The sequence below is a fragment of the Taurulus bubalis genome, assembly GCF_910589615.1.
Source record: "Taurulus bubalis genome assembly, chromosome: 13".
NCBI lineage: Eukaryota > Metazoa > Chordata > Actinopteri > Perciformes > Cottidae > Taurulus > Taurulus bubalis.
The window spans coordinates 3,976,704-4,048,792 of NC_136601.1; the positions used below are offsets into that span (position 1 = coordinate 3,976,704).

A 72,089-nucleotide genomic window follows, 5' to 3' on the forward strand; every position below is an offset into this window, starting at 1 on the left:
TATATATATATATATATATATATATATATATATATATATATATATATATATATATATATATATATATATATATATATATATATATATATATATATATATATATATATATATATATATATATATATATGTGAAACCCTTTTATCAATATGTTTGTCTAAAAACCTAAAACGACATATTTTCGTAAAACTACATCTATTCTTCTGAGTATTTCAACCAAAAGTTGTTAAAAGTACACACGTTATATTTGATTGAGGTTTGTCGCCGCAATAAAATCAACAAATAAAAACAGTTAATTTTCACGAGAAACAGTTTTTTTGGCCACTTGGTGGCAGCAGAAACAAGCTATACACACACTACTGACATAGTATCACCTTGTAAAGATGTCTGATGAACTTGTTAGCTAACGGTTGCATATTCACGCATTCAGCCGACATTGAGCAATATTAACATTCATTTGTATCGTCTCTGGTAACCTGATGGAGTAAATTAAGTAATATTAATATATATATATATATATATATATATATATATATGTATATGTATATATATATATGTATATATATATATATATATATATATATATATATATATATATATATATATATATATATATATATATATATATATATATATATGTTTATCGCTGTTTTAGTCTAAGAGGAATATCTGTCTCTTTAGCTGCTGCGTGTTCTTCTCCCTTTATCATAGTTGTAAACTTTTTAATGCTTGGTATTTTTGTACCTTTTTATATTTGCCAAAACAACAAACTGAAACCGTTGCGTGGAGCTGAAGGAAAGGAGGCTGCAGGTGCTAATTTTAAGGACCCAATAACTGCAAAAGAAAATGTATTTGATAAGAGACGTTCTTTCGGTGCATTTGCTCGCCGGGTGACATTCGCATCGCTGCGTCGAAGCGGAGCAGCGCACTCGGTTTATGACGTGTGAGCCTCCGCCAATCACTTCAATGAAATATTACTGCATACATAAATAGACACACTAAGCTGCTGTGAATGCTACCAAGGTACATGCCAGGTTTAATCGGTTTTCGCTCAGTTTACCGTCGCCCACAGTAACAGAAATTGATCATGCGTCTGAATAATTTCACTTCTTGGCTCACACACACACACACACACACACATCCACACGGACACTTGGGGCACACAAACACGCACAAAGAACACTCTCAGAGTGCCAGCTTTGCCCCACCCTGTGATTGCAAATTAGCGTATACAGGCCTGTAGCCTGGGGCCTCCATGATTGGCAATTAGGTTTTACTCAGCTTCTATTCAGAGACGGAGTGAAGTGCTGTTGCATGAGTTATCACGGCATCCCCATTGTTCATTATTAGCACATTATCATTCTGGGAGGTGGAATATTGATTTCGCTTGTCATTGTGCAGAAGTCGCGGCAGACGACGTAGTGTTTGTTCTGCAGGGACCGGAGAGGGAGCAAAAAGAAGAAAACAACCTTTTGTCTCCCCATCCCCCGACTCTCTCACCTCATTGTAGTGTCAGCCGTGCCACATCAAATGAAATGCCACGTCACACACACACTCATCGCTCACATGCACACGCACGCACACACACACACACACACACACACACGTACGCGTGCACAGACCTGTTTACGTCCTCTGCTGTGGTGTGTTGTTTACTGTGCTCGGGACATCTTTATTTGTTGAACAGATCTTCTTATACATGTATTAATGAGTGCATTCCATTTAGCTAAGTCATAAGATATATTATTTTTCAGTATTATATATAATTAAGGAATGTATGTCAATTTTTCTTTTTAAATATTTTTAATTAACTTTTTTTTAATTTATTTTTTATTTTTTCATTTAATTTTCTTGTATTTTTTCCTTTATATATTTGTATTTTAATTTATTTTATTTTTATAAATATATTTTTTATTTTCATTTTTTTAATCTATTTTTTATTTTGTATAATATGTTATTAGTATGCATAATATATGCATATTATTTTGCTCATTTAGTTGAACATGCTATGTGATCTCGACCCTTCCGCCAGTTAGCCATTAAAGATATAGGGTGTAGAGTCTATATTGGCAGAAATGGAATATTAATATGGCAGTTGTAGACCTTCACCATGTTTCTACAGTAGCCCAGAGAGGACAAACCTAGGGAGGGCCGTTCTCTTTAAGTTTCAGTTAGTTGCAATCTTTACTGAGGCCACATCCTACACACTGGCCCTTTAAGACCAGATAGCAGGCGTTGCTTGTTCATTCCAATAAAGTTCAAGAGCTCTAACATAGTGTCTGGATTCTTGATGCTTTTCCTTTACTGAATCTTCTATCCTGCATGGGGTTGCAGCGTTTTTGTTCCGTGCCTGTGACTAGCACCCCGGATGGAATACTTCATCCCAAAAACATTGGCGTTGATTGCCTTATTCCTCTTCTTCTTAATATCGCACAGTTTATCATTCAAATCATAATTTCGACAAATATAGACACCATGTATATTTATTTGGGCACGGCTCTCGTACGGCTGCTTGTGTTCACACAACATTAAACAGAGCTTTGACTTCTTATTAGGGGGATTACGGTATTTTGGTATCAAATGATGCTATCGTATTAGTAAGCACTGTCACTTACTGGTTCAATTTCACCTGTATAGTTTTACAGGACAGAAGTGCAGGGTGACTTCCAAAAGGTACAGAAACAAATGAGGCTTTGCAGGTGCTGTGTGAGCGCCGGTTGCTGCAGGTTTCCATCATCTTTATTCAGCTGTTGGTTGGCTGCTGCTTTGAAAAGCAGCTTTACAACAAAGCTTCCTTTAGCTGGCTCCTTCAGCCTTCTCTTCTTTGGGCTTTCGCCACTTCTATTTACTGGACTCCACCACTGTAAACAATGTGCAACACCCAATATGATCCTTTATTTATATATATATATATATATATATATATATATATATAAAACACAGCATTAACCACACTCAACAATCCTCCTTTTGTGCAAAAGCAATAATGAGCAATACGGTGTTAAATAGGACTTGATTGTCAAAGTAATGGAATGGATGCTGCTTCATGAACATAGACTTCTTCCCCAAAGCTTTTACACATCACAGTGCCCTTTTTTTGTTGCAGGAATTTAATCTGCAGCCAAGTCCGAGACAAGAAGAGACACACAACAGTGAGGACATGGTCGCACTCTGTTTTATTTGAGCCAAACCCCAATCACCAACTGTACGTCACCGCGCCGTTAATAACAAGGTGGAGGGCACTGAATATTCACAAAAGAGGGAACAATCATGGCGGACCTCGTGCTGATCCAGCTCCCCGAGAGCTGCGACTTGGACAAGTTTGTATTTAGTTGTCAAAAATCACGGCAATTATGGACATTTTGGCAGATCGGCGGGAGCGGATATAGAACCGGACTTGTTGAGAGGAATAAAACGGCTTTAAACGGGTTTAAACGGCAGCATGCGGCGGTGCAGTTGTCTCCTGCTGGTACCGGAGCGGCAGCCAGATTGGAGAGAATACACGTGTCTTGCTGAGCGCTGTTGGTGTGCAACGTGGTGTAAATATATGCCTGTGCTACTGTCGGCCTATGACTAAATGGTTCATTCCTATTCATAGAAGATCTATAAAACGAAGGAGAAACATACAAAGCGAGTAAACCGAGACTGGGAGGCTGCAGCCGCCGTGGAGAAATGTCTCCCAAAATACACTAAAACATAATGTTTACTGCTAATAATGCTAGTTAGCGCAAAACCGAAGGATGGCATTGGTTAAACATATTGGATTGTTACATACCTTTTTAATTCTGAACACAAGGTGTTTGTCGGTGTGCAGCCATTGTGTATATATATATATATATATATATATATATATATATATATATATATATATATATATATATATATCGCTATCTGGCCATCTCAATATTCATTTTTACATCGGCATTTCCACTGTGCACGACCCAAAATGGACTCCTGCGGTGTTCGGGTGTCCACTGGATGCGGTGGAGGTGGAGGGAGGCAGGAGGACGATGACTAGGCTCTCATTCCTGATGAACAAGGACAGGTACGGCAAGTCCTTCCTTCCTGCTGCTGTCAGGCTGCACAACCAGCTGAGATCACAGTAGACACACAAAATAACACTTCAATCACTTTGGTCACTTTAATCACTTTAACTGGTGCAATATAAATACATTTTAAATACGTTTTTATTCTGTCTGCATATATAATATTGTGGATTCTTTACTGTTCTTATTACTGTTTTTATTGCTGTTTATTTATATTACTTGTTTCTTATTTTACTATGGGTCTCTTGTGTGCACTGCTGCTGTAATCCTGCAATTTCACCACTACGGGACTAATAAAGGAATATCTTATCTTATCTTATCCCATTTTATCCTCCCGAAGCTCCTTAGAAAAGGCCGACTTTCTCCTCAGCATGACAGCTAGCGGTTAGCGTAGCCGTAAGAGCTGCAAACGTCAGCGCAACAGCCTACTGTTGAAACCGGGAGATTCCAGTGTTTTATAGTTATTTGTAAGACTCAGGGACACCCGGCTTGAAACCAGGATGTCCGGACACCGTAGTTTGGCATTTAATATTTAACCATCATCGCCATCTGAGCATGTTAGCGATTGCTAACGAGCGCCAAAGCACAAAGTAAAGCTGAAGCTGATGGGAATGCCGTTAGCTCTGCAAATGTTTTGTCATGAACCAAAGTCGTGGACAAAATTGACTTTTGTCCGGAAGATAGCGTGAAATGAAAAGTGATGGGATCACCACTTTGAGGATGAATCAATGGTGAACATATTCATTAGCTGGGGCCACTTAATCACCTTGAATAAGAGGTGAAATACTAGACCCAGGCAGTTCATCTTCCTCCTGTCTGTTGCTGAGGAGGAGGCATTAGCAGATGAAGTATCATGTCAGGTCGATCCGTGAAGGGCCGGTTAATATATGGATTTGTTTATCTCCCCTCTGCGCCCAGGGGGAGTCCTCTCCGCGCTCCCCGCCCTGCACGATAACACAACAGGCCTCGCATCCGGCGGAACAGAAACTAAACGTGCACCAGCGTCTACGAGTTCTCAGTGAGGGGAAGTTCACATAATAACAAACAGGAGTTCTCGGTGTATTAATAACTGTTTCAAACATTGAGCTTGATTTTTAACAGAATTGACAGCTGGTAAGTAAAGACAGTTTTGTTTTCCCCAATCAGCCGGCTTCCTACTGTTGTTCTAATGGAGTTGTTTTTCCAACACTGTTATTATCTCGGAGGAGTGCTTATTCTGCTCTTCGATAAACCTCACAAAAAGATCATTATAATCGCCCTCAAATATTCCAATAAGGGGCTTTTTAATGTGTTTGTGGAACTCGGTAATGAGTGTGTTTACACGGACTTTATCAAATTTAGGCTTATTACTGTTGGCTTCTTCAGACACAGTGTTTGGTTTGCAGTTTATCCGGAACTTCCAAATTGTTGTCCACATCTTTTAAAGCTGGAAAATTGGCAAATGCATTTTTTTGGCCAACTTAAAGAGGGGAGAGCAATTTAAAGTGACAACGTGCACTGTACTCCTGTGCTGTATATTACGTGCAGATTAAATGGGTAGGGGGGGCTGCGGTGCCTATATCTAGGAATGTGCACCATGTGAGCACAATAATAAACTAAAATAACTCGGGGCGAAGAGGGCCCCTAGTCGCCGGGTCGGGATTCCAGCCGCGCTGCATCTGTCGGGTCGTAATAAATAACTGTCACGGGCTTTAAACACTTGGATTGTGTATTATCTTCATACCACACAAAGAGCGCTCCACTTCTTTTCTTTTCTGCAGAACCCAACCCCGACCTGCTCGGCACAGTCACACTTCTCACTGAGTCAACGTACAGTCATCCTGCTCCATCCAACAACGTCATCATGCTTCTCAGTTTTGATCATTTGCTTTCTCTGTTGGTGAATGACACGTATATAATATATAAATATATATGTTTTCACTGCTACTGTAGGATCTCCTGGTCGAATGCAACATGTGTTTAGCGTGAATGAAGACCAGAGTCACAGCGAGTTGGTGGAGGTGGATCTACTTTGACACCAGAGACGGGTTCTGCATCCACACCGTGTGTTAAAAACCATAGACCCCCTAGGGTGCTATAAAAACTGTATAAATGTCATCTTCATTTACTCATAACAGTAACATATAGACTGCAAAATCTCACATTATACTCTTTTATTATAACACCAAAATGATTCAAATAGCCCTAGTGGTTGCAGAGATATACCCTTTTTAGTTTGGGTATGCAATTTTCGAGCAGAGGCCTAAAAATAGGTTGAAAACACAGCTGGTTTTTGGTTAAATGCAACTAAACACGTTGTGTCTCGGGATTCAAGTCACTGTAAACTTTTCCGAGGTTAAACCAGAACCACGATCTTTCCTTTAACCTCACCAAAACTGTTAACTTTCCGTGCTGTGAGAGCCTAAACACATCCATGAAAAGTGCAGCGATGCATGCTGGGATTGCTCTTTATGTCCTTTGTTGGGTTTTGAGTCACAGTCTGTTTCCAGATAATAATAATAATACATTTGATTCTTTTAAAAATACTCAAAGACACTTTACAAACGTTTTTAAATCATCACAAATGACCTATACAATAGAAAGGTGTGTTAATTTGGTGATTAATGTGAGTTTGGCCTTACATCAACCTGAACCTGAGCCTGAATTAAAGCCTCGCCCCCGAACACGGAGCACACCACACAGCGGGATGCGCCTTTTGAAGTGGAGACCGGCTTCAACAGTCATCAGTCGGCAACACTGTCAGTTATCAGAACCCACTGCAGCATCGCCTCAAAGGAGAAGTCCCACAAGTCCTTCCTCGGGGAGTGATAAATAAGTTGTAAGATCAGCAGCCTCCAGTTTGATCAAAACGCACCAACCTGTAAGCCTCGTGTGCATCCCCGCTGGAAGGGAAAGGAATCTGCAACGACTTGCACTATTTCATTTCTAAAGTTGCTTATGTAACAAATTGCATTTCGTGCTGCAGCAGAAAGGAATACTTCACCCACACAATGACCATTTGTGTATCAATTACTCATCCTGTGGTACCTTGAGTTCTTCAGGCAAGTGTTGTTCTTCTTGATGAATTGAAGTCAATGGGGGGGCACTTTTTCACCTTTTATTGTTTTATTCGCCGTGGAGACGTGCAAGAAAAACAAGCTTCTCCTGAATAATTCAAGGTAACTCGAGGTGAGGAGCGATCACACAAATGCTCATTTTGTGGGTGAAGTATTCCTTTAAACACACGGAAAAACGCAGGTTTTCATGTGCCACTGAATTTCACTTGAATTATTTATTATTTGCATATATTTTTTATGATATGCTATTATTATTATGCATAATTTATGCATATTATTTTGCTCATTTAGTTGAACATGACCTGTGATCTTTACCCTTACGACAATTAGCCATTAAAGGTACAGGACACGACTTCTCACCTGGTGCAATATCCAACACGTGCAATACGTTAAAGTACTTTTTTATATACTTTTTTGTATTCAGTCTGTATATTTAATATTCTTCTTTACTGTGTTTTATTGTTTTCTATTACTGTTTATTTCTATTACTTGATTTGTTTTTGCTTTTATTCACTTGTGAGCAATGCTGCTATAAACCTGTAATTTCCCCACTGCGGGACTAATAAAGGATTATCTTATTTTATCTTATCTTAAATATGATTATCCTTCATATTCAGGTTGCAAAATAGTTGAAAAATGTCTTCAAACTATTGTTAAAATATAATTACCAAACATACAGCCGCCTTCTGCTCACTAACATTGAACAATGATGACATTTGGCTCGGTTTTGAAACACAGTTCACTTCCAATTAATACTTAATTCATTATGTTCCATCAGATCCATAAACACATAAGTGTGAATAAGAGCGTACATCAGTAGTAAAGGCAGCTCCATGCAGCACACGCTGCCTGTAACATTATTTAAATGATATGACTTTCCTTAATTTCTTTCTGTTTCCTTTCTGTTGGGTACATGTTGTTATTGATTAAGAGTCCGGGCGCCGTGGTTACGTTATCAATCTCTGGTGCTGATCAAACCCATTCATCAACATCCAGGTCCAGATGTTGCAAAAGCACAGGCTCTCCCGAAATGAAAAAGACAGAAAGAAAACATGGAGTTTTTTAATACAATCTTATGATTTGTATATGTTGCTTTAAAGCGGGCAGTTACAATGTGTGTGTGTGTGTGTGTGTGTGTGTGTGTGTGTGTGTGTGTGTCATCCATGCAGAGTCTAACTCATCAGGTTTGGGATGTCGTCCTTTTATCGTGTTTTTCTTCTCCTTCTTCAAAGTCCGCAGTTTGTTTTGATGCTGCTTTTAATAAATGTTTTTCATGACATGATTTGATATGTTCTTTGATAGTGAGACGGGACAAGGACAGAAGGGGAAGGAAGAGGAATGTTGTGAGACTCATAATACATTTAAGTCAGTTTGATCAATTTACTTCATTTTCACCGAGATAAACTACTCAGCATCGAGGCTCTGCAAAGAAAAGAAAATGAAAACACATCAAACCGTCTGTGAAACATGTGAGTATCCTACGTTTTGTATTTGGAAAATACATCATTTTTCATGTGTTTAAAGAAAAGACAATTAAATAAAAAGATTAGTTGCATTGTTGTCTTGTGTAGTTTGAATTTTTTTTTTTCTTATCATATATTATATATCAGCCAGTACGACGGACGACATCTATTTTGGAAGCCAATTTGTTTGCAGTATTTATTGCAAATTAAATCTAAATAATTTGTATTGATAAAAAACATAAAAAATGAATTGTTTGATTTTGACTGCATGCATGAACTACATTCTCGAAAATCACAATGCACTCATTGAACATTTGACTTCTTGTGAATACATGAGTACTGTATGTATTTACAAGAATTAAAATTATTTCAGATTTTTTGATGGAAATGGGCTTCCCTATATGGACAATTATGAGATAGACAGTCGGCATTATGAAATTAGAAAGTTGAGAATAAAATAGAAAGTATGCTTTCTATCTAATACTTTAAAAATTACTTTGGAAATGTGCTTCCATACTCTTATGCATATGGAAAGATGAAAAACACATCATAGTTTACAATTACCTTTACTTCAATTTTCATTAACCCCAATTCTGCATCGCCCTTATTGACTGTTTTAATGTTTTCTGACTGTTTTCTGACTGTTTTAATGTTTAATGTTTTCTTAACTGTTTTTAAATCTGCATTATGTTTTGATGCTTTTAATGGTTTTATGTGAAGCACTTTGAATCGCCTTGTTGTTGAAATGTGCTATTCAAATAAACTTGCCTTGCCTTATTTTTATTTGAATAAATGGCGACCGTCGGGTAAAAAGAAACACCAAGTCCCAGAAGACACCGCGCCGCCCATTGGAAGCGCGTGTGCTCTCTGCATGCAGCGGAGAGAGAGAGAGAGAGAGAGAGAGGGAGAAATAGAGAGAGAGAAATGTAGAGCGGTTTGGAGGCGGAGAGTCAGTCGGCTCACTGTGGAGCTTGTGTCGGGCAGCAGGAGGAGCCGACGCCGACAGAAAGAAGAAGAAGAAGAAGGAGAAGGAGAATAAAAAAGGAATTCAAAGGAAAAGACACGAGCGTCGCTGCTCGGATGCAGAGATTTGGGCTCTGAGCCGCAGCGGAGGGGATCGAACCGAAGCGTTTTGGGTTTGGACGCGGACGGAAAGGGTGTAGACTACACGGACACGGCAAGGCAACCGACCCCCCCTCGTCCCCCACCTCCCTCCTCCAAAACACCAACAGGAATCAGCAAGAGGTGAGAGGAAAACCGTGCGCGAGCGGTTTGAAAACTGTAGCGAAACCAGAGCAACGCGCCACAAAGGGCTACATGGAAGTTTAAGGAACAGTTTGGGAAGGCTGCAGTAACGCGACAGGCCATATTCATTTTATATTTGGTGTTTTTTTTGCCTCTTAAAAGCATGCAACTGTTAGCTAGTCTGGACGTTTTTTTTTTTTAAAGCCCCCATAGGTGTAAACTGTATCCCATCTGAAACGAGGAGGTTCATGCTGCTGCTCACCGGAGTGAAATCATGTCGCTTGCGCTCATTGATTTTTTTTTTTTCCTCTCTTCTTCTCGTGTGTGTGTGTGTGTGTGTGTGTGTGTGTGTGTGTGTGTGTGTGTGTGTGTGTGTGTGTGTGTGTGTGTGTGTGTCGCCTATCGCCTCCAAACACAAGTGACCCTTTGATATGTGTTATATTAATGTGCTGAGCTTTGTGTCGGGAAAGACACACACACACACACACGCACACACAGAACGGTGGAAATATATCGCAGCCCGTGTTGTTATCTGGCAGCGTTGCAAAGTACCCAGCGTGTGTGTGTGTGTGTGTGTGTGTGTGTGTGTGTGTGTGTGTGTGTGTGTTTTCTTGGCTGGAGACGCTGGTAATATTTAGCATTCGCTCCAGTGTAGAGGAGCAGTAGTAGACTGTGATGAAGGGCGACATAAGAAGGCGGTTAAACTGCAGTTAACCAATAAATAAATAATCAAATCAAGGGGGAGGCTTGAATTCTCTCTCCTTTATTTACATTTTTTATTAAATAGAAAATTCATCCATCCTGGGTTCAACCTGGATTTCTGTCATCTTTTTATAAAAAGAAAAAAGAGGTGCTATTAGAGCCGTAGGTGGGAGTTACCTTCCATTCATTCCCACCCATGCAACCGACCCTGTAAACACAGGAAAGTCGGTCCTCTCCTTCGGACCGCCCCTTACAGTTCAGGACGGATGTGGACTGTTTGGGATTTAAAGCCACATAGGAAGGAAGGAAGGAAGGAAGGAAGGAAGGGGGTCAGCGGACAGACGAGAGAAACTGGACGAACCCCTGCCAAGAATGTAGTTGCGGGGCGGCTGATGTGGGTTGAGGAGGATGAAAGCCCCCAACTTCCAGTACCCACCTTTTTTTTTTTTGTAGCTGCAGGGACAGGAGTCTACTCCTCTTCGTGGGTTTGGACAACATCCATAACGATAACGTGCATCGCAACACATGGCGGCAACGCTGTTACGCCGCTTTCATGGGACGAGCTCTTAGAGCCGATGAATGTGCACGTTTGAGTTTAATCCGCGTAAATCGCATCGGAGCAAATCTCCTCGTGCAGGATGGTTGATTGTGCATGAAGTTGTGTGTATTTGAAATGTGTCCTAATGTAGCCTTTTTTATTTCTGCCTCCCTTGTTTTCCAGGGACGAGAGCCCAGTCTTGGTATGTTATTGGAGGAATTGACTCGACACTGGCAAGTCCCTTCCGCGCAAATGTAATGGAAACGCGCCTCGGTCGCCCCCGGTAGCATCTGAAATGCATGAGCGGAAACATATCAGCAACTCCCATGGCTAATTGTATCAAGCGGCGGTGGCTTGAGTTCGCCAGTGGATGCACTCAAGAGCCGGGTGCCCTGCCATGCCCAGCGCCATGCTAAAGCAACACACTCATAATAACACGGAGCACTCAGTTCAACCAGTGGGAAAGCTGTGGAAAAAGTTGGTGGAAAATCTATGGTTTGAGCCTCAATTTTGATTTCCATTTTTTTTTTTTTTTTTTGACCTAGATTTTCTGTAAACGGTTCCGCTTCCTCATCCTTCCACTCTGGCGTCGTCTTAAAACGTCAAGACGCCAGACTTCGCAAACCGCGTTTTTTTTTTTTCTTCGGAGAGGCCGTCGACATGGATGTTCGAATTCACCGCCGACCTCTGCTGGAGTTGAAGACGCGAGGGATCGGAACGAGGCGCCCCCTATGAAGAGGCGGAATAGGCGGAAAAGCAGCAGCGCTCGATCAAAATGGCCCAAACCAGTTTGCTGCAGGGGAAGCGCTTTTACTGCCGGGAGTGGGTCTTCCACAAGATCCAGCATTGCCTCCAGGAGAAAACCAACAGCCTCGGCGGAGTGACCAGCACTCCCAGTAAGCAGCAGCAGCAGCAGCAGCCGCCGCTGACGACGTCGACGCCCGGCGGAAGCGCGTCCAACCCCGGCACCCTGACGGCAGGGTCCGCGAAGTCGGGCGGCTCCTGGGGGGTGCTGCTGGTCGGGGGCCCGGGGAGCGGGAAAACCGCGCTGTGCACGGAGCTGCTGTGGCCCGCGGCGGCCCAGGGGACGCACCGGGGCATGCAGCAGCAGGGCCTGGCGTTCCACTTCTGCCGGGCGGACGACTCGGACACGCTCTGCGTCGGCGGGTTCGTCCGAGGGCTGGTGGCTCAGATCTGCCGCAGCGGGCTGGTGCCCGGGTACGAGGACAAGGTGCGGGACCCGGCCGTGCAGAGCGCTCTGCAGCCCGGGGAGTGCGAGAGGAACCCCACGGAGGCGTTCAAGAGGTAAGGACGCCGGCTTCCTCATCTTCATGCAGACGCATCGTTCCACCGGTCGGCACGCTGCGAGGCGGAGAAGGAAGCCGATCCGTGAAGATCCGGCTGATGTGTAGTCGATCGGTGGAGGATTGATTGAGAACAATTTTGGGAATCCATTGTTTGATGCAGTTATCGCGCAAAACTACCAACACAATTGGTTTTAAAGTATGAGCGTTTGCTGCTTTTCTCAACTGGATATCTTTGAGTTCCGGTTCCTCGTTTGAACGAAACAATACTTTTTTAGATGCTACATTGGGCAAATTGATCTTTTTTTAAAAAAAAAACACATTAACTGGCCAATTGCTGAGTTTAAAAACGACATATTGTTAGTTTATCAGAATCATCTTTATTGGCCGTGTGTGTAGACGTACATGGAATTTGACTTTGGTTACACGTGGCTCTCGTCATACATATTATATACAATAAACAAGATAAATAAAAACATTAAAAAAAACAACAACATAGTAGTCAGAGTAGTGCACTAGTACCTCCTGCAGTATAATAAATCAGGAATAAAAACAACAACATCTGTACATTCAGATCCTCCACCTCTCTGCTGGTTCCAGGTGTTGTTTGAAATCTAGGAATTTGACTAGAGATGTAAAAAAAAGCCGAGCCAGCCCCTCCCCCTCCACCTCCTGACCCTGATGCACCCCTTCCCCTTCTCCCCCCCCTCTGACTGCTCACACTCGTCGCATAGCTCCGCCTCAGCAGCCTCTCCACTTATTTCGTGTCACGGCGGGGGGGGAACTGTCCCCCGCTCGGCTTCCGAGTCATGGCGGGCCAGGTATTTTTAAGTCGTGGCCGGAGACTCACTCACTCACTCGCGAGGGAGGGAGGGAGGGAGGGAGGGAGGGAGGGAGCTTTGAACTGCGACCGACTGACTCGCTGACGGACTTGACCGAACCCGAGTGACTGCACTGCAGGAAAGGTGAAGTGCGCCCGTGAAACTGAAGTACAGTAAGACCCTGGACTTCCACCAGCGCCGTGTAACACGAGCAAGACGGACTGTTGTTGTAGGCAAAGAGGCGTTTGTGTGTGTGTGTGTGTGTGTGTGTGTGTGTGTGTGTGTGTTCCACGCACGACTCGTCTCCACAGTGCAGGTCGGGCAGTCTGTGCAACACCGGCTGGAATGCAACACACACATGTGCACACGCTTCTTGTCTGGCCATCTGCTGATGCTTATTCCATCATCGCAACATCACACACACACGTATACACACACACACACACACACACACAGAGGGGGAAGAAGTAGGTCAAGCGTTCAGTACATCTTTATTCTACTGTTTTTTACAACAGGAAGTGAGCGCTCCTCTTTGTCACCTGCTTGTAATCGCGCGGCTTCTGCCGCCGACTCTGACTCTGACCCTCTGGGATATAAAGAGGCAGATTATCGCGGGGCGTAAACGGAGGCAGGTTATCGCGGGGCGTAAACGGAGGCCGAGCCCAGCTGGGACGGAGCTCTCGATTCAGCTCTCGCTCCGCGTCCAGCTGGATAGCAAGGGCCTTTTTTTTTTTTTTGTGAAGCAGGGATCCTATAACTCGGACAACAAAGATGCCACGCTTATCATCATCATCATCACGGCCCGCTTCTTGTTTGTGAGCCAAACAGGCACTTGGGCGGCGGCCTTATCGCCGCTACAGGTGTAAGAAGCGCTGCAAGCGCCACCGAACACAAATAATCACAAAGCCTCCCCTGTTGTTCTCGATGCTATCTCCTTTCAGGAAGCCAAGATCGTTGTCTGGCGGTGACAAAAATAAATATATAGATATAGAACCTGGAGCAAGAAATGCAACATGATGACCACGAATCACATCCGGCGGTTGGTCCGATTCTGGCCGGTGCGCCACTCAATAAAAGATCCTTGTTTAACACAGATGTTTGGGCCCAGCCCCCCTTCCAGCTGTGATTTTTAGATGTAAGCTCGTGAGTGAATGCAAGAGGCCCCGTCGAATTCTTTCTCCTCGGCAAAGACAAACAAGCCTGTTTGTTGATGGTAATCACCAGTCCTGTGTTAATGCATTGAAACCGGTTCAGACACGGGTTTTTGTTGTCCCCCTTTTTTCTGTGCGTCTGCACCCGCAGCCCAGCAGACAGTTTTTGGAACCGAGAATCATAACTTAGTATATCGATCGATTATCTTCACTGTGACCCACGGAAAACTCATCGACCGCTTCCAGCTTCTTAGGTGTGAATATATTTGGGTTTTCCTTTGTCTCCGGGGATGAGTGTTGATGCTGGTTTTGTTTCGGCCGGTGGCTCCGGTGTAGATCTGGTGCTTCCTCTTTGTCTCTTTTGTTGTCACCAAAACAATTGTGAAAAGGCCACAAAAAAAAAAGTAAAGCTGCAGACGCATATCCTTTTTCTCTCTTTCTTTTAAAGCTTGAACAAATGTACATCTGCCAAAATGAAACCACAGCTTTAGCCCTGACTGGTGGGCGTCGACCTCGCCGCTCTACACACCTGTATGAGATGAGTCTACACTTCATTAGACCACTGTGCCCAGTTAGTGATGTGCATGCTGTTGGATTTATTAGAAAAACACATCTACATATGTCACCATGAGCCTGATTTTAACTATTATAATCAAGCAAATGAAACCAATACAGATGAATCGATACCGGATACTAGTTGCAGCCTTAATATTTAATAGAAAACCATCCTAACAATGCGGTTCCATTGATTTCCAGCCTTTTTAATTTGACGTATTACTAAAAGTAATGCCCTGCATTAGCGGCGGCGGCCACCGGTCCGCGGATGAAGACGTGGTTTCACTTTTCACTTTCCCTTTCTTCTGCTTCTGGTGTGCCGCTGCAGACGATCCGAGGGTGTCTGGCGCTCGGCTTGTGCGCAGCATCGAGGATTATTTCTTTATTTCGAGACGGAAGGCTCATTCCTCTGCTGCGTTCGTCTCCACTGCCACGTTGTGACTGCAGTCCTCCAGTTTGAGTGAGTTTGTGACGTGTCGAGCAGCCGGCCGGCCAACGCGCCTCACTTTCTCCCCCTCTGGACAAAAGAGCTGGCTTCAAATAGGTGGATTTAACCCAGCCATGTGGGTCAAACTAAAGGCAACAGGTTTTTTTTTTTTTTTCGCTGATGGGACAAAGCCGCCTTTTAGTTCTTGTGTGACCTTATGCGGAACCGTTGTTGGGCTGTTCTCCACTGAACACGAGTTAGGCTTGAATTGCAGTTTCTGTTTCTTTGTAAAGGGCACGGACTTCAGAAATGATGAATGGCCGAGGCTTAAATTTGTGGACGAGATTTGAAGGTTCTTGGCAGTGTTTTATTCCCTTAGCGTGTCCGTGGAAGAAATTGATGCTGCAGCTCAGATTCTTTTATTTTTTTTATTTTTAACCGGGTAAAAAATGTTTTTTTGGGTAAAAGATTTTCTGGCAGCTACATCAAACATTTCTCTGTAACACTTTGCCTCTCGCTGTTGACAATTGAGATCAGTAGTGACGTAAACCAAAGTATGATTAGTCCGGTAGCCTCCAGTAGACATACGGGTGTTTGGCTTTTATAAGTTGCCAAGACGGCATCATCATCTTCTTGTGAAAATGTTTTTAAAAGAAAAGTGAATTCCAGTTATTGGGTCTTTTAGAAATGCAAATCCAGAGATGATAATAATAATAATAATAATAATACATGTGAAGTTCTGTCTTGTGATCTAGCCGTTGCAAGGAGACGGAAAACCCTCTAATAAAGAGAGATTAGTGGAAAACAGAAATAAATCTGTTGCTCTCTTTGTCGGATTTTGAACACGGTTCAAATTGAGCCACATTTCAGTTTCAAGCAAAACCAACCGAGCCATTTTTCCCCCCAAGTCTGCGAGAGAGCTTTGTGTTTTCTTTTTTCTTCCTCCTTTTCTTTTGTGTTGACTTTTTGACTCCTGCTCATTGCACGGCCCCGCTTATTGGGGTTAGGGGACGCTGAACGAAAGCGGCCTTTCATGTGGTGCACGGCCGTGGAAAACTCTGCAGATTAGGGCCACGTTTTTAGAAGAAGAGAGAGAAGAAGAAAAAGAAAAAGTCCCCCAATGTGACGCATCAACTCCAGTCGAGCAGATGAGGAGAAACAGCGGTACTGGTGCGGCTGCAACGATGACTCAGCAAACTGAAGCCAGCCTCTGTCTCTCTGTGTGTGTGTGTGTGTGTGTGTGTGTGTGTGTGTGTGTGTGTGTGTGTGTGTGCGCCTACATGCTTGTGTGGGCAAACATAACTCATTCAGTGTGGTTATCCCACTCACTGAATAACGCTCATGTATGACGGTGCCTGAGCTCCTGTAATAGCACGCAGGGAGAGAGACGGAGGATGCAAGTTTAGACTCATTCAAGAAGGCAAATGAGGGCTGGGACTTGATTTCTGAATCATCATTTTGTCTATAAAATGTAACGCAATGGGTAAAAGACCATGTTCTGTTCAGAGAAAGAAGTGGAAAGTGTTTTGTTTGCAATCGCAGAAGAAAGAAAGCGACTCGTTTGAGAAACTAGAGCCGCTTACACGGCTAATATTTCATAATGATATCACACTCGTCGCAGAATAAGCAACGGTTGAAGCCGAAGCTCTTCAGTTTATTGTTTACGAAGAGCTAAACCCGGATAATCTCCTTGGTATGGACGGCGTTGGGTGCGGTTTGATCCCATTCGATTGGCAGCGGCTCGGCAACGTAAGCGAGCGACTGCCATCGCGTCTTGATTCAAACGCTGCTGAGCTCGACTGACTGGTCGTCGCAGGACATGTGACGTCACAGACTCAGTCCGCCCACTTCAAAGCAGCGAGAACAGCAAGCGGAAACCCCGTTTCTGACTTTTGGCACAATTCATTTGTCCGTTTTGGCTCGTCGTAAGAAGCTGATTGAGAAAAGATATAAGACTAAAAGCTCTGAAAACACATTTTCCGCACAGTTTTATTAGTATTATAACGTTGTGAGCCAGGCGGCTCACAGTTGGGCCCTTTGTCACCATGAATCTGTTGAATCGCTGTATGCAAATCCAGTCTCGGCTGCCGCTGAACACCTCACGGGTTTACCTGTATCCGTGCGTTAAGGCTCTTTTTTTTTTTTTTTTTTGCACACACAGACGGTTGTGTGGGGAGAGCAGAGAGCGGCTCGGAGGCAACGCTCGGAGGGGAGAAGAGAGAAAGAGGGAGGGGAGGGTTGAAAAGGATGAAATTTCAGATTCCTTTGACAGCGCTGGATAGCCGGCCAGGAATGCACACCTCGTCTGGGCTGGGAAGAGCTCGGGGGTTTGGAACAGTCATCCCAGGTATGTGTGCAGCGTGTTTACACTTCGGCAAATCATTAAGAGGCCGCTTTATAAAGGAGAAGACGTTTGACTGGTGATTGAAGAGGCTGAATTTGTGTGTTTCTATTTTTTTATTATTATATTTCTTGTTTTTTTTGTTTTGTGTTTTCCTTCTCCACAACTTCCACAAGTCTGACGGTAAAACTAAATCTGGTGATATGCAAATATAAGTAAATGTTATGCCTGTCCTGCTTCCACCAATAAACAGACTTAATACTTATGTTATGGGTGGAGGGTGGGGCAAAATACATTATTCTTTATCATTTTAAAGGTGGATAATAACATTGGGAACATTGTGATTGCCTCTGAGCAGCTCTCAACATGGCGCCGACCTCGCTAACAGCGCTAACCGCGCTAACGGTAGAGCAGTGCGGAGCCCGACTGTCAACAGAGGGAGCGTGACTTCCTTCTCGTTCCTAGTTGACGTTACTCCACCATAACTAATAGTTGCTCGTTGCCATATTTATTGCTCCGCATGTCGTCCGTTGCTGCTTGAAGCAACCTGTTGACGAGGTGGATGAGTGGACTTGGAGGGGCCAGAGAATCACACTTTCTGACTCCAACAGTGTGGTGTGATGTAATTGAAGGGTGGAGGAACGGCTCGGATTTCAAGATGGACACACACACACACACACACACACACACACACACACACACACACACACACACACACACACACACACACACACACACCCCGACAATGTGATCACTGTGTGTGAGACCAGTCCCATGAGAGGGTGTTTGGAGTCAAAAACATCACAAGACTCTGATCATTAGATATCAGTTTTAATTTTAGGGGCATTAGTACGGGTGGATTAAGGATTGTTTTTCCTTTCTTAAAGAAAGCCCTTCCTGTGTCCATCGCCCAGCTTCGGCTTCCTTCCCTCCCTGAAGCAGCCGAGTGTCCAGGGCGCTGTTTCCTCCGACAGCTGCAGGCTTTCTGTCTGCTTGGGATCCAGCGCAGAATTGATTGTGCAAAGCCATTAAGCCGAGATCCGATTCTCACATTGTCCAGCGTGTTTAAAGAATGGCAGAAACAAGCTGTCTTTTTCTTTTTTTTCTTAAATACTTGCAGGAGTTTTTTTTTTTTTTGTCAGTATATGAGGTAATCTGCCCTCGACCGCTTGTGGAAAAGTCTAGCTTGGACTTGACCGACTTGAGGTGTGGCCTGAAGTGGAACATGGCTGAGAGTTTAAGCCGTTAACGAGCGGGGATGGGTGTCCTTCTTTTTAAATTTTATTATGCCGGAGAGATGAAATATTCAAGGAGAAATTCATAACTGAACTTCGGCCGCTCGGCAAACGGCTCACCGAGAAATGAAATGTTGGTAGAAAAAAAAAAACCGTCAGGGTGGTTTAAGGTTGTTTGTGTCTTAACATGATGCATTTGTTCAAGCTTGAAATATTTTTTTTTAAACGCTGCCCAATTCTCCACTCAGTCGTTGTGAACAAATGATTGCAATGGCCGTTTCTATCTTTGAGGGAAAACAAAATAACTCATTTAGTGCCGCAGGGTAGCCGTCCTTGGAGGGTTATCCATCTAATGAAAGGCTCTCAGCGCAAATTAATGTAAAAGTGTCTGTCTGCAGCGCTCCTGGTCTCCGAATGCACTCGGCATCAAACCACTTGATTTGTAACAAATAAAAAACGGCTTTATTCAACGCTTAACCATTCTGCAAAAACTGTAATGAAGCTTCTGATTTTGAGTGTAAGTCCAATCGGTTAAAACTGGAGTGAGATGATAGCCGTTTGTTGGGGAGCGCACCGCTAAAGTGTCCGGGCCCTCGCTCTAACAGCATCCGCTCTCATCGTCCTCATCAGCCTGATTACGTTGAACAGGTGGATTGCAGGAGGGAGGAATCCACAAGGTGGCCGCCCATCTTCACGTCGGGCGAGCCGGCGCATGAGTCAGCGGTTATCTTTCAGCTCCGTGGCACTAAGCTGTCCTGACTTTGCGAAGATGCTGAGCAGGCTTCCTTCCAAATGGACTCGATACTAAACGGAGAGATGGGGGGAGGGAGTGTGTTCTTCTAATGAAAAGGCTTCTGGTTTCCTACCGATCGTGGCGGTCTGTCTGAAGCTCCTCTTCTTCCATCTTCACAGCAGCATGGTGTGTGAATCTGATGTGGATTCCAGACGTCTTCACTGGACGTTGCACATTGGGGCGGGAGCGACGGCCGCGAACACGGCAGATGGCCGGTGCATTAGATGCATTTCACATCCCTCTCCCCCCTCTTTTTAAAAAGTTCTTTCCTTGTGTTAAACAGAAATTGGCATCCGCTGGCTCGTATGTTGTGAGCGCTTGAGCGAGAACCCAAAAATAGCTTGTTGCAAATGTTCCAAGAGCGCTGCGTGTGGCCCCGAGCAGCTTTTTGTAATTCTTCTGGCTCAGGTATGCTCGCAGGTTTGTCCGGGCGAAACTAAATCAGCTTCCCCTGAGCTTATTTTCTCTCCGTGCCCCGGCATCCCGCGGAGTTCCTTTTGTCCGCAGATTCTCGTCTTTTGACTCTTCGACAGCCCCGGGGAGAAGCTGGATTGTGAGGGAAGAATGTCCCTTTGTTTTGCCCACTTGCTGTCACTGTGGATTTGATTGTCTCAGTGGGCAACATGGCCTCAGACACAGCCATTCACACACACACACACACACATGCATGCATGCACACACTCACACACACACACACACCCCTGTGGATGGACATTCCTTTTGGCAAGGCTCCCAGATGGCGCTGCAGGTTCTCCGTGGGCTGCAGCCATCTGACGGAGTAATTGAGTGTGTTACTGGGCGGCCGAGCAGCGTGACGACAGAGCGTGAAGGTTGGAGGAGGATCTCTGTCCTGCGAGGCTTCAGACTGCTGGGAGGGAGAAAATGGAGAAGGGGAAAAAAAAAAGAAAAGTTTTCAATACAAGCTGCAGTTTGTGGAAGCTTTGGCAAAGACGGGTTGAGCTGCAGGAGTCGGCGTTCGCCTGAGTTTTGAAGGTTTTCATCTGCAGTCGATCAATAGAGGAGCTGATCGACGAGGACGGTCTTTTTTTATTTTATTTGTTGCTTTCGTCAATAAAAAGTGTTTATTTAGTAGTTTTTAACTGTTTTTGTGTCAAAACAACCCAATTGAAGTTGTTTCCTTGGGCTACGGGGATAGTGATTAGTTTTTTGCATACTAAATGAAAATCATCTTTGGTTATAGGAATGCAGCCCTAATTGAATTAGTTAAAGTAGTTGATTTAAGTGTTTTATTGTTGGTTTGAGTAGGGTTGCAAAATTCCGGGAATATTCAAAGTTGGAAACTTTCCACGGTAGTAATCGGGAATATATGGGAATTAATGGGAATTAACAGGAATAAATGGGAATGTTGGGGTAATTTTACTGTATTTACCTTGTCATGAGCAGACATGCACGCAAACATTTATAATACAACTTTTAAAAATGACATTTTTGACTTTTTTTTGACATTTTGTGAGTAGAACTTTATTCTTTCATCGAACAACAAAAACATGAACGTTGAATAAAAAAGGTGCACATTTTACTTTTTTTCAAAATTCCCGTGGAAATTTACCGGGAAATGTCCGCCCCTTTGCAACCCTAGTTGTGAGTATGACATGGTGGTTATGATCATATTAAAGTGTGATTCCTGAAACCGTATAGAAAGCCGCTCACGTGAATAGTAGGCTTGAAATGTGCATTCAAAGCAGTCTTAAAACAAACTCCCAATTGGCAGCGCAAAACCTTTCCAACTTCGGTTTCATGAACAATATTCCATTCATTCTGACATCGTTGCAGTGAAATGTCTTACAGCTCATACGCAGCAATAAATGTCATCAGACTCCTGACGTCATTTTGGGGAATCTTTCCCTGTGACGTCGGGCCTCGGCACTGGGAGAGGAGGCGCTTGTGGAAATGGCCTCTCTGCGCGTCCTCGTCCTTTTGGACTGCGAGCACACAGACCTTCACCCGGCCGCCCCGCATAATGAGCTGTGGGCCAAATGGAAGACACTTAAAAGGGAATGGCTTCGGAGCCGCCGGCCTAGTGACAGACGGTCGAGCATCCAGAGGAAGTCTCATTAAAACGGTATTTTAGTGTTTTATGACAAAGAACCGATGTCGGTTCAATATAGGACCAGAAGTGGTTGAAGAGTCCCATCGGCTGGAAGGTGACCGCTTTATATCTGCAGCTACCCGTGAAAAAAAGAAGAAGCCGCCGCCGCCTCAGACGTCCCTCTAATCTTGAATCAAGTTTAGATTAATTGATTTTTTTCAGGCCTCTTTTTTTAAATGTTAAATGAACCCAGACCCGGATTAAAACGTCACTCGTATGAATTCCTCACATCCTTTTTTTTTTTTATCACGGCCAGTTGAGCTAAGAGTCATTTCGTGAGTCGTCTTAAACTTAATTACATTACGGATTTTTTACATGCGGTCTCTGCATTTAACCCATTCATAGCAATTTATGAGCAGTGTCTTGCTCAAGGACACTTTGACATGGAAACTATGGGGAGACCGGGGATCGAACCTGGAACCTTGCGGTTGCAGGACGACCGCTCTACCCATGAGCCACAGCCGCGGCTTTGCAGCTTTTCGTCCGTCCAGTTAAATGTTGATTTCCCGTCTGCCGTTGATGAAAAGGTTAATGTAGCGTTTGCAGCTGTGCGTCACGCCGGCTTCATCACGGGGCGCCGCTCTTTAACGGATGTTCAGGTTTGACTCGGACAAAGTCTCGCATGTCCAGTTGTCACGGAGGTTTTTAATCTAATCTCTGAACATTTAGCTCTCGGCATCGTTTTTATTTTTATTCAAACAAACAAAAAGAAAAGCCACTGAATTATAAACGAGTGTCTCTGCTCTGGGTGCTGCTTTACGCTCCAGTGGCCCTCAGCCTGTTAATGGGTGTAATTTGGGCTGGATGGAGACGTATTTAAACGCCCACTCTCTCTGATGAACTGGGAATGATCTGCCTCTAGAAAACGCCTCGTGCTCGGAGAGAAAACTATGATCCGCAGCAGTCCAGCATCACTCAGATGAAGTATTGAGTCTACATTTGGAACCCAAGGTTTTTAATTCAATTTGAAAGCGCTCACTATGTTAAATATTGACTGAACGCCAGACTTTCATTCACGACTCGGCGCCGTTTCCCCCGTAATGTAGATGGCGACGGGGGTTGAATTTGAGTTAATTTTGAGATATTGAAACAATGTTGCACTCACGAATTGCAACAAACAATTTCTTTATTAATAGGAAAAATTGTACAACAAAGTATTGACATTTGTGTTAATTTAAAGAAATACAATCTCAGGCACACTTAAGTAAAAAAAAATACGATCAATTAACATTTAGATCACGTTTATGTGTAAAAATGAAATGATCAAATGTGTCTTGGAATACTATACAATATAATAGTGATATTATATTCTTAACATAGCATGATTTGCTGCTTAAACACTTCATACACTCTTTAATTCAACAGTATGAATTAAATCTTTGTTTTACAACGAACGGGTGGACAAAATAACAACCGACAGTGAAATGCAATCATAATCATAAACCACGGAGATAATTGTGACGCAGCAGCTGACAGACTGGAACTTTCCCTCCAGCAGAGGAGGATGATTCATCTCTATGAAAACACATCACTGCAACAGCAGAGTTGACATTTACTGCAATAAGTGAGAGGGTTTGCTGCTCTGAGGCTTTATTAAACCGTACATTACTCGGTTGTAACTTAAGCAGAAGTCTTGCGTCTGCTGGCGAGAGAGAATGAGATCATATCCCCACGTCTCACATTAGGAACGTTAGAAAATATTGAGTATTGCGACATTACGTTTCGCAATACTGTTTATTCTCAAAAACACTGTATTGGTTTTTAATTCAGAGTCGACATGCATTTAATTTGCAAAGATGATATGCATCCACCCACTGTGTGTGTGTGTGTGTGTGTGTGTGTGTGTGTGTGTGTGTGTGTGTGTGTGTGTGTGTGTGTGTGTGCTCTCAAAGCAGTGCTCTGATGTTACAGTAATTTCAATGCACTATTTCTATTACATAAAAACAAATGCATAAGTTGATGTGTTCTTTATATTATGACAGTTGTCCTAAAAATCTATTTTTTTAGAGAATCGCAATATATCTGAACATATTGAATCTTAACCTCTGTGATGATACTTAGCACTGATACGTTAGCATAATGCTAGCTGGCACCATCGGCAGGAAATCCGACCGCAAATCTATTATCGTTAGACAACCTCGTCTTTTCATTCTCTCAGAAATGTTTAACAAAAACTAAAATATAGTTTATTATCTTTAAACGACCTTCTTCCTCTCTTCCTCCCTTCCCTCAGGTGCGTCCTCCTGCCTCTGCTGAGCGTGAAGCCTCCTCAGCAGTCCCTCTTCCTGCTGGTGGACTCCATCGACGAGGGCTGCCCGCTGGGCGAGGGCGAGCAGCGCTCCGCGCTCGGCGCCCCGAGGACCATCGCCGAGCTCCTGGCCGGTCACCACGAGTTCCTGCCGCCCTGGCTGCTGCTCATCTGCTCCGCGCGGCGGCAGAACAAGGCCATCACGAAACTCTTCACAGGTAAACAGTCAATCGCACCGTCGGTCAGCGAAGGGCAACTAGCTAATTGTCTCGTTGCATCGCCGGCAGAGCGCCGTGTTTGTTTTCAGCTTTATTTTCCTGTGCGGATGCGATACATTTCACCTGAGAAAGCCGGTTACGCACGGAGCCGGCGGCGCCGTTTTAACTGCACCGATGTCAAGAAAAAGAAGCTTTTCACCATCGCGACGTGCCTAAAGAGATTAGGGTCCCCGCCGCAGCCCTCGTCCTGAGCTACTGTACCCAAAACCGGCTGCTATTATCTCCGTGTCAGGCCGGCGGCCTCCTCGCTGCTGATGAGCTGGCATCACATTAATCAAGAGCTCGGGTGTGTGGGAGGAAGTCTCCTCCGCAGACCTGCGCCGCTGTGCATGTGTACCTTCTCTTACCTTTTCTTTTAATTTATTTTTTAAATCCACTGGATGTGGGAGCTTCTCGTGCCGTCGGCAAACCATTACGTAACAAATCCCAGCAGAGGCATGAAGTCCGGTTCAAGGCTCAAAGAGAGCTACATGCTGTAGCTTTTGCTATTAAAGATGATGTAAAGAGTAAATATTCACACATCAAACATTAAAGGGTAACATCGTAAACATTTGTGGGTGAAAACCTGCTGATATTCAGCACCACCAACACGTTGGACCAGCATTTAGCCTTCAGTGGGTGGAGAGTTCAATATCTGGAACAACGGCGTGTTGCAGGTGAGCTCCATGTCAGATGGCGTGTGGGCGTGTTTCCCACCAGCTGTCTTCTAACAAGAGCTCGTTAAAGGAAAACAAAGCAGATATTGTGCATACTGCTGGAGAGCACCAGTTTACATTTTTAAATGTGTAGATGATTCTCTATGGATATCACACAGGTTCATCCTTTACATTTTAACATCTGACACCATCGATGCACAGACCGATATCTGGGCTCTGGGGATCGGCCCATAGCGACTGATGATCCGAGACCAGTGTAATCAATAAGTCTGCCTCACTGAGTCTATCAGTACAATATCAGTGATATTGTACAGATACACAGTACAATATCAGTTATATTGTACTGTGTATCTGTACAATATCAGTTATATTGTACTGTGTATCTGTACAATATCACTGATATTGTACTGTGTATCTGTACAATATCACTGATATTGTACTGTATATCAGTACAATATAACTGATATTGTACTGTGTATCTGTACAATATAACTGATATTGTACTGTGTATCTGTACAATATAACTGATATTGTACTGTGTATCTGTACAATATAACTGATATTGTACTGTGTATCAGAGTTGAACGGATCTGCCCCACTGTCACCGATCCTCGATCCGGCTATTTGAGTCAGTATCACCCCAAATATCCAATATTGTTATCGGTGCATCCCTATTTATTGATAAATTGACTGCCTGAAAAACCATCAGCAACTATCTTGATAATCAATTCATAATTTATGTCATTTTCTAAGTCAAATGTCACATTCTGTGATTCCTTCTTCTCAGATTTGTTGATTTTCTCAGTTTTCTGACTGTTGCATGGAAGAAGAAGAATTTGAAGGTTTGGATTATGAGAAATTATGAGCATTATTTTTACTATTTTATCTACAAAACACAAAAAATAATTGCCATATTATTGGACTTGCAGCCCTAAAATATATGAACTAAAAGAGTATGCAACATATGAATTGATTCTTAGTTGGCTGTTGTATCCTTAATCTTACTTCTTCATATTATTAGATCACATTGTTATGGATTGCAATGTGAACTGCCATGTTTCTATTTTAACCATAGAATACATGGATCAATACCGTTATCACAGCCCCGTGTCTCATAGGAATGATCGTCATGTGTTCACAACATTGCAGTGTGAAAGCAGGTTGTAAAATGACTTACGGATGAAGAGAACTCTTAAGCGTAGGCGTCAGACTGGTGGAGGTGTAGTTCTGATCTGATCGCTGTTGACAGCGGAGGAGAGGAGTCGGGTTTCAGGACACCAGAACTCTCTCTGTCTTTTGAGTCGACAAACCAAGCGGCCCACTTCCTAATCGCAGAGACGTGCCCGCCCACGCGTCCCTCCGACATCAAAGCTCACGTAGGTGCCCGTGGTGGATTAGATTCTGGATCGGTATCAGAGTGCAGCGTAAAGTATCCTCGCAGCCTCTTCCAAAAACTGTGAGCCCACGGACAACACAGACGGAGAAGAAGTTTTATATTGGATTTCCTTTCAGCGGCAATTTGCATTAAATCATATTTTCTAGTTTATCCCGCGTGTGTGTGTGTGTGTGTGTGTGTGTGGTATCTGCCCGAAACCATAGATTAACAACGACTGATTTTATTTGCAGTTGCACATAACAATGGAGTCACTAGGAGAATATATTTATTCATTAATCGTCCATATATATATATATATATATATGTTATATGTATTTTTATACATATCTATGCTACGGATGTAAATGCTAATGAGACATTTTATCTCTAACTTTCTTCAGAGTTCTGTGATTGCCTGTTTTCTCTCCAGATGTTGCTCGCTGATGAGCTGTCTGTTCTTTCTGATACGGTTTGAAGGGAATTTAATCTCGGAACCATCTGATAAACAGCAGTTATCTTCCGTTTCTTCTTCTCCTTCTCCTTTTCGTTCCGTCTCTCTCTCTCTCTCTCTCTCTCTCTCTCTGGACAGACTCCCTTTTCCCTCTTTGATGGCGGCCGAGCTTTTCGGTCGGTCTCTCATTCCAAGTGCCGAGCAATTTGATTTAAAAAAAAGACGAGTCTCCGTTTGAACCCGACTCGCTGGTGAGACGCCGACGCCGCTCACGAAGGAGTGAAGGGCGCGAGTGACGCTGCTGTGAGCTCGTCATGGCGTCTGCAGACCTTCGCCTCTCTCCTTGGCTGATGCTTTTAGCGCCGGCTCTGTTTTGTCTTCTGCGAAACCGGCTTTCTTTCTTTCCTTTTTCCTCATTTCCCTCATCCGTAGACGTGCGGACGAACACATTCACCCACTTACTTTCCTCCATTAGCTTGGGCGCCTCATTATGAATCGCAGCGGCGAGGACTACTCCTCCTCATTCATGCGGCACGAGACCCAAAATAGACCAAAGGACTTCAGAGTATCAAATTGAGGCCAACTGTCCCCTAAAAATACCCTTCCGTTATTGTTGACGAGTCAGAGATGGCGGTGACCTGCCCAAAAAAAGACTCCACTTTCACGCTCCGTGCAAAGCCAGCTCCTATTTACTGCGAGCGGCCTCCTCCGTCTGGGGTGGAGGCTGTGTGGCTTTTCCCAGAATGCTCTGGTCTGCGGGCGGTGGGAACTTCGTGGCCGTGTGCATACGGTGTCGACGGAGCTCGAGGAATGACCTCCGACCAGAGGGGTCGCTCGGCAATATTAAAAAAAAAAAAAACGTGGCTGGACCAGAGGTTTTAAAAAAAGAGCAAAGCTGTGGAGATTTTAGTGGCTTTTGATTTTAGTTTAATTCACTACTATCAAAATGTTTTCTTTCCTCAAAGGAGCCACGCTCTGAATTCTTCTGTCCTTTTGCTCCACTGTTTTTCCTTGTGTCTGTCTCGGAGTGGAATGTGCTTTTTTTGGGGGGGGGGTTTCAACACCTCCCGAGACCCGAGCAGGAAGAAGGAGGCATTTTCTGACTCGGGCAGCAGAGGAGCCGAGCTCGCATCCGCTGGAGCGACGGCCCCGACGGACAAAGAGCGTCCTGTGTGAGGAGGAGCAGCAGGAATGTCTGCAGAAGTGTCCGTCTGACTCGCTCTGGAGGATCTTTCTCCTGATCAGGCCTCAGCCTCATGTATTCTCTCTGAGACGAGAACCAACACAGCGGGGAGATAGACGTCTGAGTGGAGGCTGTAGCTGTTCTGCTTCTTCTGCTTCTCCTTCTTCTGCTTCTCCTTCTTCTGCTTCTCCTTCTTCTTCTGCTTCTTCTTATCCTGCTCCTCGTTCTTCTTCTTCTTCTTCTTCTTCTTCTTCTTCTTCTTTTCCTGCTTCTTCTTCTTCTTCTTCTTCTTTTCCTGCTTCTTCTTCTGCTTCTTCTGCTTCTTCTTCTTCTGCTTCTTCTGCTTCTTCTTCTTCTTCTGCTTCTTCTGCTTCTTCTTCTTCTCCTTCTTCTTCTGCTTCTTCTTCTTCTTCTTTTCCTGCTTCTTCTTCTTCTTCTTCTTCTTCTTCTGCTTCTTCTGCTTCTTCTTCTTCTTCTTCTTCTGCTTCTTCTTCTTCTTCTTCTTCTGCTTCTTCTTCTTCTTCTTCTTCTGCTTCTTCTTCTTCTTCTTCTTCTGCTTCTTCTTCTTTGCCGTCTTCTTCTTCTGCTTCTTCTTCTTCTTCTGCTTCTTCTTCTTTGCCGTCTTCTTCGCCTCCTTCTTCTTCCTCGCCTCCTTCTTTTTCTTCTCCTGCTCCTTCTGCGCATTGTTCTTCTACTTCTTCTCATTCTCCTTCTTCTTCTTCTTCTTCTTCTTCTTCTCATTCTTCTGCACATTGTTCTTCTTCTTCACACTCTACTTATCCTTCTTCTCATTGTCTTTCTACTCATTCTTCTTCTTATTCTTCTTCTTATTCTCCTTCTCCTCCTTCACATTCTTCTTTTTCCTTCTTCTTCTCCTTCCTCCTCCTCCTCATTCTTCTTCTTCTTCTCCTCCTCATTCTTCTTCTTCTTCTCCTCCTCATTCTTCTTCTTCTTCTTCTCCTCCTCATTCTTCTTCTTCTTCTCCTCATTCTTCTTCTTCTCCTTCCTCCTCCTCATTCTTCTTCTTCTCCTTCCTCCTCCTCATTCTTCTTCTTCTCCTCCTCCTCATTCTTCTTCTTCTTCTCCTCCTCATTCTTCTTCTTCTCCTTCCTCCTCCTCATTCTTCTTCTTCTCCTTCCTCCTCCTCATTGTTCTTCTGCTACTCCTCACTCTACTTATCCTTCTTCTCATTGTCTTTCTTCTCATTCTTCTTCTTCTCCTTCTCCTCCTTCTCATTCTTCCTTTTCCTTCTTCTTCTCCTTCCTCCTCCTCATTCTTCTTCTTCTTCTTCTCCTCCTCCTTCTACTTATTTTCATTCTCGTGCTCCTTCTGCTCATTGTTATTCTCCTCACTTCTCTTTCTTCTTCTTCATCTCATTCTTCTTCTTCTTCTTCTTCTTCTTCTTCTTCTTCTTCTTCTTCTTCTTCTTCTTCTTCTTCTTCTTCTTTGTGTCCCAAGTGACAGAAGCCTCATGGAGAGGCGCTTTCCTTCGCCATGCACACCCCTGCCTCCCTCCCTCCCTCCCTCCCTCCCTCCCTCCCTCTCTCCGTGTGCTACTGTAAGGCCGCGGTAGGGGTAGCGGAGTGGAAACACTTAGGCAGCGATTTTGGTTTTGGAGCCGGGGCAGAATCTGTGCCAATTTAACAAGGCCTCCAGCAGAAGGGAGAGCAAGGGGAAGAAGGGGAAAGAGAGGCGGCGACGAGGGGGGGGGGGGGAGGGTAAATAGAAGCATTTTTGCCTCTTTAGTCTCACTAAAATAAATACGTAGCTATTTCGATCCCGAGCCCCTCCGCATGGGCTCCATCCTGCTGTGTGATCCTTCATGGTGCGGAGGCATCACTGAACTGTAATGGCTGCCATCTGCCCAATAGGGTTTTTGTGGCGCGTGCTTGTCACAGTCGCTGCCTCTCAAGCGGTTAAGTGTGCGTCGGCGCGGTCCCGGTGGCAGCAGGGAGTACTGCGGTGAGGACACCAGTGCATGCTGGGAGTTTCAGCGTTTATATTCACGAGTACTTCTTTGATGAGAGAAGACGATTGACTGCGGGTTGAAGCACATTGCTGTCCAGTGAGTTCACACACACACACACACTGATATTAATATGATGATATTTACTATGATTCAGTAAGTGCATTTATTTACCGATATTTTAGCCCTACAAGCAGAAATAGTGTCATTGGGACACCCGGCCAATAGGTCATGTGAGGTCATGTGAGGTCACTTGGCTGTGACTTTACAACTGTGATACAAAAGTGCTAAAAACTTAAAGAAATAGGTGAAATAGAGAGAAAGTGTTTGGGATTGAAAGCTTTTTTTATTAAATCTGAATTCTATATTGAACTGGTATATCAAGCAAAACTCCCTCGCTGAACTGATCTAGGTTTTAATTAAGTGGCAAAAGTTCCAAGTGACTGAATGTTTAAGAACTAAACCTTCAAAAGCATGACATTCAAAATAACCCTGATTCTGGCAGGCGACGTCCTCCCCCGTCTTTTCTCCTCTCGTTTCCTCTCATCTCTTCATCAAATAAAGGCTTGATATAAACTACCGAAAGAGAAGATGCAAGATGGGATTTTTTACAAACTATCACAACCCTGTAGAGGTAAAAAAAGAAAGGAGGTAGATGACAACGACAAGCCAGCATGAGCGAGGGATGAGGAAGGATGGATTTGTGGACAGCACTGCCAGCAGTCATAATAACACGGTATCGGTGTGCTACTGGAGCCGTGAAAGATGATAGCTCACTGTTTTTTTTTTTTTAAACAACCACATTCCTGCTCTGCAGTGTTACGGCAACTTCAATTAGATTGATTTCCACTGTCATAAAACACAATATTATTTTTCATCCCCTTTTTTTCTTCTTCTTTTTCAATGTTAGTCTCACTTCTTCCAGTTGGGGGGGGGGGGGCGACTTGGCAGGCTGTTTGGGGTGTGTACCGGCAAAGAAACTTGGAAAACGGCCACACACTCACTCACACAACCACACATAAAAGCCCCTCTTACTTATGAATCACGGCTGTAATTAAGACGGTTATATTCTTGGCTCCGTCTGGAGGAATGTCACAGGAGCGCGTGGCGGCCGCTTTAAGGAGACGCTCATCCTGTGAGGCATTTCGAAAGGTTTACTCATTTCCTTCCTAAGATGACACATGAGTGGGTTTATGTTTTTATTTGTATTATTTACCCAAAATGAAATCAGCGGCAGGCACAGTATATTGATAAGTATTGCACAAAATTCCGCAGCTATTGTATAATAAAAAGCTACACTTTCAGGAAATGGAGCGTCTCTGGGGTGGGCCGGTGTTTTTAGTTTCCCGTCTTTGCGAGGGAAAGCCCACCCTGGCACTCGAACCACGTCTTCCCACCTCCACTCTGCCGTGAATGAGGGCTTTCTTTCCCCCCGGCCCGGCCGAGAGACGGAAGTGAGTTACAACCAATGATCACAACTGGAAAGAGCAGCCGTGTTTTTAAAAAATAAATTAAAATATGCGCCTTCCTCCTCCTCCTCCTCCTCCTCCTCTCTGAGCCGCCCTTTGTCCCCGCGGCCGTTCCTCTGCAGAGGAGGTCAACACCACTCTTTACATCTCCCTGGGTGTGTGTGTTTTTTTTTTTTGGGTTGTTGTAAACTTTCTTCTCGGTCAGTCGGGAGACCTCAGCTCCTCTTGGCCGCCTGACAACCCAAACACGGTCGTAAAAGCAGCGCGGACGGTTTATTTCATCTGGGCTTTGGAACGTTCCCCTGAAGACGGACGGAGTCGACCCCCGACTCGCTGACTTCCCCCTCCCTGGTAAAAAGGCATTTTTTCGAATGCAACACATGAGTTTGCAGGCGAAGCTGTGAAAGAAATCTAATTGTCATAAAACGTTTTACGAGAGCGTAGGTGCCAGGAACCACATTTCAGGGACTGAAAGCTTCAAAGCATTCTTCGAACTGAAAATAAAAAATAAAAAAAGCCTTTTATTTAATACTTCTAAAACCAATTCCAACACGTTTCGGCTTCTCTGCGGCCTTCATCAGAGAGACACAATTGCCAAAGAGCACATTCAAACAAATGCCTCGTGTTATAACACAATAAAACCCCACTGTCCTCGTTTGTTCGTGTTTTTCGGTATTGATCGTCTCCGCCGCCCGGCTAACGAGAGCAAGAACAACATATTTAATTATTCTACTCCCCCCTTTTGTTCGTATGCGGCTGATTTATGTCCGTACTCATGTGCGGGTTCGTCGTCTGTGAGGCTGCATGTCGAGCCTCTCTTTGGATGAGCCGAGGACCGTAATCCTTCGCTGAATACTGTAATTTACCACCGTGCAGTCTGACAGCCGGGAAAATTACAGGTCTGCCGTGTCTGTATCTCTAACACCTTGGGTGCTCCTCTGCAGTAACACGACTCCGAACATGGCGGCCCAACCGGCGGCCGTCTTTCCTCTTGGGGTGATGCCCTTTGGTATGTGGCATGCCCCTGCCACATTTTTATAGGCGTGAGATGTGTTTTTTTGTTCAGAGCACGACTTGTCAGTCTTCGTTTTTTAATTGAAGGGTGTTTTTTTAATTCGGTCTTGATTTTTAACTGAAGGTGGAATAAACGCTGCTGAATTCCTGGCACGTTATTGGCTGGCATCGCCCGCAGGGGGGTTGAATTCCTTCTTTCATACCACACCGCCTCTTGACCTGCATGCCATGGATGACTTTGCAAGCACCCCGATTGCACAGCGGGCACGGTGCCCGAAAACCGTCGTCTGATCGTTTTGTTTCCCTGTGAAATCCTTCCAGAAAGGGTTCCACATCTTGTGTGTTGGTCGCAGATAAATGGCTCGTTTGATGGACGCGCTCCACTTGGTAGTTCCCAGTGCAGGTGAATGGAAACATGTGCCGTCGGGGGCTGAATGAGGTCGCTTGGAGGTCAGCTTTGAGTCATGAAGATCAGAAACACGGGCAGGGATTGAAGGCATGTGATCCTGCAGGGAGCGCCCAGCACCACCACCATCAAGACCTGCATCCCCACAAGCAAATTGGTTATTTTAAGCATTTTAAATAGAACATGTTTCACGGTATTCGGGATCATGAGACATATTTAGCACAACTATTTTAAAGAGTGATTAATGGCTGTGCAAGCCCCAGTCCTTAGTTTGATCTGTGTGTTCCTGGCCTGACACTCTGTTATTTCTACTTCTCTTTTGGAATTTCTTCCCTTGGATGAAATTTCCAGCCGTCTGTGCAGCTGCAAGAAGCTCCACGATATACAGTTACAAGTCTCTCGGAGAGATATCCATCACGGGGTACAGTGAGCGGACGCATGCGTACACATGTGACCAGGTGTGCAGCCTCATGACTCAGCCTCTTGTCATCCTCTTAATGAGCTCCTGTCCTTCAGAAGCCCACGTACAGTCTTTTGGTTGTTTGGGCCGGGGTCCATCATGTGGGGTGTCGTGCATGGACGATCACATGATTGACGTTTTATTCCTTGTGCAGGTGGTTTGATGGGTCTCTCAGAATGCTGTAAAGCCGCTTTCATGCCGAGAGAGATTTAAACTTGTGTGCAAGACTCTTAAACTAGTAAACACTGAATGTTTCCAGGCACTGAGGAGACCAATCTAAGCAGGTCTTGTGTGTTCATTAACTTTTAAAAAACACCCTATTTTTAGGCCCTTTCCTCGAAAATTGCATACCCAAACTAAAAAGGGCGAATCTCTGCAACCACTAAGGCTATTTGAATAATGTTGGTGTTATAATAAAAGGCTACACATGTGAGATGTTGTTCAGATGTGTAGATATCAGTCTATATGTTACTGGTTAAGAGTAAATGAAGATGACACACAGAAAAAAGGAAAAGGTTTCAAGTCCGCCTATAAAAAAATCACTTTCAGGATGATTATTTCTTTGAAATGATGCAGCTGTAAGGTCCAACTCTAACCCAAATCATAGCTCAATATGTGAACATTCTCTAACCCAAATCATAACACAATATGTGAACATTCACTAACCCAAATCATAGCACAATATGTGAACATTCTCTAACCCAAATCATAACACAATATGTGAACATTCACTAACCCAAATCATAGCTCAATATGTGAACATTCTCTAACCCAAATCATAGCACAATATGTGAACATTCTCTAACCCAAATCATAGCACAATATGTAAACATTCACTAACCCAAATCATAGCTCAATATGTGAACATTCTCTAACCCAAATCATAGCACAATATGTGAACATTCTCTAACCCAAATCATAGCACAATATGTGAACATTCACTAACCCAAATCATAGCTCAATATGTGAACATTCACTAAGCCAAATAATAGCACAATATGTGAACATTCTCTAACCCAAATCATAGCTCAATATGTGAACATTCTCTAACTCAAATCATAGCTCAATATGTGAACATTCTCTAACCCAAATCATAGCACAATATGTGAACATTCTCTAACCCAAATCATAGCTCAATATGTGAACATTCTCTCTGCAAAGGTTGACTTTGATGAAGTGAAGCAGAACAAAGTTAGAGAGGGTTTAGAACAGAGAACATTCAGGCGAGGACTTCAACATTTGCATTTGGGCACATCTGCGCACATCTGTGACATTTAAAATGTTCCATGCACCAAACCATATCTTTCACTTGTATATTACTTATGGTGTTCAATACATCCTCATACAGCAGTTGTGTGCTTTTTTTCATAAAACAAGCTGTGATTTACAGTTTTATATAACCATCGCTCCTAAATAACATCATACGATCACAATGTGAGACAGTATGGGTAGTTTCACTGATGGGAGGCCACACCGAGAGGATGAGAGAACAGATTGCATGAACCCGGCTACGTTGCCCCCTCCACACTTGAAAGGCTGTTTGAATGTATTCCTGTTGGCCCCTCCCCCTCCTCCCACAGCTCCCATTGACGCCGTTCCGTTGCACCACAACAGGTTGGACTGGAAACCCCTCTCACGTCCCGCGTGAGATCTCTAGGAGGCGTGTTGGGGCAGGAGTGTTTTTCGTGCCTCCAGCGCAGCGGGAATTAATTGTTAAAGTGTAATCGTCTCGGCGTCTCGCCTGGCGGTCGCGTAGCGTGGCAGGAAACCTGCAGTACAGCTGCTAATTTCAACGGCCGCGACGGTTATCTTTGCATAGTTGAATAATTTATAGTCAAAGCTTCTCGCTGTCTGGCTTTGTCTCTTCTCTCCCGTGAATAAGCCACATTCACCCGAGACCAACTAGAAAGTGTTATCTCCATCGGCTGTTGGAGGAGAAATGAGAGAGTGAATATAATCAAACCGGGAACAGCATCTTTTTCTTCTTCTCTTCTTCTCCCCTGGATTAAATAGCAGGCAGTTTTATTTATCCTTTTCCAAAACGACGGTTGTTTCCAGACCGTTGGCGCTGACTCTCATCCACATACTTGTGTTTAGGAGCGTTGGCGCTCTCGTGTCTTTCGGAGCCCGGGAACGCCGCAGCTGTCGAGCAGACGTTTTTGTCGAGCGCGGGCTTTTACTGGGGGGGGGCGGGTCTTGGGTTTCTGTTTTCTTTGCGGCTCGGATGACCCAAGATGGTGTCTCGCAAAGAAAGGAAAAAAAAGAAGAAGAAGAACGCGTCGAATCCGAGACGCTGCCAACCTGGACGAGCTCCCCTTGGTTTTTCTCGGCGCGCGTGCACAAGTCGCTGCCTCGTTTGTCATCTGAAAAATGGATCTGCGAGGCAAACAGTCTCCCTTTTGTACGCGGGGGGCTCCGTCTCTCTTGTGACTGGTATCCAGTTCTGTAACGAGCAGCAGCTGGCTCGGAGGCCCCGTACTGAGCCGCATCCCTCACCCCGATGAATGTGTCATTTGTTGCTTGTTTAGCAGTCGCTTTTGTTCTGGCCCCTGAACCATCCTTTCACACACACACATATTTATAGCCCGAACACACACAATGCTCAGCTACAGTTTGTATAGCCCACTTATAAGCGTGCAAAAAACCCTAGACCATCATAACCGTTGGGTTTAGTGGTTCTTGGAAGGCTTTTGGACATTTGTAGCCAATGGAAGTTCTTGTGTTCTTGATAGCGGTTCCTTTTACACACAGTCATCAAATGCAGGTTGGATGACTTTCCCCCCGCGGCTGTTTTTTAGTGCTTTCTCTGCAGGAGCGGGGCCCGGTAATAACGCCGCGGCTTCACCGTTGACATCCATCTGAAGTGATGCCTGTTGACGACTTAAGTGGAAATTGTAGGTCATCTTCCAGACGCAGCAGCTGAAAGATGTCTTTTGTTTATGCACTCTGACTGGAGGCTCTCGCCTGTTCCATTATTTTACTCCTTGCCTTACAGAAATTAATAATTCGTTTTCCTGGCTGCAGTCGAGCGTCCGTCTCCTCCTCCATGCTTCAGCTTTCCTCGTCACTGCATCCTCATAATTGGCGTGTCGCCGACCGTCGAATGTGGGAGCGACTGCTAGTCGTGAACTACGGCACGGAGGCATTTTTCTTTTTGTTGCCCTGAGAAAATACATAACGGTAGAGTAGCATCTCCAGGATTGGACTGAAATGCACACACGTAGTCGCCCCCCCCCCCCCCACCCTCCTGTGAGTAGAACAAATCAACACCGGGACAAAATATTAAATGTCACACTATGCTGGAGTCGCCGGCTGGGGGAGAAATTGTTTTTCTTTTTGTTCTTGATTTCCCCCGTTAATGGCCTCTTCCCCCTCGCTCGCTCTCTCTCTCTCTCTCTCAGCCAGTTGGTTTCCTGTCCTAACTGGAGCAAATCCAGAAAGTCCAAAGAAGGACTGGGTCCAGAGGTAGGAGGAGGACCAGTCAGTGACCTCAGAGAGTCACACACTATAGGCCGGGATCACACCAGACATCACATGTCTGTCTCTGAACATGAACACTGTAGATGTGATAGCGTCGACTGAGGCTCTTGTGATTGTGCATTAGCCTCAAAAAGAAGAGGAAGGAAGTGTGTGCAACCAGCTAGTTTTGCCCTTTTAAACTAAACAAAGGAGCATTAGAAGCCTCACATGAAACAAAAGGCTGTGAGAAATCCCTCTGATGATTGCATGATAGGCTGAAAAGTGATCTTTAATGCTTGAAGTTTGAGGCAGAGGAGTAGTGAGTGCACTGAAAAGAGGAGGGAAAATGGTACCTTCAAGTGTTTCTGTATCTTTTGATACAAACCTGAAATGATCCATTGCCGGGCTCGTAATGGTGCACGGCCCTGTCAAAATGAAGAAGCAGTCAGCTTTTCCCTTTGAATATACAAAGCACATCGCTAATGTGTTTTTTTCGTACTCAACTGGAGAAGTGCTCGACTGTTTTGAGTTACCTGTAGCGGCTCTGCGCGCCTGCAGCGTATCTGCCTCTTGTAACGCCCTTGACTTCTCCAGGACGGGAGTGGGAGCTGGTTCAGGGGGGTCAGGCAGCCAGAGAAAACAGGGGGAGGGGGAGGGGTGGACCAAAATCCGCACAGTCATTGAAAACAAAGGCAGGCCGAAAGTGGGTTAGGGTTATTGGGTTTTTGTAATGATTGAGCAATTATATGGTATAATGCTGGAGAATGATTCTTCACAGCTTCATTAATTTAGCATGTTTGCACAGCTGGACCCCTTGTCATGCATTAGATCACATTTATAGACATTTATATATTTATCTCTGCTCCAGTTTAGTTTGTAGAGATAAGTCTGTATGTCCAAACAATGAAGTTAAAACTTAATTGTTATTTGTGGGCTGCAATTTCCTCACAAAGGATTATATGGGAGGTCATTTGTGCCAATAACAAAGTCTGACCTCAGAACCCGGTTCCCCGGTTCTTGTTTTCTGACATGTATCACAGGATTCAATGCACACTCAGTAACTGAGGTATCATTGCCTTTTTCTTATTTAATCTGCTTTATCCCAGTCTTAAACATAACGGAGGCCTCAAGGACACGAAACAAGAAGATTTTCTTTTGCGAGGCCCAGTTTGTGGAGGCGTGCTTATCTTAAACAAACTCCGAGGCGGAGGATAAAGAAACCCCATCGCTCCTTCTGTTTACCAGGGTCTGTTGTCCAAACTGTCGGATCCGGCTTTGGGAACGCTCGTTAAACTCATCAGGTCTGTTATCTGGCTTCCAGGTGTGGTTTGCATCGGCTCTTTTGTGGAGTAACATCTTCGCACAATAGCAGTCGGGATGAGCAGAGCGGCGCCTCGGGGCTCGGTGACTGGAGTCTGATTCATATTGTGTTGAGGGAAAAGTGTTGTGTTATACAATCAACACGGTGAGCCTGTTGAAGATAAAAGTGCCGGTGCTGAATGTGATGGATTCTTTTCAGCGACATCTCTGGGGAGTAGTTTCCTGTCGGTAAATGAAATATTCAATCAGTAATGAGATGCCGTGATGAAAGGTTAATGCTAATAAGTCCATGTTCTGCAAAGTGAACTTTTCTTTTTGGGATAAAACAAAACCCAACTGCTTTTCCCACAGTCATTGTGCAATACCGTGTGTCTCATAACCCTGACGGAGCCTCTGGTGACATTTTGTTTCCTGTCCCAGTCGCCCCGAGAACCATGGGAACTGTAAATATAAGTATGCAAAGATGCTCTTCCTGCCTGGCTGGGGGGGGGGGGGGGGGGGGAGGCTGCACAGACCATGAACAGATTGTTTTAACATGGAGGAAAGTTCACTTTATGCCCATTAGCCAAGGCCATTAAGGAGCCATTTCTTGCCGTCTCGGAGAGGAATTTCCATTAAAGATCACTCATTAACACCCACTGTGATAATTTCTAAAAGGTCTGTGCTGGGAGCGTGTAGAACGATAATAAGTGAGGCACTGGAGAGATGTTTCACAGACCACTGATGTGCTACAGGCATAGCAATGATGTCTCCATTTCTCCCCTCCATTACGAGTCTTGTACGTCTTCAGCCCCTACCGCAGATTTGCTCCCGCTGATTAAGTGCTAATAACCTCAAAAGTCAATGGACGAGTTAGATCGTCAATCACCCCAATTTAAGTGTTGAAAGAACTTGTATTTTTCTAATTTATTCACCGGTCTTTCTGCTAAGACGGGTGCTTTCCCTTTAAAGGTTTTTCTTTTCATTAGTGCATTAGATTATTGCCGTACATGAATAAGCAACAGAACTGGTAGATTTGAGTATTGTGTAGTCATTATTTCAGTCATGTTTTTACTGAAGTTATTGCTGTTTTCAACCTCACCCAGATGCAATTCTTACAGCTGAAATTGCCTCTGCATCAGACACAATATAGTGCATTAACATCCGTGAGGACTTAACTGATGGTGGACTTCCAGCAGCCAGATGGGTCATGCACTCAATTCCTCTGAAAGGTTTTTCTTCAACAACATGGCTTTACTGTTAATAATCCTATGCCTTAGCAAATTAAAAGGTGGACTTAACCTAATTATCCAAAGGTGAAAGACCAGTGGATAAATACTGGGTATGATCTCAAGGTCAGACATAATATATTGACTCAAGGAGCACTGTGGAAAGTAGCTCTACTCATCAAATATGATTATGCTATTGCTGTCACTAAATCTTTTCATTTTCTTCACTGGCCAAGTTATGTGTCTTTTTTAAATCCTCTAGATCAGTGGTTCTCTTGTGATGTACTTTAGCATTTTTTGTTGAAAATAAAATGTAATACACAGTACTGTGCCATCAGTATCTGATTTAATATAGAATATATGCAATTCAGTTGATGCACTTACACTTATATTTCATTGACTATTTATTAATAAACAGTTTTCAAAGGATTTTTGAATTTTAAATATATATTTTTGTATCTCATTTTTAAACCATTGCTCTAGATCACCTCTTATTATCAATTCAGACTCCGCTAATGTCCATTTCTTCTCTTGCAGGATTCCGCAAAATCAGCCTCGATGACCTGCGCAAGGCCTACATCGTCAAGGATGTGCAACAGTACATCCTCCACAGGCTGGACCAGGAGGAGGCCCTGAGGCAGCACCTGACCAAGGAGACGGCCGAGATGCTCAACCAGCTCCACATCAAGAGCAGCGGCTGCTTCCTCTACCTGGAGCGCGTGCTGGACGGCGTGGTGGAGAACTTTATCATGCTTCGGGAGATCCGCGACATCCCTGGCACCCTCAACGGCCTCTACCTGTGGCTCTGCCAGAGACTCTTTGTCAGAAAACAGTTTGCCAAAGTCCAGCCAATCCTTAATGTGATCCTGGCAACGTGCAGGCCGCTCACGGTCAAGGAACTGTACCACGCAGTCTGGACCAAAAACATGACGCTTACTATGGAGGAGTTTCAGAAAAAGATGGACATTCTCTCCAAGTTGTTGGTGGACGGCCTGGGGAGTACTAAAATCCTATTTCACTACAGTTTTGCAGAGTGGCTACTAGATGTGAAGCATTGCACGCAGAAGTACTTGTGCAATGCGGCGGAGGGACATAGGATGTTGGCGATGAGTTATACCTGCCGGGCAAAGCAGCTCAAACCACTCGAAGTGCAGGAATTTGCACTGCACCTCGTCAGTTCCAATCTGCAGCTTGAGCCGTTTAATCTGGCGCTTTGGATGGTGTGGAATGGAACTCCCGCGAAAGACTCTCTGACCACCTCCATACCGAGAGAACAGGAGGTCCTGCAACTTCTGGTCAAAGCTGGAGCTCATGTAAACAACGAGGATGACCATGCCTCGTGTATTGTACAACAGGCCCTGGAGAGAGAGGACTCGATAAGGACGTTACTTGACAACGGGGCCTCTGTGAACCAGTGCGACTCCAGTGGGAGAACTCTGCTGGCCAACGCCGCATACAGTGGAAACCTGGACGTGGTCAACTTGCTCATATCTAGAGGGGCGAACATGGAGCTGGAAGACAACCACGGACAAACGGCACTTACTCTTGCCGCGAGGCAGGGCCACACCAAAGTGGTCAACTGCTTAATCGGCTGCGAGGCCAACATCAACCACACGGATCACGACGGATGGACGGCCCTGCGCTCGGCAGCGTGGGGCGGACATTCGGAGGTCGTATCGGCTCTGCTCTACGCCGGGGCCAAAGTGGACTGTGCCGACGCCGACGGTAGAACCGCTTTGAGAGCCGCTGCTTGGGGAGGTCACGAGGACATCGTGTTGAACCTCCTTCAGCACGGGGCCGAGGTCAACAAGGCCGACAACGAAGGAAGAACCGCTCTCATTGCCGCGGCGTACATGGGACACCGGGAGATCGTGGAGCACCTCCTCGACCACGGGGCCGAAGTTAATCACGAAGACGTGGACGGGCGGACGGCCCTCTCGGTCGCCGCTCTCTGCGTCCCTGCAAGCAAAGGCCACGCTTCCGTCGTGAGCCTTCTGATCGAAAGGGGAGCGGAGGTCGACCACTGTGATAAAGACTGCATGACCCCTCTCCTCGTGGCTGGCTATGAAGGACATGTCGACGTCGTCGATCTGCTGTTGGAAGGCGGGGCCGACGTGGATCACACGGACAACAATGGCCGCACTCCTCTTCTCGCTGCCGCGTCAATGGGCCACGCCTCCGTCGTCAACACCCTACTTTTCTGGGGGGCCGCTGTCGACAGCATCGACAGCGAAGGGAGGACCGTGCTGAGCATTGCGTCTGCTCAGGGTAACGTCGAGGTGGTCAGAACTCTGCTGGACAGAGGGCTGGACGAGAACCACAGGGACGATTCAGGCTGGACCCCGCTGCACATGGCTTCTTTCGAGGGCCACCGCCAAGTGTGCGACGCCCTCATTGAGCAAGGCGCTCGCTGCACAGAGGTCGATAACGACGGTAGAATACCGCTGATATTATCTGCACAAGAGGGACATTATGACTGTGTGCAAATTCTTCTGGAAAACAAGTCGTGCATTGACGAGAGGGGGTACGATGGGAGGAATTCTCTCAGGGTGGCGGCGCTGGAGGGCCACAGGGACATTGTCGAACTGCTGCTGAGCCACGGTGCGGATATAGATCACAAAGACGCAGACGGACGTCCGACGCTCTACATACTGGCGCTTGAAAATCAGCTGGCCATGGCGGAGTATTTTCTTGAAAACGGAGCGAACGTGGAAGCTTTCGACACCGAGGGCAGGACTGCCCTCCACGTGTCCTGCTGGCAAGGGCACGTTGAGATGGTGCGGCTGCTGATTAACTACCACGCTGACGTGAACGCCTGTGACAATGAGAAGAGATCGGCCCTCCAGTCGGCCGCGTGGCAAGGCCACACAAAGGTGGTTCAGTTTTTGATAGAGAACGGCACACATGTGGATCATACGTGTAACCAGGGAGCAACAGCACTAGGCATCGCCGCACAAGAGGGCCACATCGATGTTGTGCAAATACTTCTTGAAAATGGCGCCGACCCCAACCACGCTGACCAGTTTGGACGTACAGCAATGCGAGTGGCCGCAAAAGGTGGCCATTCTATGATCATCAAACTTCTGGAAAAGTATGGTGGTACGACTCTAAATGGCTGCAATCCCTCCCCAGTGCACACCATGGAAGAAAAGACACCATTGACTGTGACTGGTAAAATGCAGTCCCTCACCATTAAATCCAGTAGCTCCGGCAGCACCGGCGCAGGAGATATGCAGTCGTCTGGACGTGGTCTACCCAACGGACCTGTCCACGCTTTCAGTTCCCCATCAGAGTCTCCCGATTCAACAGTTGATAGACAGAAATCCTCCCTTTCGAATAATTCCCTCAAGAGTTCAAAGAACTCGTCCTTGAGAACCACATCATCCACAGCCACGGCCCAGACCGTGCCCATCGACAGCTTCCACGGACTGACATTCACAGAACAAATCCAACAGCACTCGTTGCCTCGCAGCCGGAGTAGACAGTCCATCGTGTCCCCCTCCTCCACGACCAAGTCTATTGGTCAGCAGCCGCCATCTCCATCCAACGACTTCGACTGGTCTCAGCTCAAATCTGGTCTCAAGTCGTCAAAGGGAAGCAAGACCGGAAACGGGACATCGAATAGCAAAGGAGCACCGGGAGACAAGAAGAAAGTCAAGAACAGCGGATCAACACAAGGTCAAGTGCTGGAGTACGAGATGACGCAGTTCGACAAGAGGATTGCTCTCAACAAATCGGTGGCGAACATTTCGGTGAAGGATCCCCATTGCAAGATTGTGATCGGAGGTTCGATTCGGCAGGAAAGGGGGCAGACCCAAGAGCAATTATTCCTCCAGCAGCAGAGCGTTGCTGAGAAGAAGAGGAACGGCATCATGACCAACCCCAACTATCATCTACAGGGTAATCAGGTTTTCCTGAGTAGGGTATCGGTTCCCCGGACTGTACAGAACAGGGGCCACCAGGATGTTCTAGAGAACTATCCCATAGGGGAAACCGAGCTAAGCCTTAAACAAGCCCTGAAACTGCAGATTGAAGGATCAGACCCTGGGTTTAACTACAAAAAGGAGACTCCATTATAGCCGGTAAGAGATACTTTTCAAAAAAATAGCCCTCCAGTGTGTGCTCTTGTTGAAAGGCATCAAGCATTTGTCTGCGAGTTTAAATTAAGGTCAGAGTGACGGCACATAGGCAAGACTTAGCCCCGCCTCTTCATTTACAGAGGCTGATGACTGACTTTTAGTTGATACTCGATTGCTCTCAACACAGCTGTCATTAGTTTGGATTTAATCAGACTTGCATGAAGATCGCCTCAATCTGGATCAGTAGACCTTGTTTTTCATCCCAAACGCGACATTAACCCAAATCATTCCTGTACCGTTTCAGATGTCTTGAATGCTCTTCGTCATGCAGACAGTGGAGGGAATGTGCCAAAGCAACCGATTTCATCTGCGTGAAAAAAAAGAAAATACTAGATTTGTTTGTTCATCAGTGGGAGAGGAGACCTCAAAATAATACCTAGGGACGATTGTTGATTGCTGCCGAAGGCTTACGTGAACTGATACATCGATGTGCCTACATCTGTTACAGCCTCCATGTATTCATGCAAACTATCATTTTAATTTAATGTTATGCTATTTAATAAACAGTGTATGCACTTTTAAAAAGAGTAAAATGACAGACATGCATTTGTTCTATTCACTTTGTATCCCATCCATGTTTTATCAAAGTAATTGTTTGAGAGAAACATACCAATGCCTTTTTTTTATTTTTTTTTATTTTGTATTATGTTTGTTCTGTCTACTTTTTCACACTGACAGCAATGTGCCACCGAGTACATTGTCACCAGACCAGAGGACATAACAGTAACTGATGCCGCATTGATAGTCTGCCTTTCTAGAGACCCCAAATAATCTGTGTTAACCTTGGATCAGTGTGCTACGCCTATGTTGTGTGTAATATGTTAATAGCTCTGGCAATTTACTTCACAAGTATATACAAGCATATTTATTTTTGGAAAAAGCCACTTTTGCTGCATTTTTGTGTTGCATTACGCTCTACCATGGTGCTGTGTTCAGAAATTGCCTGCAGTTATTTTTTTGGACTCCCAATTGTGTTGGTTTTGTGCGTTTGTGTATTATTATGAATATCCAAGAAAGAGGGAGGTTCATTTGAAAATGTAAAAAAAAAAAAAGAAGAAAAAAAGTTAATTTTGTCCCTATGGGATTTATCAGTTGCTTGTGTTTTTTTATTTTGTGTGTTCATAAAAAAACTATTTAAATAACCCATTGTGTACCGTCAGCAAAGGTTTTGGTGCTAAATGCAGCGATTTCAAGTGAAAGCAGTAATACAAAATACAAAAAAAGCATCTGTCCGCAGAGTTCCACGTATAAACCGGCTTCAATGCAAGAGACAAAAATCCAAGCTTTGTTTCCTTCTCGGCTTGTGGCTGATTTCCAGTCATTCCTGCTGGATCTTTCAGGGGCACAACGCGAGAAATAGCATCGCCTCCTCCTCCCCAGCCCAATATCAGTTCAGCTTAACCCCCTTGGGAGACGGAGGGGGAGGAGGCGCTCGACTGTGACGCCGAGGGAACCCAAACATCTGTTTCTCGTGAACCGCGCGGCGCTGCGTTAGCGTTTACGGGCCGTGTCATATTTTTGCAGGCTTTTCATATTGTCAACAGTGAGTTATTTTTTTGCCGAGGACTGGGATCGGGGGCAGTGGAAACCTATCGCATGCACAAACACGTCTAAGCCCTGGTGAAAGCTCTCGGCTCTTCGGTGCAACAGTAGCTCAAAACGTACGCCATGAAGGGTCAATAGAAGGATTGGAGGCGGGATCTGGTCCAGGATCAGTGTCGGGGAAACAAACTGTACAGTCTTATTCAGCAGTTATCTCCTTTGTCTTGACTGTGTTTCGTCTGTCATCTTTGATTTTGACTGTCAGTGATTTGGATTGTAAATAGCTTAACATGTACATTCAACTCTCATTTTAAAAAGAATTCCTGTATTATATGAAGTGGAATTTTCTGATGTATATTAAAGTGCTTAATAAACATATTTGCTTTACTGCTGAAAAATACTTTTTGCTAATTTATTCAACGAAGTACACAGGACTGAGAAATGCAATACATATTATTATTACAGCAGGAGGACATGCACATGAATATGTCTGCTTTCTGAGGCGTTTTTTGTTCACTTTGTCCTTCATCGTCAAAGTGCCAAATATGATTATATTCAGGGTCGACTTTAATTAATATGTCTGGAACAGGAAAGCTTGTTTAGCACAGATACTTTCTGAAGGTGGATAATAAAATACACTGCAAAAATGTGTTAACGAGAGGAGAAAGAAATCGCCAAATCTGCAGTGACTAATTATTTCCTATCTCAGATATTTCTTGTTTTCGATGGATCCAAGGGCTCATTTTTTTTCTCACGGAAGTGTTTTTTTCTGCAGTGTTTTGGGCTGCAAACCCACCCACTGATTTGGTGGCGCAGGGCCAAACATGTACACTGCAGGCGTCCCAGCACATGGATGAAGCTAAAGTGGATTGGACATGATTTATACTCGTTAACTGTAACTCCTCTGCTTTTAAAATGAAAACACATCTTGTCCAAAACGAATGCACAAAACATCAGAAGCGAACGTCTGCTGTTTCAAATTCAAATTCAAATGCGTTTAACTGAATCAGCGTCATCCTAGCTTTTGGCCCCAAAGAGTGAGAATCAGACAAAGCTGTTCAACTGACAAATTAGGCTTAATTGCCTTCAAACATCTCGTGAAAAAAAAAAAAATCTGCCAAAGTGTAAGATTGAGATTGTTCTACTTTCAGCACTCGGCTGCGTGTTTGGAGAGGGAGGGTGTTAAATGACTAAACCATCTGGTGCTGATGTCATGTACTATGTACGGTCCAAGCTTGGAGGATGTCCTCGTGAGCCATCTGCCAGTGGCCACATCTGGTTCTCCTCCACCATTGCCCTTGTTTTGGATACCGCGCTAACAGGCTCCCACGCAACATGCACACACAACATGGCGACAGTTGCGGCCGACTCCTTCCACACAACTTTAAACCCGATGGCCTCCGTGTGCCATCGAGAGCCGCGTTGCGTGCAGGTTTTCATTCCAGAAAAACACTTTAGCTCAAGATTTTTCTGATTAGCACTTCTTTAGGGCTAGCTAGCGGGCGCTACTGAGTGAAGCCAGCTGCTTGTTTGGTTGCACTTAAAACATGCGTACACGTTGCTAGAAATTGGCTCGAGGTAATAATCAAATAATACAAAAAAAATTGTTGATTGCTGTGTCCTTGTGTGGGACATTTTTTTCCCAGCTCCCCTTTTGGAAGAAAAGTTTTCAGGAATGCAAACATTAAAAATGATATCTTTGCACTTTGGCAGGCTGGTGGGCCGGCCTTCTTGCTTCCAACTTTCTCCGTTGGGTTTCAGCAAAGATCATAACAATAATACAGATGTTGTCGCAGGACAGCGATACAGCTCTGTTGACGAGCCTGTGCGGGATTCATGTGACGGTTCTCTAGAAATTCTTTGTTTAGGCGGCCAAAAAGAGGGCCATTTTTCAAATGAATCCTCAGTCATGAGACTATGAAAGACAGCATTGTTGAAAAAGTGCGTAATGTGCTCCAAAAATCTTGTTTTTATGGAGACATTACAGTCTTCATGTGCATATTTCTCTTTCAATCACATCGCTGATTGTTCACTTATTGCACAAAGGAAAAATGTGTGCCATTAAACATGCAATGTACAAAGTAATCGTTCAGTATGACATACAAATGGGTCTTAAAATGTTTCACAGCATAGAAAATATAGTCTTGTATGGCATGAAATATGTCATAGTAGAGTATATAGAGAGATACTCAAAACATTAAAAAATAATTAAAATGTAATTATATAGCGTACCATCAAAAAGTCATCATATGTCAACATGTCATAAAAAGTGATAAATAAGTCATTGTTTAGCTTGCCATAGAATCATAAAACAGTTGTAGTATAGTCATACATGGTCATTACAAAGTTATGGTATGTCTGAAAAGTTATTAAGTAGAAAGTCACAGTATAGTGTGTCCTAGAACGTCTGAAGTGGTCTTAAAAAAGTAATTGTATAGTATGTTGTCAAAAAGACAAAGTAGAATGTCATGAAAACCTGTGAAAAAGTCACAGTATAATATGTCAAAAAAGTAATAAAGTCATAGTATAGGATGCAATAAAATCAAAGTATAGTGTATTTAAAATATATTTAGTTTTATGTGATTAATCATATGCTGGCTCCCCAGATTGGCTTTAATGAACACATCCTGCAGTTTTTTGACACATCTGATTTCATGAGAATTAGAATGTATTCATATATGTTTTCAAAACGGAAAAAAAAAAACTTTCTTTAACTCCCGAGTGCCACTGTTTATGTGTACATCTTATCAGACTGTTTCATTCTCCAAATTGTAAATGCTGCTCTGGGAAACCGGCCTTCACACACAAAGAGTCAACTCCTGCAGATCAACGCCAGCCGTGATTTGCTGGAGGCAGCCAGGTGGCCGACTTGGGGACACGTTCTCCAAAAGTTGTGTTTAAATCTGTCCATCCATTCCATAACGACACCAGTGCAGCCGTGCAGAACCCTTCTTAATATCGGGGTTCCACTGAGATCAAGACGCCGTAGACAGTTAAGGAGCGTTCTTCAAAGGTGATCACAGCAATTACTTGACAATTATGATGAAACATTTGCAATTTGAGATTTTTTTTATGGAAATTCATGCTGTAGTTGGAGGTCCACTGACCTTGAGAGAGGCTTCAAATACCCTCATAGCTACATTTACTAAATGTATTGATTCCCATAATTTAGACATCAGGCTCAATCACAGCTTTGTCCTGGTTTTCTTTCGTTGAATGAGATCCTGTTTCTAACGTTAATTCATCCAAGACAGACTTAAAGTGAGAGGATGTACCTGTTGAAGAAAGGAATGACATGTTGACTCTCTCAGATATGTAAAAGTTGAATTACTCCATTCAACACACTCTGGGGTTAAGGTGCTACAGCCTCTGCTTAGTAAGACAACCCTATGATGGCTAATGTTAGCTGATGTTTGCACACTTTAGATACACATGCTGCCGTTGTTAAAGTTATATTACTGAGTCAGTTCACCGACTTCATGCCTCGTCTCTACAGTACAACGTTTTAGTCTTCACCATCATCAATCAGCACATTTGGTTAAAAGTGTGTTTGTCCGACTCATCCATCACCACATCGACCCGTCCGCTGCTGACTCTCACGCACTTACTACTAATACTGCGCTCTCACCGTCCACTAATGCCGCGGCAGGGTTCACATGGGGATTGGCTGAAAAGAGGCCAAAGGGGGGGGGCCTCCGTGCTTTGATGCCGAGGGGCACTCGACAAAGCAGCGGTATTTGATGAGGCGGGCGTGAGAATGGGGGGTGTATCAGTTGCCACTTGTTGCCACAGTTCAGCGAAAGTTCCATGAGATCGCTTTAAGAGCGGGCTGGCTTCATGTCCCTCAGCGGAGGATTTGGAAATTCCTCATCCAGACTTCTCAAGTCAAGTGATTTCACTTTAACCTCTTTTTATGATCAAGGCATTGCAACATCAACGGCTCTCCGGCATGGCTTCTGGGACCTGGAGTTGGATTCAGGTTAGAGAACGGCACCTATTATTCAAGGTAACCTTAAGGTAACCTCTGGAATCATAGGCCTTCCTGACTAAAAGGTCCTACGATGCTAAGATGGTTTCTGTTGGCCATTATGTGGGTGTTTTTGTCCCGGCGGTTGCATGTTGTCTCTATGTGACGACCACAACACATCCCTCCACCACAGCTCAGACAGGAAACAGTGTGGAAACTACACAGTGGAAATGTTGCTGCTAAAAAAGACCATAGCTTTGGAAAATACCTACTAACTTGCTTTGGCTAACTCAAACTGCTGAATGGAGATGCATGGAAATAATTACAGCGACCAATAATGCCATGAACATATTTGACAAACGGATATTACATGAATTGAGAAGTCCAAATGTATCCTGTCATGACTAATTGTTAGTGACCTTGTTGACCTTTGAGCCTTGATTCATATTCACGGGAGGCTGTGTAATGCTTCCACACTTTCTTCCTCAACAATCAATGAGGATCTCTACATCGGCTATAATTCATAGAACCACGGTTACATTTATAACCTTTGCTTTCGTTCCAACAAACTCCAGAGTGAGTTTAAAAGCCAGAAACCTCTCAACCTCCTGGAGTCATTGAGTCATTGGTATTGATCAGAAGCCCCATTATGATCCAAGATACATTATGATCACTTTGTGCCACATGGCTGTATAAATCTTAATTATAGCTCAAATAAACATGTTGGACTCCCACAAGGCCAACATGCAGCAAAAACAAAGTTGGTTTTAGATGCTGCTGAGTTGTATATTCCATAAACAGTTTCATACACGGAGCGTTTGAGTTGAACGAGCACATTTTTTTCTGGTCGTGCGAGTGTAGGACAGCGTGAGCCCTTCAGGAACCGAGCACTTAAAACACGGTCCAACAGACTTGTTTGTGCTCATCAGCTTTCATAAACAGCTCTCAGATCCATCAAAAGGACCGAATGCATTTCCAAATTTAAAATACTTTTTCATACTCTCCTATCTGTTGCAGGGCAGCGTCAACTCAAACATTGAATAATACACACAAAAAAAGCCAGTGCTTGAAAACAGGCAGCTATGAAAGCAGTCTACAACAATGGATTAACCAACAAAGCTGGAGAACGAGAGATTAAACGTGCTGTATTCCTCTTTGTCGCATGTTTACATAATCCCTCGTCACTCATCGAGCAGCGGGCATGAAAAGCTTTCATCGATTCTCAGCGGAAGTTCTCTTCCTTTGAAGTTCAACACGGCGGCCCTACATGCACACAGGTGTTCCACTTTCACTAAACACGAGACAGCAGAACACCCGAGGGTAAGATCTAAAGTCAAAATGCCGGTCTCTGAAAAAAAAGAAGGTCTTTAGATGGTGGGTGAGTTAGCTGTGTTGCATCATTAATCATTCCGGCTGAAGCCGAGGGCGATAAATAGAAGTTTAGATAGTTCCATGGACCCGAGATAGTCTGGTTTACATGCTTTCTTTCAATCACACTCACTTTCAGATGCAAATCGCCAAATCTCCAAAATATCAAGCTTTCTGAGAAAAGCTTAAAAAAAGCACTTTGTTTAAAGCTTGCATTTGTGAAGGTTTTATAATCCCAACCCATTGATCAGATAATCTGTTGTTGTCTGTGGAGTTACGAGGTTTTCGGTAAGAAGCAGATGGAAATGTTAGATTTGAGCCTCATGCAGGAGAGCAAACTCTCATCCGTCATTAAAACTGGACGCGGTGATACAATAATAATAAAAAAAATGCACTTTTTCAAAATTAAATGTTCCACACAATATATAACATTGAAGAATAAGAAAAGAAAGGGAGATTGTGAGTAAAGTTATTCTCTATTATGATTTTCCAAGGTTTGTCGAGGTATGACAGAGAAGCCTTCATAATGTGACGTATATATCTTTTTGTAAGTATTTTTGCAGCCATATATTGCACCAAGAGATGACACGTCAATGTCGGGACAAAAGATAAGAACTTTAGGAAATATCTCTATGGGTCATTAAAGGCTTTACTGTGAACATAAACTACAACATCATAATCAAGAATTGAGAGAGTTATTCATTGGAGCAACTATTACTATTACTATTTTTCGTGCGTTTTTCCTACAAAAGCCAGCAAGGCGTCAATAAAATGACAATGACTGAATGACTGAAAGGTCATTGTTTGTTGGACCAATCCACCTCCCGTCCGCCCTGTGTGTTCTTTATTTACACTTCCTTATTCATGATTACGCGGATAGCACATATTTTCAGGATCAGAATCAGAATCAGAACCATTTATTGTTTTCACATACAAGGAAATTATCCTGGCGGGAGGTGCATAACGTTTAACATTTAACAATAAACAGAGTGCAATAAATTAGAGCATGAATATTTACAATTGAATCTACAATGCACATTGTTTTTCGTAGGCATGGCTAGAAATGCTGGATCAGAGTTACCGTCACTAAAAATGTCATAAAAAGCTACTGTCTTCAAATTCCAAGATATCTGCAGCCAAATTTAACATTTAAAAGCATTCAAAGTATATAAAAGGTCACGTGAAGTACAATCAGTTTTAGATTGATCTTTCCTTGCATTCAAAACCAGTGTCTCGTCATGATTTGTCATTATTTGTGTGGAAATGTAGTGTCATCTGCACTTTAACCCATAATTATTAACATTTGGTCATGAGTACTATTGTAGATTCTAAAAAGGACCTAACAATCCAGAGGACCTCATGTTGCACAACACACATCTGTTCTACAGATAGAGTCTGAACTACACCAACAGGTAAGGAGTTATTAAAGCAGCTTTTAAAGCATTCCACCAGCGTCCAACGTCCAGACGGATCAATAAACGCAGCAGCACAATATTCATTTTCATCTCAGCGGTCCGCTCACAGACGACATCTCTTCCTTTCTCTCTGCAGCGGAGAACGAACAGAACGACGAGGAGCAGAGGAAGGCAGCACCACCTGACCACCTGGGTCTTTTACTGGTACCTTATTATGCAGAGCTGCTATAGCCAGGAGTTGAGGACGTTTCACAGGGTTGACAAAGGTTTGCTCTCTCGCTCCGTCTCTCTTTTTGGCTCCTTTATGTTTCTTCTCTCATGTCTTCTTCCGTTGCTTCCAGTCTATTTGGGTTTCTTCCTGTCACTCTCTCTCTCCCCTGTTGACAGTCTTTGTTTTTCACCCATCTCATCCTCTATCTCTGTATTTTCATTCATCTCTCTTTCCTGGTGTCATCTACCTTCCCCACTGTGACTCTATACCTTTTATTTTGCCTTTTCCCCCCTCTTGCTTTTCCTGTCCCTTTCGGTTTTCTTGTCTTTGTCATCCTCCCTTTGACCCCCCTTTTCCATATTTTATTCATTTTCCTGTCTTTCTCTTGCTCGGCTTCTCCGTGGCTCTCTCTCTCTTTTCATGCCACTCGCTCATTCTGTTATAGTGGATTTTTCCTCTTCGTCTTTTCATTTCCCTCTGTCTCTTTTCAGACTTTTCTTTTTACTCTTATTCGTAATGTCCGCCTTCTCTGTTGCTCTTTTCTCTCTTTGTCTGCTTTTCGTCCTCCCCTGCCTTTGGCGCTCTCTCTCTCCTTCTGCTTCTTCCCTCCGTCAGCAGCGAGCAGCCCTCACCCCGGCTGCTGCAGAGTTCATCTCAGGACAAAACCCAGCTCGGCTGCTGCTGCTGCTGCCGCTGCTGCTGCTGCACACACAACATTTGTCGTCCAAATCAAAGTCTTGGGTGTAACGGGGCCCGGGGACAGATGGAGAACCGCGAGGATGCAACAAAGACGTTCTCAGAGTTTCACCGTCGCACACATTAGGGGGCATATTTAAACGATGAGGCAGGCTAGAAGACTCGGATGCTACGTGATATCACAGATGGATGTTTTGCACATGTGCACCCAAAGAAAAAATCCCCAAACTGGCCCAGACTCCGCCCTTTCTGGCGGCGATTTTGCAATCTCTTTGCGCCTGCCAGAATTTAAATTTGTTTTGTCAAGAGTGCTTAGCAGATTTGACCTGATTTGACTTTTGCAGCAGATGTTAATCAGCCATCTCAAGTCCCGAACAGATATCGTCTGTCACAATATAGCACAACAGAGCTGGGAGCTACGCTGTTAGATTGTAGGTGGCAGCTTCTTTGGGGGGAAATAAACACGTTCTGTTTATCTAACACTACAATGATGCAGTAGGATAAAAGGAAATCACACTGAGGGGAACTCTCCAGCGCGGAGAAAGACTGTTGTTGTAAGCAGCTACATTAGCCACGCTAGCACATTTCCTCTGGGGACGGAAACTATAGACGGCACATCTTCTTTCCAACACTTTAGTGGGACATAGCTCAACTGATATTGAATATATGGAGATTAAATATGGCAAAACAATGATGATACCCAAAGGATAATTCCTAGTGACTCTGACTTTTTATCCAACACAACTTCCCTTTAGCCTCAGCTGCATTTTGCTATGTCGCTAGACTAACATGCTAAATGTTAGCATGTTATTGTGTGAAATATGAACGTTTAACATTCAAATATTAAAGCTGCAATCAATCACAGTTCAAGCAGAGTAGTGCTCATGTGTGCAGGAGCGGCCACTCAAAAGGTATTTTAAACTGCAATGCGAAATAATTTAGGCTCTTGCTCCTTTTTCCAAGTCAAGAATATATTAAGTTGGCATAGTACTTTGGGGGGAAATAAACACGTTCTGTTTATCTAACACTACAATGATGCAGTAGGATAAAAGGAAATCACACTGAGGGGAACTCTCCAGCGCGGAGAAAGACTGTTGTTGTAAGCAGCTACATTAGCCACGCTAGCACATTTCCTCTGGGGACGGAAACTATAGACGGCACATCTTCTTTCCAACACTTTAGTGGGACATAGCTCAACTGATATTGAATATATGGAGATTAAATATGGCAAAACAATGATAATACCCAAAGGATAATTCCTAGTGACTCTGACTTTTTATCCAACACAACTTCCCTTTAGCCTCAGCTGCATTTTGCTATGTCGCTAGACTAACATGCTAAATGTTAGCATGTTATTGTGTGAAATGTGAACGTTTAACATTCAAATATTAAAGCTGCAATCAATCACAGTTCAAGCAGAGTAGTATCATGGGGCCCATAGAGAGAGGTATTCTCAATGCAATTGCCTAAGCAACTAATTCAACTGTAAAATTGGTATAATAGATATACTAGGAGTGGTGTGTGCTTCATAAGTAGTAACTAGCGTGCACATGGACCACCGCTGAGACCAAAAAGAGGATTCTAAAGAAATGTTGCATGTGACATAGTCCTGACCTGATTTGATGCTGCCTCCAGCGATTGCCGTGGAATTTAGTCCCAGCATCTTTGAGGAGCTCTTAATATTTCATGTAGGTCAACTTGTTGTACAATACTTTGGTTTTTGACTAAATACTCAACTAAAATATGCCTCAGCTGCGCCTCATGTTAATGGTGATCAAGTTTAAACATGTTTTTTCTTCATTTTAATTTTTTTCTGCTGTGTACTGAGCATTACAGCTTCGTTAGCATGGCTTTATTAGTCTTGTGTTTACTTCAGAAATACATGAACAGACATGTCTATTCTTGCTGTAGACAATTCACTTACCAACATTCAAATCACCGGCCGAGCTTTTGTGTGTTCCACAAAACCCTGGAAGTAGCTGCTATTCAGCACAACCAGTGCATGACTTTACCAATCAGGCCTTCCCTAAATGTGAATTAGGCCTGACCTGGCAACCCGGCACATCCCCTCACATATGTCACCCTCCCTCCCCTTCCTCATTAGCAGTAACCCTATTCCAGGTCAATACCTATGGCACAGAGTGAGCACACACACACACACACACACACACACACACACACACACACACACACGCACATGCACACATACTCTCTTACACACTTTCTTTATCCCTTCTTTCTCTCACACACTCACTCTGTCTTTCTGTGAGTCTCTCTTTGTCCAGCTTGCTATTTCACTGTCTCTCCCACAAACACACACACACACACACACACACACACACACACACACACACACACGTAATGACACACATATTGCTGATCAGGGGCAGCCGAGCAGGCCGGAGTCTGACCTCATTAGGAACCGTGGCAGGCAGCCAGGGGCGAGTCTGTCGATGAATGACCAAGAAGAAGCGGTGAGGGAGCAGGGTGGACTGATCTGCTAGCACGCCAGGTGGGGAGCTAAGAGTTCCTCCCCGGTTGGATGCTTTCATATGCAGCAACAATCTTACAAGTGGTACTAAATATGTGAGGGGTATATGTGAGGAATGGCAAGGTCACTCTGTCTGACTTTGGTCCAGATTACATTATTTCAACAAGTATTGGATTGCCATGCAATGTGGTTCAGACGTTCATGTCTCCCTCAGGCTGAATTGTAATTACTTTGGTGATCCTCTGACTTTTCATGTTTGGTTTATGACCAAATAGCAGCAAAAAATGAATGACATTCACGTCAGCCTCAAGTGCACTTTATGTTTAGTGCTAATGCGCAAACGTTTGCATGCTAACACGCTAAGATAAGAATTTGAACGTGGTAAACGTTATACCTGCTAAACATCAGCATGTTCGCATTGTCAGCGGGGGAGACTGGATCAGTGGGGCTATTCTTCAATCAGAGGATCGGCGGTTTGATCCCGGCCGTGTCCTTGGGCAAGACACTCCCCACATTGCTCTCGTAGCCTGCGCCTGCTTGTATGAATGGGCGTGAACGATTAGATGGTCATGCAGGTGGCACCTTGCATGCCCCTTCCATCAGTGTGTGGATGCGTGTGAATGACATCTAGTGTTAAGCGCTTTGAGTGGTCGCATACTAGAAAACCGCCATACAAATACATGTCCATTTAGCATGTAAGCATGCTGATGTTAGCATTTAGCTAAGAGCCAATACCACGGCTAACTTAGTCTAGTCTTGTCTGTGTTTTAAATCTCCTTCAAGAGAAAAAATCAATATGAAAAAAACTAAATACATTTTTTTGACTGCATTACAATTACAGATGATGCAATAAAAGACAAATGTATTGTCATAATTACATACATTATTGACATTTCAGTGTTAAGTGCTCGATTATTGTATTGTATATCAAATATAATACCTTTTCAAAGCAAAAAAAACCTTGTTTCCTCCTTTCTCCCCCATGTTTGCCATTTACAGTTTTCGAGTCAATCACACGCAGGCAAATTCCTACTTTGTCTTCTGGATTTATGACAAAAGTTAACCTCAACTGCCGCGGCCTCTCTATATTCAACAGATATTTTACAGGTAGTCTTCTGCATAAATGGACCGGTTATGGAGTCTGGAGGGCCGACACGCTGCCAGAGCTAGCAAATGATAGATTGCCTCCATGCTACAAGGATGTAAAGGCTTTCCACCGCCGTCTGAATACGTCCAGCCGAATGCATTACCAAACCATGTGCTGGAATCACTCAAATCCTAACCAAGGACCACAAAAAGATTAACATATAAATGAAACTACAGGCGAGATCCTGCCCTTCATTTCCTATCTGTTTATGCCAATGATGTGCAGTCAGAGAGGATTGGGAGAGGAGACACCGGGGTGTCTCGCGGAATGGATGCCGAGCCTCGGCATCCCTAAAACTGAAGGACGCTCCACGTGAGCAGCCTGAACGTGCTCATGTGTGCAGGAGCGGCCACTCATAAGGTATTTTAAACTGCAATGCGAAATAATTTAGGCTCTTGCTCCTTTTTCCAAGTCAAGAATGTATTAAGTTGGTATAGTACTGAGTTACCTAAAATACCTCTGAGCTTTTTCTTGAGGGAAAAACAAACCTATAATTAATACGCAGCACAGCTTTATCAAACAGCTCGAGGAGGCATTGCTCCACAAACTTTGCAAGCTGAAGTGGTCGGCGGTGTTCATTTATATTCTAGTTGTGGTATTCAAGATATTATGCAAGGAAGGGAGATGAATGCACGCTGTCGACCAAAAAGTCTCCCGTGTATAGAGTAATTTAATGAATTGTTAAATATTAAAATCAATTTCTCTTCTTCAGTGAATAAAAACAAAACATCTTCCAAATGGATTTTCTTTGGGCAAAGACAAATGGCTGTACTTTACAGGTGCATATTACTCTAATGGAGTATTAATATAAAACATATTTTTTAAACCGAGTTGATGGGTTCATGGTCTGGATGAGATGGACACACTTTAATCAACTCTTCCTAGTTTGCCTCAACAGCAGTTTATAAACTAACAAACATTCATTCCTCAACCAGAGGTGACCCTTTAACTGTTGCTCTGCAAAGCCTCGCTAAACCCTGTGTTTGCCGTCGCCTTCAAACACAGTGTAGTACACAACAAGCATATCCAACAGAATCGCTGCGTAATTGTATGTTACTCAAAAAGAGCCGTTGCTATTTTCATCAGTACGCTCGTACGAGTAAACAGTGTTTATCTGCGAGGAACAACGGTGTCATGTCTTTTTGTGAAATAGGGGGTATTTGTCTGTAACTCAATTTAAAATGGGGAACACCTTTTTTGCTGACTGTTAAATACATAAATATACATCTGCCCTTCTGCAGACCAGCATGTGAGGAGGAAATGCAATAAGCACTCGACAGAGTTGAAGTATAGTGTGAGCTCACAGAAAACACACAGGACAGAGAAACAAACAACAGACTTTATGACACTAAAGAAGGCTGAATTTGCTGAAGAGAGTTGTAGTGTGCTCGTCGGCAGGTTAAAAGGGTCAGACAACACTCTTTGTTGTTGCTTTTATGACAGTCAGGGGGCTCGATCAGACGGAGTTTGCTCTTCTGTCTTTTGCTCGCTGCCTTTAGCGTCGCTTAGCGTCAAACGGTTTGCCGCTCTCGCCTTTCCAGCGGGAGTTTGCAAGACTTCAAGACTTGTCCAACCGTATTCCCATGATCCGAACACGCAACAGCAGGCCAATTAGTGCAGTACTTTCGAGCTGTTTTCATGAATTTAACTGTACTATTAACTATTAGGTAGCATACAGTCGTTGGTTTGTGTTTAGCTAATGCTAGCACTTATTTGGTGGTTGCCGATAGCAAAAGTGAAAATCCTATGTTTGATCAAGTGACCTGCAAAACGCACTCTGTCTGATCAGGGCCTGATGGTTCAAACTGGAAGACACAAACAATCAACCTCATCCTGACAAGCACTGTGTGTTGCCTTTTGTATTTAGACCTGCTTAGGTTGTTTTGGCTCTAAGCTCTGTCATACAGTCAACACCGGAGCAAACCAAGCAGCATCTGGACAGGATTGACAATGACAAAGGTCAAGGGACCGGATGCAGAGAGGAAGAACTGACTCAGGGCATGACAAGAAGAAAATGTCACTCCCCTGTCCTCTTTAGTGAATAACGCCCTTGGTTTGAGACTACAAAAGCTCTCAGATTATTAAAGGCCAATGGCCGTCATGAAAAGCGTGTCTTCAAACAGCAGGTGTAATTTTACCAAGAAAAGCCAGAAGAACATCTCTGGACGGCATAATCGTCCTGCTGATAGTTACAAATGACTCATGATAAAAGGCAAAGAAAAGAGAAGCAATTTGGCAACATGTTTCAATACCATGCAAACATCAGCAAAGACCAGGGTGACTAAGCTGAACTGTATGAGTCATTACAGCAAGGTAAGGGGCTGCAGAAGGCCTTCAGAGAGCAGACCACCCACTCATGTCCCCCATTAAGACGGCCGGCTCTTCTTGCACATCAACGCCCCTGCAGCAATTTACTGCTCAGTCTGCATGGAGGGCGAATGAATGGTGAAAGACAGAGAATTCTTAATGAGACATGGGTCAATGAAATGTCAACACTAGACAATGAATAGAGGGGGGGGGGGGCTCTAATTTTCAGATGCAATTCCAGTTTTTACACCTTCTAGAGGGAAAATGCTTAATGAAAACTACCACATTCTTTGTTGTGAGCAGCTCCCGTTTAAAACTCAAGTAATGCGTTTTTATTGAGATATGCATACATTTTACATTTCTTTTATGAGGACATTTTGATTTTGCCAGTTTTCTCCCCCCATTCTTTTTACAATAGAGTGAGGCAGCCAGTCACTATCATATTCACTCATTCGTGACTTATTCATTCCTGTAGTGTCTGTTCGGAGTCACCATGCTGTGCATAGAAAACCCACTGGACCGTGATCACTCACCCACCTCATTTATTCAACTCAATGACCTGTGCAAGAGCTTCATGTCCGTCGCCCGATGTGTCCTTGTTTGATTCATGGCACCTTGAGCATTGTGTTTCCTAGCATGAGGAACCTTGGCAACAGCAGGTGCAAGAAAAATATGGTCGGTAGAACAAGTTGAGTCAGTCACACTAGATCCTTTGAGACGACATCAGATTGACCTTGAAACTGAACACCATTCAAGACCAGTGAGAGGTTGTACACCTGCATCTTGCAGTTTTCAAAAGGTATACCTGTGAAAAGGGGCATGGCTTGTATTGCTCTGGAGGTGTTCTGAACCACTTGAGGTTTATTTTGATTGCATTTCATCATTTGGTTGGACTACACTTCTAAGTATCATGCAGCATACTCATAAACCATTATATATTTAGTCCACCTCCTTTGCATTGTACCACATCTTCGTCTGATTTATAACTACAAAGATCTTTGACTTGGGACTCGTGGCTCAGAAGGTAAAAATAGCTCCGTCACTTTATACGTTATATGAAGTAATAATCTATTAAGAATCCACTCAGGATCCGCCTCCTTTTGCTCTCCACACGGACCGTTTCCCTGCATTCAACCAAATCCTGCTTGATCAATACGACTCGGACTACAAACGGAAACCAGAACGCTTCCAATGCCAAAATTTTGCCCGTGTCACCACAGATTTCTACACATTAATGCAGAAGATTTGATTGCATTCAGCTATTTGTTAGACTTCTCTACCTTCAGTTCGTAATACATAATATATATTTAATTTGAGTAGCTATTGTTGCACTTTCTCTGGTTTATCCAATCCAATTTGCACACTTTCACATTGCTAACACTGAGCTCCACTCCTGTCTTAAACCATAATTAGAAGTTATTGAACTTGCTCCTTTGAAAAAAGTATGTTAAAATGTGTTTTTCTTGAGCTCGTAGCGGGCTACAAATAGGCCTATCTATAGGCGATCTCTATGAACTTCACAACATTTGTCACCAAGAAGTCACAATTTGTATGCAGGCGTCATCATTTTAATACGCTTTATTTCACGGCTGAGGAATTGAAATGAGAGGAACGGATGCGCTCAGCGATGGCCTTTAATCTCCAGAATACTAATAAACAAAAAGAGCAATCTGAAGTCTGCAATCAGTGTGCAATCAGACGAGACTATGAAGTATGCAACAAAAATCTAAAAAGCCTCTCTCAGAATCCCTTTGCCCACCACACAACCGACTCGTACAACGTTAAGGAACAGGCGGTTCAATGCGAGGTTGGAGTTAGAGCTGAGACAAACATATTGATTGATGCTGTAATTGATTGATCAGGTGGTAAATCGGATGGGACAAAGATATATTTATGCAGCTGAGTCACAAATCATCTGACAACCTTAGCTGGCACTGTCATCCGAGAGCAGTACGGAGCCCAGCGAGTATCGGGAGTAACTGGTTTGCACAAATTAGATTGGTTAATATGTTCCATTTCATTATTAAACTCTTGCACACTCGTGCCAAATTAATTCATCGAATATCAGAGATAACACCACAGCCTTTAACAACTACAACCCAAAGTTTACAAATAAAAAATATATTGAAAAAAAACATCAAATTAAACATAAAAAAAGAGAAAGAAAACTATACAAATATAAATTGTCCAGGACTAAGTACATTTCTTTTTTTTGCATCAACCCTATATGAGAAGCAAAGTATACAGGGTGCTAAAACATAGCTGCTAGCTTACTGTTAACACTGCGGGTAGTCCTACGCAACAGAGTAGCCACAACGACTTCAGTTCTACCCCGACAAAAACATAACACTGTCATGTTGTGCATAGATAAGATCATATTATCGAGAAAATAAATATTGGTCATTCACTAAATGTGGTTGTAGGCATGCAGGCTTTAGAATGGGGACTTCATGTTCCTACATAGCTAACTAGCTACCTAGCTACTTAAGCTATGGTTAAGATCAACGCAGCTACAAGTACAAGTTGTTGTATGTCAACTGAACAATACAGAAATAAACTCACAGGGCAGGTGGACTATTTTTCGATTTCTACTTCACACACATGACGAATATATAAGTCACTCCTGATTGATCGGTGTAAAACAGTAAAATAGGTCCTTCACATCAACCTCAACGTCAAGCTGAATAAGTGAAGTGAAACTAAATGAATCACCACAAAGAAGAACGGGCTGTGTGGCAATCATGTTTTCTCCCTTATAACAATTTAAATAACTGTGACACTAATATTTGTTATGACTGTTATTCACATCGGTTATGAATGGCTGGGGCTTTGAAATTGAGTCCTGCAGCACAGCAACAGCCTCTTTTGACTCCTGGGGGTTTAATAATTTCTAAGTCAATCAATAACCTCTCAGCAGCTGTCCAAACGTGCTGCACAGGTTTTATTAGTTACCATCCCCCACTATTCCTGCACACACACACACACACACACACACACACACACACACACACACACACACACACACACACACACACACGCACACACACACACACACGAAAGCTAGCACCTGATTTAACAGGCTATAGACAAACGATACATGCTGGACAGACACAGGGAATCACTAGATTGGAGTGAGTGAGTGAAGGATGATTCATCCGCTTTCCCCCTGTGTCCAGCGCTGACCATCAACAGTCTTTTTGAAGGGAAGATCCAGGATTTATTTGAAAGGACAATCTCAACTTTGCTTTTAAGCTTTGAAAATCCCCTGAAGGTCCCTGACCCCTGACATTTTCTAAAAGCTACAGCGCCCAATTGTTTAGAAAGATCAGATGTCGATTATAAAAGAAACTATTTATTTGGGTTATAAAAATGAAAATAAAGATTTACATACCCAGTAAAACAAAATAGGCATGGGACTGAGAAACACCACCATGGTAGAAAAGACCATGTTAGGTCTTTTCATAGGATTTGTAGGCAATAATAACATAAAAGTGCTCGATTAGACATACACAATAAAACAGAATAACACCTGCCTCATCCTTTAAAGGAATTTGATCTTACTTCTATCATTATTATCAATCATGGATTATGGATCATCTCATGGTTAAATCCCATTGAAAGCAGGCTATGAACAGCTGTTACCAGCGTTCTTGAGCTCTAAACTAAATCAGGTAGACAACCTGTATTTCTTTTCTTATTACAGACTGACAGCAGCTTTACTTGGTAATGTGGAGGATGAACCCAGTCGTGTGTCATATCAGCGCATTATTAATTTGGCTGATGAAGATTCTGCACATTGTAATACCTTAACTTAATGGGACTGTGTCCTTGTTGTCTAGTGCAGTGAATGGTTTTGTTTGATGGGAACCATTTGCTCTACTGGCGAATTGAATTTCCCTCAAGACAACAACTGGTATTTCATCCTGCGTCTAATAGGCATGCACGCCGACTCTGAAAGGAGGAGCTGATCTGTGCGCTCCACTGACCATTGATTTCTACTTGAGTCTTTCTAGAGAAAAACAAGGCTTTTCAGTATTGTGCTGGGAGATTGTCAACATAATTTAGCTGGCCACAGTGAAATAATCTATAATTTAACATGGAATGCCAATACTGCATGTTAATGATGTGAATACATGTGGGTGAGTCACTTCTAGAGCCAGGATTACAGCTTTGTATTGTCTTTACACCTTGTATTGCTTTATTAGTTGTTTTTTCTGCAGCTGCAAAGAGTCCCTATTATATCTTACATTAATTCGTCAATTCTCTCTTTTTTTTAAAGCCTGTCTCTAACAGTCCATGTAGCCTCACAACAGCCGACATGTCCATAAATATCAGCACGGCCTGATGAAGTGGCCCTTAGCAAATGGCTCTGAAGCACCTCCATCGCAGTGTTTGTTCAGGGAATCGCTTTGCGGTGAAAAATGTCACCGCAAAGGTAATCTCCGGGATGTAGATGGAAGGAGACTGTTCCACATGGCTCTGTTCCAGCATTATTCCCCCACAGAGAGGGACTGAGAAGCTACTAATCACAGGTCAGCTGAAAAGGTGCTTGAACAGCAATCCATCCAGAGAGAAAAGGTGTAAATGCAGAGGTAGACTGACACTTTCGCTTTTGCAATATTGATTGCGTTGTCATAAACACGATACTGTACCTAATATTTACTCTCCTGCAAATATTTAGTTTGAGCCGAGCCTGACTGCACGAGAGCGGTCCAACCATATGCAAATGACAGAATGCTAACGTAGACAGAAAATGATTGCTTTGGCTGCGACTGAGCTCCTGGGCGTGTCTCGTTCATTAATCTCCCTCGTTCCCTCTCTGTCTGTGTGATCGTCATAGCTGGTTAAAGACGGGGGTGGGGCCGGTGGGATTCACGGGTTCACAGGTGCAGCCAAACGGGGATGTGCCGTGGTTAATGGCGTCCTCCGATCAATTATAGCCCGTCTGAGGCGCGGCGTCTATACATATTTCATGACTATCAGCGGATCCGAGCCCGGCTCCCCACCCCCCCTAGGCTCAGATGAAAGGGAGGCTAGACTTGTTAGCACCTTGCGTCAGTTGTCTCCGGACAGGAAGGTGGGGTGCCACAGCGGGGGTAGCCTGGCCAGCTTCACCCTGAGCTGTGGGAAGCTTTGTCTTTGTCTGTCAGCACATGCACTGTGGAAAGTCTTGGGGAGAACTGTAGAAAAATATATCCATCCATCCATCCCAGCTTTCAATTTTCTATCATTCTATCCATCCAACATTGTTATATTCATCCAACATCCATCCATCCATGTGTATTTCTGTCAATTGATACATTTTTATATTTATATTTATCCCTTCCTTCTTATATTTGTCTATCCATTCATAATTTTTATATCCATCCATACTTTTTCATAACCATCAATGGATACATTGTTTTCATGGATTCATCTATGCATGCATTTGTCTATCTATTCATTTATCCATATATCCATCTATTTTTTTTAAATATATTTCATCCATCCGTATCTATATTTCCATCATTCCTTCCATACATTTTTCTATTATGCATGTATACATTTTTCCTTCCGCCCTCTATCAATTTCTTCTATTATTTCATCCAATCATGTATCTATTTTGTATCCATTTACTCTTTTTTTTTCCAGATATCAGATTCATCTCGTCTCCCAATCCATCTCAATTTTAAAGGAGATTACAGTTGCCCTGCACTTCTTTCCTTTTTCTTCCTCTTGTTCCTGATTACTTCTGTGATTACTCAACTGAACCCTTTCATGTAATCAAACAGCATCACTGTGGATGGAAGCCATTTTGGTTGAAGGTTGCAAGGGCCCTGCAATTACGGCGGTGGGGGTTGGGAGAAGCTGCTGGAGGCTGTTGGCCGGTAGTCGGGTGGTAATGCTTTGTAGTCGGTTTCCACCCAGCAGCCCCCTACTGATGTTTTGAAGTAAAAGACAGATGCTGCAAAAAAATATTCCATGTAAAAACAAACATTTTGTGTGTTTCCAAGGAAACAATTTGACCAAGAAATGATTTCTCAAGATGACGGTTATAATCTGCACCTCTCGTGATACTTCCATTCTAAAAATGGAAATTGGCAGCACCGATTGAGCTGCAATTCGTCCAGCTGTTTTTTGTTCTGATTTATTATGAATACAATCACAAATGGTCGTGCCAGACGCAACCACCCACTGGAGTTGACATTATTAAAGGAAAAGACAAGTGCTGATGCTATTTGAAGAGACCTGAAGCATGCACTTGCAGCGCTGCTCTTTATCTTGTAGCAGATTTTTAAATTGGTGTGCTCACAAAAGAAGCCCTTGCCTTAAAATGTTAAGCTCAGAGTGTGTCCTGATCAAACAGATCAAAGTCTCTTCTCAGCCTGTAAGGAGGCTGCTTAAAGCTCCCCTAAATCCTCACGCTGCTCTTGATAAGAAAGTTTGATGCAAGAATTCATTAATTCTTAAACTTGAAATGTCATGCTTTGAGGGTAGAGACGACCGACTGATGACGGGTTCAGTTCTTAGCTACGTTGAAGAGGAGAGCACTGGACTGAAATAGTTGATATGAAGAACACTGGAAGGGGTTAGTAACTATCATGAGTGTGTCAATCGCAACTTTATAACCTGCTTTCAAACTTTGAAACTCCCTGAAGTTCCCTGATCCTAACGGACAAGAGATCCAGAGTATTTTGTATTTTTGTTGAATCGCTCTAAAGAGAAAATATAATGTTTCCAAACGTATTTGAATATAAAAACTCATACTGTCTAATTCTTTGTTTCAGGAAATATAATGAGCGTGTTAGCAAACAGTTGCTATTTGAGTATCCTGTAGACGTTTGGATTCGTGTTTATAGCCACCACATGGATGTAAATCCAATATTCACTCTTGTTTTCGCTCCATTTTGGTCTCCACCAACTCCTTTAGGGAAATAAAGGTCTCTTTAGCCATTACTAGCTAGCTAGTAACTCACTAGCTCACTAGCTAGTAGCTCACTAGCAAGTAGCTCACTAGCTAGTAGCTCACTAGCTCACTAGCTAGTAGTTCACTAGCTTGCTAGCTAGTAGTTCACTAGCTCACTAGCTAGTAGCTCACTAGCAAGTAGCTCACTAGCTAGTAGCTCACTAGCTCACTAGCTCCCCTTTCCCTTTCATTAGCTCACCTTTCTGCTGTTAACAGCTGCTGCACACTGGCTGCTGCAGAAAACTGGGTAAACAAGAGCAGTGAGAGTGAAGTTGTGGACCATAAAAGCAAAACGGTGAGTTTGAAGATGTTAAAAAAGCTTTGAAGAGCAAATAATAGTTCATGTGTGTTTGTCACTGCGAGCGACACCTTTCCCGTTACTTCGAGCTACTTCATCCATTGCTAATGATCATATTCATGAGTGCAGCTTTAGCTTCTAAAAAATGTTAGATCAAAAACCCTAAAAGGGATTTTTCGAAATGCAGAAACCACCCATTTGTCCTTTCAGGTCTGAGGACTGATTCTGGTATCTGAGGTGGTCCAAAAAGACTTTAATTTGCACGATAATTCACTTTCTAATTTGCATTTTGATAAGCTGTTAATTTCATACCCCGTGATGCACATTTTAAGCCAGCAGACCGAGCGTTCTGGGTCCAGTCATTAGGCGGGCCTCCTCCAGCTCTGGCTCCAGCGTGGCCCGTTTACAGAGTGTTTACTGGCGGTTACGAGGGAGAGGCCGCCGCCGCGCTGGAGGAACGACAACAGACGGGACGTTTACAACATTATCGGCTCCTCCTTTAAAGAAAGCCTTCCTCTCTGTTGTAACTCCTCCAACACGGTGTCGTGTCCCTTGTAAACTTTAATAACTGCTCCCCAGTCAGTGAACGCTCTCATCATCATTGCTCCGGGACGGACTCGGCCCTCTGGATGTCTGACGGGCGCTTTGTTGTTCATATTGTGCTGCAAACAACTGATTGCTGTGGCGCTGCTCTCTGCCAAACACTGACCACAGCATTCCATTCTGCAAATGAAGAAACATTTTTCAAATAGCTTTCTACTGAATAGTCAATGTGTAATTGAACAACATAGAAATGGCAGTGCAGTGTGACATGTAGACCAGGGCTGTCGCAGTCGTCCCATTTCCATAAAAAAAATCATCTTTAACTCTTTATTGTGTGTTTTGTCTCTTTTTTTGTGGCAAATAAATTAAACTCAAAATATAGTATAGGGAGGTGGAAAGAGAGTTTGTGACCACTTCTGTACAAAAACGTACACAAAGAACAATTTGCACACCCTCCCAAAAAAAAAAGCTTTTTTTTTTTTTCACTTTTCTCAGGGCGATCGTAAAGCATCTCGCTCTTGTCTGTCATCTACTCAGACATGTAGTAGCCACACAGTAGCTAATGACTGTGTGTGTGTGTGTGTGTGTGTGTGTGTGTGTGTGTGTGTGTGTGTGTGTGTGTGTGTGTGTGTGTGTCAGAATGGAAAGAAAAATACATGATTTAAGAGGCGCTGGATTATTTACACAATCATGTGTCTGTTAATAACATGATATCGATATATATATATGTATATTTTTAAATATCACAGTTATCATGAATATCGTTAACATGTCGATACTATCCAAGGATTTGCTTTTATTTAATTGATTGATTGTATTACCTTTCCAGCTAAACTGTCCCATTTGATGTCAATAATGACGATTGCATCGTGCATTCCATCAACACCCGACTTTATCGGCCGGCAGATTTACGTCTGCCGGCCGATACTTCATCACACACATTCCACCCCAACGTGTCAGATGTGACTCCTGTGTCACGTCTGGAATGCTGCGCCTAACAAGAGCGCTTCACTCGTCAGCGACGTCGGGATCAGATGTTGAGCGTCTGCTTGCTTTCAGCCCAAAGCTCACAGAGGTCAGAAGTTCATCCTGTCAGTTTCAGACCATTTTACAAAGACACTCCACAGACATGTTCTGGGCTGATCTTTGTTTACGGCACAGACCTTGAAGGGCTTTGTGGAGGACGATTGCTTTTTCCTATCCCGCATCGTGTATGCATGGAGATGAAAAGGCATCTTATATTAAGCGTTCAAATCAATTTCTATATTTACTTGTTTCATGTTTACGGGGTGGCTCTTTGCATTTATAGACGCTAGATACTCTTATGTGCAGTTTTCCCTTGTGAAAGAAAGAGAATAATTACATTTATTTTTAACAAGGCTAAAACAGGGCTTACAAATACAAACATAATTGTGTATTGTTGATGAAAGGCTACACTGTGGGACATGTGACATTAACCACTCAATGCTTTTTTATCTTAAGTGGTTCTGGTTGTCTCTGAGCATTATTTTCTTATGCGGGGAACTTAATGTAACGACACATCCACTCTAAACATGACTGCTGAGGGAGAACGTATGTGGACATGTGTACAGCTGTTGACATACCACTCGTGTGTGTGTGTGTGTGTGTGTGTGTGTGTGAGACTCAACACTGATATGTGTGGGGGTTTAGTTGTCTGCTGCCGAGGCCTAGAAAACGGTTCATGGGAAAAGACTGTGTTTATCTTGATTTAGACAAAAAATAACGTGCCAACAGCTGTCACATTTGGGCATTCTCCACGGACCGGCTAGCACAGATGTAGCGTACAGCCAGTGTTTGTGTGTGTGTGTGTGTGTGTGTGTGTGTGTGTGTGTGTGTGTGCATGTCACGCATATGTTTCAAAACCCACTTCTGCCACAGCCATTTGCAGTTAGGCGTCAACAGAGCCTTGATAATAAATCCACTAAATTGCATTTGACTAATCAAATTATTCAGAAGGTAAATGAAGAAACATTCACCGGCGGTGCAGGGAGACTGTCTGTTAAATCGCCGGGAACACAAAGCAATTTAGATCGGCTGCAGCAAACCGCGTTAGCGTTGATTCATGGCGAGAAGTACACCTCAATACAATGGTTCAGATCTCTCCGTCTCTACCCCATTAGCATCGGCCTCGCATCTTTCAGAGTCTCCCTCTTTAAGCGTACGCACTCGCCCGGGTGTATCTGAAAAACATAAATCTGATCTTATTCATTTCAGGAGCTGACTAGTCACACGCTGGCACCGAGACGACGGCGTTTCACATCAGAGACAGGCAGCGCACAGCGCCCGTAAAAAAAAAGGAAACACTTATGATTTCCAACATTATCTCCATGACGTATAATAGCTGTTGAGCTAATGCTCCATTAGCAGCCATAACAACCCTCTGCGTCCATCAAACATCCTTGTTCACCAATAATACCCGTTTCACGCTCAGGAGGTGCATATTGCAGAAGATGGCCATCACGTGTCCCTTGTTGCCGCCGTTAGCGTCTCTGCTGTGCTAGTTAAAGGAAGGAAATTAAACTAAATGACATGATTTAATAAAAGTGTTCGTTTCAGCTCTCCTGTCCATTCACCTCCCTCTCGCAGTGCAAACACGTCTGCGCTCGCTCTTTTCAGGGGAGGAGGATGAATGGCATTCAAATGTCACTAAAATAAATGTATTCAACCCTTTACAGAGCCGTCTGGTCGAGGGCCCACAGGGGCCAACCCACCGCCGCCTCTCAGCCAGGACGCTGTTGAAGTCAACGCTGATGTCTCGTGACCTCGTGGTTATTTTAACCCATATGACGATCTCTTAAACTTGACTCTTTTAAAGTCTACTGTCAAGTTGGATTAATTGTTCCACACTTTATAAATGATGGAGTCACCTTTTGTAAATTAAGTATTATATAATGCTTCATAGCGTGCATTTGTCATAAAGTGTTACCGTTTATGTAATATTTGGTCATGTTGGAGTATGTATGTATGTGTTTTATTCAGTCAATCATTACATACAATACAATAAGTAAAGCCACAATCTAATATACAAAAAAGAAAGACTGAGAAGGTATAGGTAGAAGCATAATGTATATACAGTATATATATATATATATATATATATATATATATATATATATATATATATATATATATATATATATATTTATATATATATATATATATATATATATATATATATTCCTGTCCTAAATTATTATCAATTGAATCAGAAAATTAATTCGATATGAAGAGAAAAAAACAAATATATATTTACATACATTTAATTCACACTTGTAACCCTCAACAATAGTTTTTAAAAAACATTAATGTTAGCGTTGTTCCATAGTTGAACTCCTACAAGATACATCTTCTTTTAATTCCTTTTTTAGCTGTTTATACAGTAAACTTACAAACATCTCTCAAATCATATTTACACTCATGTATTGATTACTTAGAGTAAGTCTCTCTGGTCCTATGGTTCGATAACACTTTATAATAACGATATAATACTTAATTTACAAATGATAACTCCATCATTTATAAAGTGTGAGACAATGCTTTATAAATGATGAATTACGTGTTTACTCATACTTAACTAATGCTTCAGTTATGATAAAGTGTTACGAGACTTTTATTTTGAAAAGACCGTATGCATGAAACGAGTATAAATTGACAAGTGTTGCTGGCTTTTGTAGGAAAACCCCCGAAAACCACCACGTAATCTAGTTTTAAAAAAGAGCTCTTTCTATGTGACGTCATCGTCTTTTCTCAACTCAAAGAGTTTGTAGTCGGAGAGAGGATGAACCTACTGTTGTTAAATCAGACTCAGTACTGTGAAAGGTCAAAACCGCTGGTAAACCAAAACTAATTTATTTCCAAATGATGTGTGGTGGACTGGAATATCCTCCTATTTTCAAAAAAGGGAAACAATGCACATCATGATGGAGCGATCCTTTCCCCATGTAAACCGCATTTTATCTCTTCGGGTCGGCTGTGTTGTGATCTATAAGATGTTTACAGCTAATGAGCTGGTGATGGTGGGGTTTTCAGGAAGGCTCCACGGTCTCCTGGGTGGCAGAATATAGTGTTTCCATTAAGCTCGCTCTCCACTCTTTGTCTCCTCATTCTCCATCTCTCCGGGGAGGCACTCCATAAGTTCCCAAGTGGCTTATTTATTTGTGAGGCAGTGCGATGTCCCCTCAGCGGCCCTCCAGCACACAGCTAACAGTGGATTGGCTTGCGGCGTTGCATTCAAGTGCTCTTATCAGGCTTAAGTGGGGCTGCTCGCTAAGACCTGAGATACTCTCCCCGTGAGCCGGAGACAGGCGTGGAGGTGAAAGGAGCGGCAACGCTGGTAAATTACATTCTCTGAAGTGAGGTGAAGACGGATGGAGAAACAAATAAATGGACGGAGACAAAAGAGAGGGAGACACTTTTTAATGGAAGTCCAAGTAGTGTCACAAGTGTGTGTGTGGTGTGTGTTTGATGGATTAAGAAAGAGCCAAGTGGTTAAGTATAATCACTATTATTGTATTGTAATAATGATTCTTTGCTCATCAAGGAATTCTACAAAAATGGTTTTCAGGAAACCATCAGTATTTATTTGGCCGATGAAAACTGATTAGAAAAATGTAATTATTTCATGTTATTTCTCATAATTCTTTCTCTATTTTCTATTGTTTGACTGTTTTAATCGCAGGAGGACCTATGAATGTCTTCATGCTGCAGAAAATCCAGATAGAAATGAGTGTGCAACTTTTTAAATATTATTTTTACATTGAAAAACCTGTAAAAAACTGCCATAAAAGAGCCTTAAATATGTATTGTTGTGCATATACCGCATTCTGTGATATATATTTTGTATTTTTCTGCAGCCTCACCACAGAAGATGATTTACAGGCTGCCGTCACCAGCTTGTCACAGAGGGAGATTACAGTCCGCTCCGGCCCGACCATCAATACTGCGAATGGGGACCGAAGTGCCCTGCTGCAGATAAACAGGAGGACACCGGCCTGGAATTGATTGCCAAAGTGCCACATCTGTCATAAAGCTAACCAGAAGGTGATTTTGCAGGACACTGGGGAGGAGGAGGAGGAGGAGGAGGAGGAGGAGGAGGAGATTTAGTTTTGGTTTTGGCTGAGAGTCCAAACATTCATGCAGATCTTAATCCATCTATCCAGTCATGCATCTCATTGATGCCCGCGTGCAGCAGTCTGCTTCTCATTCAGCTAGTTGCATGTATTCACACCCAGAAGCTTTGCAGGACAATTAGTTGGTCTTCTGTTGGCTACCGAGCAGCTGCAGGAGAACAGGTGGTGGGTAAGTGCTTTTCTAAAGCGCACTCCATGGGTTTTCTTTTTTTCTTCTTTTCCAGGGAAGTAATAAATGTTGATGTGCTAACCAGATATTTTCCAACCAATCTTTAGATTTTTAACTTTATTCATCACCACAAAAGTTTCCTACCATTCAAGTCAAGTGATATGTGAAATGGACTGAACATGTACAAAATGTGTTTGCGGTGCCACATTATGACACGGCACACTTTATAAAGGGTGTATACGTTGTCGCTGAAGAGTTATGGATTAGTTTAAGCCCTTAATAAGAATAACTTCTGGGTCGCTGTGAACAATCTGTTTGGCTGCTGTCATTTAGCTCTTCAGTTCATCCTCGTCGGTTCATTGCTTGAGCTTTTGGGGAAAGGCTGAAGAATATCTGAACCGAAATAATTTATGAAAAAAGGTT

The 72,089-nt window shown here is 43.5% G+C and overlaps 1 protein-coding gene across 1 annotated transcript; it reads left to right on the forward strand.

The window, feature by feature from the left end:
* Window positions 1–11,822: 11,822 nt before the first annotated feature.
* On the forward strand, window positions 11,823–43,950 carry ankrd50 (ankyrin repeat domain 50; the record flags this gene model as incomplete). Its single annotated transcript, XM_079229043.1, has 4 exons — window positions 11,823–12,352; window positions 24,018–24,250; window positions 39,815–43,359; window positions 43,661–43,950. The coding sequence occupies 3 exons, from the start codon at window positions 11,823–11,825 to the stop codon at window positions 43,354–43,356; spliced, it is 4,305 nt and encodes a 1,434-aa protein (XP_079085169.1). The 3' UTR covers window positions 43,357–43,359; window positions 43,661–43,950.
* Between the last annotated feature and the right edge of the window lie 28,139 nt (window positions 43,951–72,089).